The 72,089-nt window shown below is 38.5% G+C and overlaps 1 protein-coding gene and 1 pseudogene across 2 annotated transcripts; both read left to right on the top strand.

The window, feature by feature from the left end:
• The first annotated feature begins 30,622 nt into the window (after positions 1-30,622).
• Positions 30,623-62,990, top strand: PAPOLG (poly(A) polymerase gamma). 2 transcript variants are annotated; one of them, XM_028089708.2, is made up of 22 exons: positions 30,623-30,863; positions 33,932-34,093; positions 35,770-35,836; positions 39,463-39,544; positions 39,783-39,892; positions 41,148-41,201; positions 42,955-43,066; positions 45,237-45,326; positions 47,724-47,862; positions 48,699-48,771; positions 49,539-49,659; positions 49,982-50,066; positions 50,459-50,512; positions 52,452-52,571; positions 52,951-53,060; positions 54,948-55,069; positions 55,318-55,493; positions 55,860-55,948; positions 56,026-56,240; positions 56,770-56,835; positions 57,242-57,298; positions 58,963-62,990. In XM_028089708.2, exons 1-22 carry the CDS (start codon positions 30,847-30,849, stop codon positions 59,059-59,061), a joined length of 2,220 nt encoding a protein of 739 aa, XP_027945509.1. In that variant the 5' UTR covers positions 30,623-30,846; the 3' UTR covers positions 59,062-62,990. The 2 variants fall into 2 exon arrangements, with proteins under 2 accessions (XP_027945509.1, XP_027945510.1); XM_028089709.2 differs by lacking the exon at positions 50,459-50,512.
• Positions 62,991-67,540: 4,550 nt separating this feature from the next.
• LOC114198322 (large ribosomal subunit protein uL1 pseudogene) lies at positions 67,541-68,268 on the top strand (annotated as a pseudogene).
• Positions 68,269-72,089: the final 3,821 nt, after the last annotated feature.

Raw genomic sequence — 72,089 nt, 5'->3', positions numbered from 1 at the left:
GAAGAGCTCTCTGCACCCCCATGTTCACTGCAGCACTATTCACAATAGCCAAGATATGGAAACAGCCCATATATCCATTGATAGATGAATGGATAAAGAGAATATAGTGTACATATGATGGAACATAATTCAACCTTAAAAAAAAAAGGAAATCCTGCCGTATGGAACAAAATGGATGAACCTGCAGGACATTTTGCTCAGTGAAATAAGCCAGTCACAGAATGTCTGATACTGTACTATTCTACTTACACGAGGTCTCTAAAATAGTTAAACTTAGGGGCGCCTGGGTGGCTTAGTCGGTTAAGCGTCCTACTCTTGATCTCAGCTCAGGTCTTGATCTCAGGGTTGTGAGTTCAAGCCCCGTATTGGGCTCCACACTGGGCATGGAGCCTACTTAAAAAAATAAAAAATAAAATAAAATAAAATAAAATAGTCAAACTTATAGAAGCAAATAGTCAAAAGGTGGTTACCAGGGGCTGGGAGGAGGGGAAATGGGGAGTTGATATTCAAGAGTATAAAGTTTCAGTTATACAAGATGAGTAAGTTCTATAGATCTGCTATATAATATAAAGCCTACACTTAACAATACAGTATTGTATACTTTAAAAAATTGTGAAATGGGTAGATCTCATACTGTCCTTACCACAACAAAAGAGGCAGAGCACAAGGAAACTTTTGGAGGTGATGGATATGTTTATTACCTTGATTATGATGATGGTTTCATGGGTATATGCATGTGTCAAAACTCATCAAACTGCATTCATTAAATTTGTGTTTTTTGTATATCAATTATACTTCAGTAAAACTGTTAATTAAAAAAATAAAAGAATGAAATGGGCTATCACTATAGACCCTACGGGCATCAAAAGGGTAATAAGAGAATACAAAAAAAACCCAAAAACCCACAACCTTACACACCTAAATGTGACAACTTAGATGAAATGAACAAATTCCCTAAAAAACACAAATTATCACAACTCACCCAATATAAACTAGATTGTTTAAATAACCCTATAACTATTAAGGAAATTGAATTCATACTTTTAAAACTCCCAAAAAAGAAATCTCTAGGCTCAGATGGTTTCACTGGAGAATTCTACAAAACAATTAAAGAGTTAATATCGACTCCACACAAACTCTTCCAAAAAATAGAACATTTCCTAATTCATTTTATGGAGTTAGCTTACCCCCCCCCCGGTACCAAAACCAGATAAAAATAATGTAAAAAAAATAACTGTAGACCAATACCTTTCATGAATGTACATGCAAAAATCCTCAACAAAATATTAAAAAATCCAACCTAGCAATGTATAAAAAAGTTATACCCATAACCAGTGGGATTTATTGCAGGTATGCAAAGCTGGTTCAGTGGTTTTAAAATAATCAGTGTAATCCACCATATCCACAAGCTAAACAATAAAAATTATACGATCAGATTGATGTAGAAAAATTCATTTGACAAAATTTGATATCCATTAATGATAAAAATAAGAATAGAGGGAAATTTCCTCAACTTTACATATAAAGAGCATCTATAAAAAATGTATAGGTAACATTATTCTTTACCGTAAAAGAATAAATGCACACCCCCTAAGATCAGGAACAAGAAAAGATGTCCTTTCTCACCACTTTTATTAAGCATAGTGCTACAAGTTTATAAATAATGGTTTGTCTTATGTTGACGTATCTTGGAAGTGATTAAATACTCAGTGTTGATGTCAAACATTCATAGGTTGTGTGATACAGAGGAGCTGCAGGTGGTGGGTTAAGGTAGCCAAGGATGAAGAACCTCCCACAAAGCCTACCTTCTCCCACAATTTAGCTATTCCAAAGGAATGTGTCTGAAGTTCAGCATGCACATGTAGCACTGGAAAACCCACAGGCCCCAAGAGGCCCAAGGAGGTGTCCAAACAAGTTAAGAGAGGGTGGCTATGACTTCCTGCCCCAGGAGCTTAATGCAGCCATGATTGTTGCCAAATATCCAGTACTTCCAAAGCAAATATTATTTTCCAGATTTACTATTTTCTTAATGATATAATTTATAATATATTTCAAAGTTGAAATATTCTAGATAGCTCAAATCATTTTTTTAAAAGATTATTTATTTGAGACAGCGCACGTGAGAGAGAGCACGAGCAGGAGTTGAGGGGCAGAGGGAGAGAGAAAAGCAGACTCCCCGCTGAGCAGGAGGCCTGATGCGGAGCTTGATCTCAGGACTCTGGGATCATGACCTGAGCTGGAGGCAGATGCTTAACGGACTGAGCCACCCAGTCACCCCTAGATACCTCAAATGTTTTAAGCCAAATTAAATTCAAATCACATTCAGAAATTAATAATCCTCTTGGCTCTTGCAAGCTAAATAGTTCTGCCCAGAATGTACTGCTGAAGAGATGTAGCAGGTCACCTGGTCCCTCCTTAACCTCTCTGTGCCTCAGTTTCCTCACCTGTAGAGGAGTGATCATAATAACTCCTATCTTATAGGGACCTGGAAGGGATGAAAGGAGTTCATTCAGGTGAAGCATTTAGAACAGTGCTTGCACATAGTAGGACTCCAGAAGCACTTCCACCCTCCTGCCCACACTTATTAGAGGGATTGATCTTTCTGAAGGGTTTAGGAGAGATTGCTTTATATCCATCATGTTCTGCATCCAGAAATGATTAGCCAACACTAGTTGCTCATCACTGTTAACTAAAGGCTGATGAAAGGAGAGATCATTAGGAGAGCAAACCAGAGATCACCCACTGCCTGCCTGCAGCTGCATCCATCTGTGTTTTATTTGGTCTGATTTCCATCACCTGTCTGGTCTCCTGAAGGCATTTGAATTTGTGATGTCTGATATTTTGCTAATTTTCTACATTACAGAATTCCCCACAATTTCACCCAAACAGCTGGAGTTGAATGGCTGAGAGAGAGAGCAGTCCTCTCAGAGGAAAAGGAATAAAAGAAAGATTTTAGCATTTGCCATCACTTTATGCCAAGTCACTTATTTAAAGGTTTCATATGTGAAACCTCAAGACTAAGTGGAGGAGGGGTTGGGGGCAGTTCTAGGGATTTTCAAGGGTGCTCTGGGTTATCTGCTGTGCCAGGTGTCTTGTTTGCCCTCCTGGTCCTCTCTCCACCCTCCTCACCATGCTCTGTGCCCAAGACTGCATCAACAGGCTGCTTTGCCCTCTGGCTTCCAGTTGGGTTCAACTAAAGGTGGGGGGCCCGGGGAGAAGATAGAAGGGCAGGAGAGCAAAGTCAGAGTGTTTATTTCCCAGCATGGTCACTTCAGAGGTCTCTGCTCCTGTGAGGGGACCTTGTCCATACAGCTTTCTCTGCCTCTGGGTATATGTAACTACTCCCTCCCATGGAGTTGAAACAGAACCTGCCTGTACAAGGCCTAGATACTGGACAGTGCCTCGAGGCTTACCTGCACACAGTCAACACTCTGGGAAGTAGTCCCTGTGAAATAGGCAGAAACATATATGTTGGTCTCTGCCCCTTGTACATGACTCCTAAAACCCTTGCAAATAGGAGTGCTAGGAAAATCTTTTGTTGTAATATTTAGTTTTGACCCTGGTTCCTGACCCAGAGGTCCTAAGACCTTTGTAATTACCTGAGGGATAGGAGCATCTAACACAGAGCTCCTACAGCTCTTGGAATTTCCTGGGTGATAGGAATGTCTTTTGTTCGAATGAGGCAACTTTTGGTGGGTTTTTGGATGGGAGCTGATCACCAGAAAGACCCAGCCATGATTAGAAGCTTGGACCTTTCAGCCCTTCTCTCCTCCATTCTAAGGAGTGGGGAGAAGGGCTGGACGTGGAGTTGATAACCAATCATGGCTATGTGATGAAGCCTCCATAAAAATCCCCAAAGTATGGAAGTCAGAGAGCTTCTGGTTTGGTGAACAGATCCATGGCCCAAGAGGGTGGCACAGGACAACTCCCTGGGAACAGAAGCTCCTGCACTGTGTACTTCTTAATCTGGCTGTTGATTTGTATCCTGTAAAATGCTCTTTGTAATTAATCAGCAATCATAAGTAAACTGTTTTCCTGGGTTCTGTGAGCTGCTCTAACAAGTTATTGAACCCGAGGAAGGGGTTGTGGGAACCTCCAATTCATAGTCAAGTTGAATGGAAGTTGTGAATAACCTGGGGACCTATTACCTGTGAATGGCATCTGAAGTGGGGGCACTCTTATGGGACTGATCCCTTAAACTGTGGGGTCTGTGTTAATTCTGGTTAGTGTCAGAACTGAATTTAATTGAGGACACCCAGCTGGTGTCAGAGAATTGGTCAGTGTAGGGAAAATCCATACACCTGGTGATAGAAATGTATGCAAGAGTAAATACAGTGAGTGAGACATTCCCTTCTTAAATTCTCCTCAAATACCTTCCTTTGACAGTGCCATCTATTTCTTAGCATTATACCTAGTGATATATTTTTACCTATATATATATATATATACCATATATATATATACACACATACTTTATTCATCTTTGAACCTAACCCCTGGGTAAAGTGTGATTCTTTGTGCCAAGGGTCAGGGTCAGTAAGGATGGTAGGTTGAAACCTCAGCCTGAAAACTTCTCAAGTGTACAGAAAATACAACTTTTTCTACTTTTCTGTAACTCAACTTAATTTCTATTTCAGCCCCAATCCTCCAAGTTTGCAAAAAACATAAGCTAAATCAGTTCAGGGTCCCCCCCCAACAATAAAATACAATTAATGAGTGTAAGAATAGAACTACACACTAGGAATTTGGGAGGGATGCCTAACATAGCCTCAAAGGAGGAATGAAGGAGTGCCAAGGAACTTTCTGGAGAGTGCAATGTCTGTAATGAGACAAAATGATGAACGGAGTTAGCCAAGCAAAGAAAGAAAATGGCATGCTAGGTACAGGGCAAAGGCACAGAGGCAGGGAACTACAAGTAATTCAGTGTTGTTGGAGAATAAGGTCAAAGCAGGGAGAGGTGATGGATCAAAGAGTGACCAGATCTCAAGAGCTTTGTTACACCAGGTTCAGGAGCTTGAATTTTATTATAGGTCAGTGGTCCCCCAAGGCGAGGTGCGCACACACCAGGGTGTGCACGAGATCATTCACTGGAATACAGGAAGAAAATATTAGAACTTCAGTATTTGCAAATCAACTAACATGATATACCACATTAATAAAAAGAAAGGAAAAGAACCATATGATCCTCTCCATAGATGCAGAAATAACATTTGACAAAGTTTAACATCCATTCTAAAAAAAAACCTCAATAAAGTAGAGTTAGAGGGGAAATACCTCAACATCATAAGGCCATATATGAAAGACCCACAGCTACTATCATCCTCAATGGGGAAAAACTGAGAACTTTTCTTCTACAGTAAGGAACAAGACAGGGATGTCCACTCTGACCATTACTATGTAACATAGTACTGGAAGCCTCAGCCTCAGCAGTCAGGCAACAAAAAGAAATAAAAAGCATCCAAATTGGCAAGAAAGAAGTCAAATTTTCACTCTTTGCAGATGACATGATATTCCATGTAGAAAACCCAAAAGAGGGGTGCCTGGGTGGCTCAGTCATTAAGGGTCTGCCTTCAGCTTGGGTCATGATCCCAGGGTCCTGGGATTGAGCCCAACATCGGGGTCCCTTCTCATCGGGGAGCCTGCTTCTCTCTCCCTCCCCCACTCCCCCTGCTTCTGTTCCCTCTCTAGCTGTCTCTCTCTCTGTCAAATAAATAAATAAAATCTTAAAAAAAAAGAAAGAAAAGAAAGGAAAACCCAAAAGATTCCACCAAAAAATTGCTAGAACTGATACATGAATTCTAGAAGTCTCAGTATACAAAATCAACATACAGAAATCTGTTGCATTTCTATACACCAATAATGAAGCAGCAGAAAGAGAAATCAAGGAATTGAGCCCATTGACAATTGCACCAAAAACAAGATACCTAGACCTAACCAAAGAGGTAAAAGATCTGTGTTCTGAAAACTATAAAACACTGATGAAAGAAGTTGAAGATGACACAAAGAAATGGAGAAACATTCCATGCTCATGGATTGGAAGAACAACCATTGTTCAAATGTTGATACTACCCAAAGCAATCTACACATTTAATGCAATCCCTATCCAAATACGGCCAGCATTTTTCACAGAGCTAGAACAAGCAGTCCTAAAATTTGTATGGAACCACAAAAGATCCCAAATAGCCAAAGCAACCTTCAAAAGGACAAGCAAAGCCAGAGGCATCACAATTCCAGACTCCAAGTTATATTACAAAGCTGTAGTGACCAAGACAGTATGGTACTGGCACAAAAACAGACACAGGGATCAGTGGAACAAAATAGAAAACCCAGAAATGGATCCACAAGTCTATGGTCAACTAATCTTCAACAAAGTGGGAGAGAATATCCAGTGGAAAGAAGACATGCTCTTCAACAAATGGTGTTGGGAATACTGGACAGCAACATGCAGAAGAATAAAACTGGACCACTTTCTTACACCACACACAAAAATAAATTCAAAATGGATGAAACACCTAAATGTGAGGCAGGAAACCATCAAAAAAAAAATAGCAGGAAGGGAAGAATGAAGGGGGGAAATCGGAGGGGGAGATGATCCATGAGAGACGATGGACTCTGAGAAACAAACTGAGGGTTCTAGAGGGGAGGGGGGTGGGAGGATGGCTTAGCCTGGTGATGGGTATTAAAGAGGGCACGTTCTGCATGGAGCACTGAGTGTTATACGCAAACAATGAATCATGGAATGCTACATCAAGAACTAATGACGTAATGTATGGTGATTAACATAACATAATAATAACAAAAATAAATTAAAAAAAATCCTAGAGGAGAACACAGGCAGCAACCTCTTTGACATCAGCGGTAGTAACTTCTTACTAGATATGTCTCCTGAGGCAAGGGAAACAAAAGCAAAACTGCACAATTGGGACTTCATCAAGATGAAAAGCTTCTGCACAGCAAAGGAAACAATTAGCAAAATTAAAAGGCAGCCTACAGACTGGGAGAAGATATTTGCAAATGACATCTGATAAAGGGGTGGTGTCCAAAATCTGTAAAGAACTTATCAAACTCAACACACACAAAACAAATAATCCAGTTTTAAAATGGGCAGAAGACATGAATAGACATTTTTCCAAACAAGACATACAGATGGCTAACAGAGGCATGAAAAGATGCTCAACATCCCTCATCTTCAGGGAAATACAAATCAAAACCACGATGAGATACCACCTCACACCTGTCAGAATGGCTAAAATTAACAACACAAGAAACAACAAGTGTTGACGAGGATGCGGAGACAGGTGAACCCTCTTGCACTGTTGGTGGGAATGCAAACTGGTGCAGCCACTCTGGAAAACAATAAGGAGGTTCCTCAAAAAATTAAAAAATAGAGCTACCCTACAATCCAGCAATTGTACTGCTAGGTATTTCCCCAAAGGATACAAAAATACAGATTTGAAGGGGTACATGCACCCCGATGTTTATAGCAGCACTATCAACAATAACCAAACTATGGAAAGAGCCCAAGTGTCCATCAACTGATGAATGGATGAAGAAGATGGAAATATTATTCAGCCATCAAAAAGATTGAAATCTTGCCATTTGCAGCAACATGGATGGAGTGAGAGTGTATTATGCTAAGTGAAATAAGTCAGTCAGAAAAAGACAAATACCATATGATTTCACTTATATGTGGAATTTAAGAAACAAAAGAGATGAACATATAGGAAGGAGGAAAAAAGAGAGAGAGGGAAACAAACCATAGGAGACTCTTAACGATAGAACAAACTGAGGGTTGATGGTGGGAGGTGGGCAGGGAATGGTCTAAACAGGTGATGGGTATTAACGAGGGCACTTGTGATGAGCACTGGGTGTTGTATGTAAGTGAGGAATCTCTAAATTCTACTTCTGAAAACATTATGTTATATGTTAACTAATTAGAACTTAAATAAAAAATTTGAAAACAAGAATAAATAAATTAATTAATTAAAAAGGAAACTTTTAGAGAAAAACGAAGTAGCCACAAATATTGTGATCTCACCAATCAGACTTCCACCATTTTCCCTAGGTGAAGTAAAAAAATCCTCTGAGATTCCCAACCTATAAATCCTAGGTATAAAGTTTCTTCAAAAACACAAGGTACTGGAAAATCTTTTCCAGAATTTAATTTGCTGAGCACAAAAAGGGTAGTGCTTTTATTGAAAGTGTTCTTTTGGTGTTGTTTATGTGGACATTTGGGCATGTGGAGAAAACATGGCATCTATAAGTTTGACGGCTCTGTGGAATAATAATGATTAAATCAACTCCTACTTTCCTTGGTGGCTGAGATGATTTTGCATCTCCCTAAAAGTAATAGCACAATGGATCTGATTGATGAAACACTAATAGAATGGAAACTCGTTTAGGTGTCATGCAATTGTCACTGCATGGAACAAACAAGGTAAAGAATGATTAAGGAATCACAAACATTAAATGTTTTATCCACATCCTTTAGCTATATGTTCAATAAGGTAATTATAGTAAAGCATAGTATAACAGGATTACTAGCCAAAGGTAAAACAATGGTGGGCCCCCTCATCATTTTTCAGCTAAAAGCAAGCTATTGTAAGAGATTTAGATGCTCTTTTACTTATTATAAAAGATGCTCAGATAAAATGGAATAGTAGCTGCTACATGTTTTTAAAGCATTTGAACAAAAGAAAGCCTTAATGCACTCCACAGAAAACAACAGCAACAAAGCAGGGCTTAGCAGCAGGTTGATAGCTGCTTACAGAAAAAGTGCTTCATTTGCTGGAACCTGATGAAGAAATAACCAAACTGATGGGCCTTATGAGTTCAACTACAGCCTTTCCTCCATAATACCTGCTGCAGAGATCTTCCTATTACTATTCCAGGTAAGATACTGAAATTGGCATACATGCAATGACAACTGAAACACAGGTGGATATTCAACTACTATTTGGTTACCGAAAAAGCCAGTTCCATTCCTCCCTTGCTCTAGGGTTCAAGAAATTCTTTTTCCATGTGGCTGTGTGAAACAGTGAGTGAATGCTAAAACATTAGAAGCAAAAAATATAAGGAAGGACAGGAATCTTGAGTCTTTTTCTGAAAATATTCGGAAACATCCTCTTTAAGAGCTGCACAAAGCTTCTGATTGTGGGATTGCTTCAGTATAATGGCATAATCACAAGTGCTCAAGTCTTCAATCCAGGGGTAGAAAGAGACAATTCATGTTTACAGTAGTCAGCCACTACTGGAGGTGGAAAAAAAAAAAAGATTCATAACATCAATACCAGTAGATTTTGATAAGTTATGAATGTATATTGGAATACCTAAAACAATCATTAAGAAAACTACAAAGCGAATACCTAAAAACACTATAAATAAACCAAGAAGAAATCCTGAAAAGTATTCAAAAAAAGAGAAACAGAGGAGGGGCACCTCAGTGGCGCTGTCGGTTAAGCATCTGCCTTCTGCTCAGGTCCTGGGATTCCAGGGTCCTGGGATCAAGTCCCACATAGGGCTCCCTGCTCAGGGGGAGTCTACTTTGCCCTCTGCCCCTCCTCCACCCCTGTCCATGCTCTCTCTTTCAAATAAATGAATAAAATCTTTAAAAAGAGAGAGAGACAGAGGAATGAGAAATAGAGAAAACAAGCAGAAAATTTATAAAAAGTCAAAACATATCAATAGTTACCTTAAATATAAATGGTTTAAGCATACCAGTTAAAGAGATCAGAGTGTATTAAAAAATAATCATCTAATAATGTGCTGTCCAAAAAAACCTCATTTCAAATGCAATGACATAGATAAGTTGAAAGTAAAAGGACGGAAAAAGTTATATCATGCAAACATTAATCAAAAAAATCTGGGGCACCAGTTGGTTAAGTGTCCAACTCTTGATCTCAGCTCAGGTCTTGGTCTCAGGGTTGTGAGTTCAAGCTCTACACTGGGCTCCATGCTGGGTGCAGATCCTACTTTAAAAAAAAAGTCTGAGTGGCTCTATTAATATCAGATAAAGTAGACATTAGAGCAAAGAGAGTTACTAGAGACAAAAGGGGACATGACATAATGATAAAAGGTAAAATGATAAGTGTTAATCCACCAAGAAGACATTACAATCTTAAATGTGAATCCACCAAGCAAATGAAGCTCATAATATACATAAGCCACAAAACATATGAAACAGACACTGATAGAGCTGAAAGGAGAAATAGACAAACACACAATTATAGTTGGGGAATGCAACGCTCCATTCTCAACAATTGATAGAACTACTTATGCAGAAAATCAGCAAGGATATAGAAGAACTGAACAACACAATCAACCAACAGAATCTAATATACAACACCCAACAACAGCAGAATACACATTTTTGTCAAATACCTACAGAACATTCACCAAGAGAAACCAGATCCCTGGCCATAAAACAAATCTCAACAAACTTAAGAGTTAAAAACATACAGAGCATGTTCTCTTACCATATGAAGTCAAACTAGAAATCAATACCAAGAAAATCTCCAAACATTTTAGAAATTAAACAACACACTTCTAAATAATGTGTGGGTAAAATAGAAGATCTCAAGCCAAAAACACATAATTGAATGAAAATGAAAGTATATCAAAATTTGTGGAATTCAGCTAAAGCAATGCTGAAATCAGGAAATTTCATAACATTAAATGCTGCATAGGAAAAAAGAAAAGGTTTCTAATCAAATCAATAATCTAAGTTCCTACACCAAGAAATTAGAAAGGGGCGCCTGGGTAACTCAGTTGTTAAGCATCTGCCTTCAGCTCAGGTCAAGATCTCAGGGTCCTGGGATTAAGCCCCTCATCGGGCTCCCTGCTCAGCGGGAAGCCTGCTTCTCCCTCTCCCACTCCCCCTGCTTGTGTTCCCTCTCTCACTGTGTCTCTCTCTGTCAAATACATAAATAAAATCTTTAAAAAAAAAATAGAGAAGAGGAAAAAAAAACCCAAAGCATGCAGAAGAAAGAAAATAATAAAGATAAGAGCACAAATTGGCAAATTTGAAACAGAAAAAGAATGGAGAAAATTAATGAACAAAAAAAGCTGGAACTTTGAAAAAAAATCAATAAAGTTGATAAATCTTTAGCAAGACTAACAAGGAAAAGGGAAGAAAAAATGAATTACCAATATTAAGAATGGAACAGGGAATATCACTACAGATTCTGCAACTACTAAAAGGGTGATAAATACTATAGTTTTACTTTTATAAGATTGACAACTCAGAAAAAAAGGGGATAAATTGCTTAAACACCACAAACTACCAAAATTCAATCAAGAAAAAACAGACAACTTGAGTAGTCTTGTAGCCATTAAAGAAATTCAATTTGTAATTTAAAAGCTCACCGCCCACCCTCACCCTCCCACCCCCTCCCCCACCCCCACCACACACACACAAATCTTTGATTCTAGATGGTCCCATTAAAGAATTCAACAGAACATTTAAAGAATTAACACCAATTTGGGGCACCTGGGTGGCTCAGTCAGCTAATCGTCTGCCTTCAGCTCAGATCATGATGATCTCAGGGTCCTGGGATTCAGCCCCACGTTGGGCTTCCTGCTCAGCAGAGAGTCTGCATTTCCCTCTGCCTCTGCCCCTCCCCATCCCTGCTTGTTCTCTCTCTCAAATAAATAAAATCTAAAAAAAAAAGAAACAACCCACCAATTTTACGTAATCTCTTCCAGAAAATAGAAGAGGAGGGAACATATCTCAACTTATTTATGAGGCAAGTTTACCCTGATACCAAAACCAAAGACAGTACAAAAATAGGAAACTACAGACCAATATCCCACAATATCTCATTTAGATACAAAAATCCCCCACAAAATATTAACAAACCTAATCCAGCAACATGTAAAAAAATTGTACACCATAGCCAAGTGGGATTTATTCCAGGTATAGAAGGCTGGTTCAACATGCTTAAAAACAGTCAGTGCAGGGGTGCCTGGGTGGCTCAGTGGTTGAGCGACCAGCTCTTGGATTCAGCTTGGGTCATGGTCTCAGGGTCATGGGGTCGTGGGGTCAAGCCCCACATCAGGCTCCATGCTTAGCGGGGAGTCTGCTCGGGATTCTCTTCTTCTCCCTCTGCCCCTTCCCCTACTCTCTCTCTCACTCTTTCTCTGAAATGAATAAATCTTAAAAAAAAAAAACAGTGCAATCCACCATATCAACAAACTAAAGTCATATGATCATATCAACTGATAGAACAAAAGCACTTAACACAATCCAACACTCATTAAAAACAAAAACAAAAAAACCTCTCAGCAAACTGGAATAGAATGATGTTCCCCAAATTGAAAAAGCATTTACAAAAAAACCTACAACTAACATCATACTTAATGGTAAAATACTGAATGCTTTCCCTCCAAGACAGGGAGGTTCTCTCATTACTTTCATTCAACATAGTACTGAAAGTTGTAGTCAGTGCAATGAGTCAAAAAAAAAAAAAAAAAAAAAGGAAGGAAGGAAGAAGGAAAGAAAGACAAAAGGCAGACTAGAAAGTAAAAAAATAAAACTGTCCCAATTTGCAGATGACATTACTATCTAAGTAGAAAATCCCAAAGAAGCTACAAAACACAAACAAAAACAACACACACACAAACAAAACCTCCCAGAAACAGTAAGTTCAGAAAGGTCACAGGATACAAAATCAATACATGAAGATTGATTGAATGTCTATAGGCTAGCAACAAACATGTGGAAAATGAAACTTAATACTATTTATAATCACTCCAAAGAAAATGAAATACTGAGATATAAATTTACAAAACATGTACAGGATCTGTATGCTGAAAATTACAAAATGCTGATGAAAGAAAAAAAAAACTAAATGGAGAAACATATCATGTCATGCACTAGAAACTCAATATAGCAAACATGTGAACACTCCCTAAATTTACCCATGCAATTTCTATAAGAATCCTAGCAAAGCTTTTTGAAGACATAGATAAATTTATTCTAAAATTTATCTGGAAAGAGGCCCCAGAACAGTTCAAGCAATCTTAAAAAGTAAGAATCAACTGAGAGGAATCACTGTATCCAATATTAAGGTCTACTATTTAGCCAGTGATCTACAGAGTGAGGTAATGGTGGAGGAATAGTCATGTAGATCAACTGAAAAGAATAGAGAACCCAAAAGTAGACCCACACAAGTATGACCAACTGATTTTTGATGAAGGTATAAAAGCTATTCAGTGGAGGACGGATAGCCTTTTCAACAAATAATGCTGGAGGAATTGGGCATCCATACGGGGGGAAAAAATTAATCTACCTAAACCTCACACCTTCTACCAAATTTAACACAAAATGGACCCTGGACTTAAATGCAAAATATAAAACTTTTAGAAAAAAAAGAAAGTTTTGGGGATCTCAGGCTAGGGAAAGAGTTCTTAGACTTGAGAGAGACTAGACACCCAAAAGTATGATCTATAAAAAGAAAAATTGATAAATTGGACCTCATCAAAATAATTTTGCTCTAAAAAGACTCTGTTAAGAGGATGAAGAAACAAACTATAGACTGGATGAAAATATCTCCAAGCCTTTAATCTGACAAAGGACTAGTATCTGGAATATGTAAAGCATACTCAAGGCTCAACAGTAAAAATATAAACAATCCAATTAGAATGTGAGACAGGGGGCACCTGGTGGCTCAGCTGGTTAAGCATCTGTCTTTAGCTCAAATCATGATCCTGGGGTCCTAGGATAGAGTCCTGCATTGGGCTCCTCGCTCAGTGGGGAGCCTGCTTCTCCCTCTCCCTTTGCCCCCTCCCCCTGCTGTCCTCTCTCTCTCTCTCAAATAAATAAAATCTTAAAAAAAAAAAAAAAACATGAGACAGGAGTGACATGAGAGAGGCAGGAGTCAAGAATGATACCCAAGTTTCTAGCTTAGGTGAATAGGGGTTACCAGCTGAGACTGAGAATATAAGGTTTCACATCTTAAAGTATATGTTAAATGTGATTTCATAAATGTAATGTGAAAGAGGACTGCATAGATCAGAACGTGGGCACAAGACATGAACAGACATTTCATCAAAGAGAATATTCAGAAGACAAATAAGTACATGAATAGAGGTTCAACATCACTGGCCATTAAAGAAATGCAAACTGAAACCACAATGAGATGTCACTACACACCTATTAGAATAACCAAAATGCAATATAGTGACAGCACCAAATGCTGGCAAGTGTGTGGAGAAACTGGATCACTCGTACATTGATTGTGGGATTATAAAATGATAACAGCCACTCTGGAAAACAGTTTGGCAGTTTCTTATAAAATTAAACATGCAACTACCGTTCAATCCAGCAACTGCCCTCCTAGACTTTTATCCCAGAGAAAGGAAAACTAATGTTCACACAAAAACCTATACACAAATGTTATAGCAGCTTTATTTACAATAGCCAAAACCTAGAAAAATCCAGGTGTCTTTCAACAGGCAAACCAATTATGGCACATGGAATTCTACTCAGGAATGAGAAGGAATCAGCTATGGGTGCACACAACAACTTGAACGCATCTCCAGGGGTGTTGTGGGGCGTTAGAGCACCATGTCAGCAATTTACACTCAAATTGTTCAAGAAAAAACCATCTTTGCCCTATTCTTGCAAACCTGAAATTATTTCAAAAGAAAAAAAAAGTAACTGACGGAACTTCAAGCTTAACTGGACATAAGAAAGGCAGGAGTCAAGAAAGACTCCCAGGTTTCTAGCTTAAGCGACGGGGGTTAGTAGCTGAGACCAATTTTGTAAGGTTTCATAGCTTAGTGACAGTATATATTAAATAGCATTTCATAAACTGAACATAAAAGAGGATTGCATAGATTGGAGATTCTCTTTTACTATCGCATATTCATTTATTAAGGTTATCCTGACAAATTCCCATATCCTCAGCTAATTTCTAGGAGTTGTCTGTGGTCAGATGGTTCAGTGCAAGAACAGAACCAGAAAACCTAAGCCTCATTCCTGGCTCTAATTCTACACAGAGCATTAAATTTCTTCAATGCTTGCTTTTTCATTTATGAAGTGGAACTAATAATTCTAGTCTGCAAAGTACTTTCCTCAGGAGGGTCATAATTTGAGTGCAATTAACTGCTTCTAATTTTCAAAAAATAAAATTCTACCTAATAGTGGAGACACAATATCCCAAACTAATTGTTTCTACAAGGGATTATTTTTTTAAAGCCATCAATTCATTTTGTGGTAATTTTATGAAATGGAGATTAAATTTGAACTAACTCATATAAAAATAATATCCTTTAATATTAGCCATAACAACAGCTTGATATTATCTTAATGGGAAAGTTGTGCAACACAAGGAGGGCAGAGGAAGAGATAAAAACAACAAAAAGTCTATTCCTACATAAAACTCCAATTTTAATAATCATTGGTATCCACACCTTCTGTAAGTTTTCTCAGAAAGCAGCAGACAGAATTTCAGGTAGTCCCAGCATGAAACTAATGAACTCAACATGAACAATACCACTAGACGTGATAAGGGATTCTGGCTTGCGGTATTATTGTCAGACTTTAATCCTGAAGACCAAACTCAGGGCCATACCTTAATCTAAAGGGATGGGTCCAAAGAAGATGCTTTTGTTTGCTCAATGTTAAGTCCCTACCCCCACCTCTTCAGAGTGCTTTCAGGTTGTTCTTTAGAAGAAAAGACCAGGAAAGCTGAGAGAGAAAAAACAGTTCATGCATTCATCATTTCTCCTCACAGAGAAGCAATGATTTTTATAGTACTGTACAGTAGTTTTAATAGGAAGGTTCCCCCTTCCTATTTTAATGTGAGTCTTTTGTTTAAATAGACAGATTCATAACATGATAATAGTCATAAAATCATGAAATATGCCTATAATAGCAGAAATAGAAGAAACTAGTGCTTAGAATATGTCTGAATAAGATTCTAGTCACTATGCAGGATTTGAGGGACCATAGGTCATAGAACCATTAAATTTTTAAAAGTTTTTATTTAAGTATAACAAACATACAGAGAAGTGCATAAATTCTAAATGTGCAGATTGATGAATAATAAAAAGTGACCACATCTATGTAATCAACAATCAGGTCAAGAAATAGCAATATGTGAAAAACTAGTTCTTGGTACAAATAGGTCAGAATAGTGGTTAATGGTGGAAGTTGTCATCTGGGTGAAGGATATGCCTGCTGAGGTATTGGAAATGTTCTATATTTTGATCTGGGTGATAGTTATCCTAGTGCTTACTAATGTAAAAATTATCCTGTACATTTAAGATTCGTGCATTTTCTCTAAAGTTATAATTCAGTAAAAAGTAAAAAAAATGTTAAAGGATTAGTTTTGCCTGTTTTTGAGAAGTATGTAAATAAAATCATACCACACATGTTCTTTTGTATCTTGTGAAACATTATGTTTGTATGGAAATTCATCCATGTGGTTGAATATAGTTGCAGTTCATTCATTTTTGTCAATAGTGTTCAATTGTATGAATATGCCACAGTTGATTTCTCAATTCTACTTTTGGGTTGTGTCCAGTTTGGGGCTAAGATGAATACTATTTCTGTACATGTCTTTTGGTGTGTTTTTGTACACATTCCTGCAGGGCATATATTTAGGAGTAACATTGTTGGATCTTATGGTGTGTGTATATTCAATTGGATATATTACCAAAGAGTTTTCCAGCGTGGTCATCCAATTTACATCCCCACCATCAACCTATGAGAGTTCCCACTAGACCCACATCCTTGCCAGTAGTTAATATTGTCAGTTTTTGTAATTTTAGTCATTCTGATAGAAGTGTGCAGTGCTTTTTATTGTTTTCATTTTAATTTCATTGATTGCTAATGAGTTTCAGTATTTTCATGTATCAGTAGTCATTTTGTGTAATCTGTTCAAACATTTATCCCTTTTAAAGTAGCTTGTCTGGGGGCACCTGGGTGGCTCAGTTGGTTAAGCAACTGCCTTCGGCTCAGGTCATGATCCTGGAGTCCTGGGATCGAGTCCCACATCGGGCTCCCTGCTCAGCGGGGAATCTGCTTCTCCTTCTCACCCTCCTCCCTCTCATGCTCTCTGTCTCTCATTCTCTCTCTCAAATAAATAAATAAAAATCTTTAAAGTAGCTTGTCTATATTTTGTCTTACTGATGTGAAAAAAAAAATTTTTTTTAACTTTTTTAAGTAAACTCTACCCTCAACTCGGGGCTCAAACTCACGACCCTGAGATCAAGAGTCACATGCTCTATTGACTGAGCCAGCCAGGTGCCTCTGAAAGAGTTCTCTATATATTCTGGATATAAATCCTTTGGCTTGCCTTTTCACCTTCTTAATGGCATCTTTAGTGAACGGATGTTATTAGTATAGTTCGGTCCATCTTATCAATCTTTTCTTTCATGATTAGTGCACTTTTTGTGTCCTATTTAAGAAATCTTTTTCGGGAGAGAGTCCAAGATGGTGGAGGAGTAGGAGACCTTAGTTTTGTCTGGTCCCAGGAATTCAGGTCAATGGCTATCGAATCATTCTGAACACCTGTGTACTCAACCAGAGATCTAAGAGAAGAATTGCTGCAATTCTACAAATAGAAAAGCGACCACTTTCTGCAAGGTAGGTGTGGAGAAGTGAATCCGGGGTGATATATGGGAAGATAAGCCACGGGGGAAGGGAAACTCTGTAAGCCGGCTACTGGAAAGTGATACAGCAGGGGAGTGTAAGATCGGAACTTTCAGAAATCTGCTCCGGTGAAGGATGTCCCTGCCTGAAAGGTGCTCAGTGGGTGAAGCAGGGTGGAATCCTAGGTGGAACAGTGTGGTCTTGGGATCCTCGGAGTCACAGAAAGACCGGGGTGCCTGAGTGCAGCAGAGCTCCCAGGCATCAGAGCAGGGAAACCGGCTCCAGGGCTAGGGATTGGGAGGCCGCCGTTTTCATTCTCGTCCTCTAAAGCTGTGCAAGAAAGCCTTCAGGGAACAAAAGCTACCGGGAGCAAACCCGAGCAGATTGCTCAGCCTTGACCTGGCAAGGGCGGGGCAATTCCGCCTCCGGCAAAGACACTTGATCTGCCTCACACAAAGACACTTGAGAATCAACACAACAGGCCCCTCCCCCAGAAGATCAGCGAGAACATCCGGCCAAGACCAAGTCTACCAATCATTGAGAACTACAAAACTCTAGCGCTAGGGGAAAATAGTGTATAGAATTCATGGGGTTTTTTTCTCATGATTCTTTAGTCTTTTAATTTTAATTTTTTTCTCTTTCCTTTTCAACCAATTTATTTTATCTACTCTTTTTTAAAGTCTTCTTTAATGTTCATTTTTACAGTTACATTCTATCCTTTCAATGTATTTAATTTTATTTTTGTATATATATAAGTTTTTCTTTCTTTACAATTCTGAGGTGTAGTTTCCTCTAACAAACAAACCAAAATACACTCAGGATCCAGTGTATTGCTCTGTTCTGTCCACCTGTCTGATTATATTATTTTTACTTTATTTTATTTTATTTATTTATTTATTTAATTTGGTTTGGGGTCTCTTCTGATTTGTTTAGTGTATATTTCTCTGGGGTCATTGTTGCCATTTTAGTATTTCATTCTCTCATTCATCTATTCCTCTCTGGATAGAATGACAAGATGGAAAAACTCACCTCAAAAAAGAGAACATGGGGGCGCGCCTGGGTGGCTCAGTCGTTAAGTGTCTGCCTTTGGCTCAGGTCATGGTCCTGGGATCGAGCCCTGTGTCGGGCTCCCTGCTCCATGGGAAGCCTGCTTCTCCCTCTCCCACTCCCCCTGCTTATGTTCCCTCTCTCGCTGTGTCTCTCTCTGTCAAATAAATAAATAAAGTCTTTAAAAAAAAAAGGAGAGAACACGGGTCAGTATTGACTGCCAGGGACCTAATGAGTATGGATATAAGATGTCAGAACTAGAGTTCAGAATAACGATTATAAAGATACTAGCTGGGCTTGAAAAAAGCATAGAAGACACTAGAGAATCCCTTTCTGGAGAAATAAAAGAACTAAAATCTAATCAGGTTGAAATGAAAAAACGGTATTACGGAAGATGCAATCAAAACTGGAGGCTCTAACTGCTAGGATAATGAGGCAGGAGAGAATCAGTGATATAGAATATATATCTCCATATAAAATTATGGAGAATAAAGAAACTGAGGAAAAGAGAGATAAACAACTACTGGAGCACAAGGGGAGGATTCGAGAGATTACAAATACCATAAAGTGAAACAATATTAGAATAATTGGGGCCCCAGATGAAGACAAAAGTCGGGGGAGAGGGTATATTTGAGCAAATTATAACCGAGAACTTCCTTAATCTGGGGAAGGAAACAAACATTCAAGTCCAGGAGGCACAGAGAATCCTCCTCAAAAATCAATAAAAATGTCAGAGGGGGAGACGAACCAGGAGAGATGATGGACTCTGAAAAACAAACAGGTTTCTGGAGGGGAGGAGGGTGGGGGGATGGGTTAGCCTGGTGATGGGTATTGAGGAGGGCACATTCTGCGTGGAGCACTGGGTGTTATGAACAAACAATGAATCATGGAACAGTACACCAAAACAAATTATGTAATATATGGTGATTAACATAACAATAAAAAAATTAAAAAAAATCAATAAAAATAAGTCAACACCTAGACATATAATAGCAAAGCTTGCAAATTTCAGAGGCAAAGAGAAAATCCTGAAAGCAGCTTGGAACAAGAGGTCCTCAACAGAGAACCTCATATTTCTACAGAGGTAGAAATATAAGGCTGGCAACAGACCTATTCACAGAGACCTGGCAGACCAGAAAGGACTGGCATGATATCCTCAGGGTACCAAATGAGAAAAATATACAGCCAAGAATACTTTATCCAGCAAGGCTGTCATTAAGAATAGGAGAGATAGGGGCTCCTGGGTGGCTCAGTTGGTTAAGAGACTGCCTTCGGCTCAGGTCATGATCCTGGAGTCCCAGGATTGAGTCCCGCATTGGGCTCCCTGCTCAGCAGGGAGTCTGCTTCTCCCTCAGACCCTCCCCGCTCTTGTGCTCTCTCTCTCTCACTCTCTTTCTCAAATAAATAAAATCTTTAAAAAAAAAATTATAGGAGAGATAAAGAGCTTCCAGGACAAACAGAAACTAAAAGAATTTTTGATCACTAAATCAGCCCTGCAAGAAACATTTAAGGGGATCCTTTGAGTGAAGAGAGAGCCCAAAAGTAACAGAGACCAGAAAGGAACAGAGACAATATACAAAAACAGTGACTTTACAGGTAATATAATGGCACTAAATTAATATCTTTCAATAATTACTCTGAATGTAAATGGGCTAAATCCTCCAATCAAAAGACACAGGGTATCAGATTGGATTAAAAAAGCAAGACCCATCAATATGCTGTCTACAAGAGATTCATTTTAGACCCAAAGAAGCCTCCAGATTGAAAGTGAGGGAGTGGGGAACCATTTATCATGCTAATGGACACCAAAAGAAAGCTGGGGTAGCCATCCTTACATCAGACAAATTAAATTTTAAACCATAGACTCTAATAAGAGATGAAGAGGGACAATGTATCATACTTAAAGGGTCTATCCAAAAAGAAGATCTAACAATTGTAAATATTTATGCCTCTAACATGAGAGCAGCTAATTATATAAACCAATTCATAACAAAATTAAAGAAACACATTGATAATAATACAGTAATAGTAGGGGACTTTAATACCCCAGCCACAGCAATGAACAGATCATCTAAGCAGAAGATCAACAAGGAAACAAGGGCTTTGAATGACACACTGGACCAGATGGACTTCACAGATATATTCAGAGCATTCCATCTTAAAACAACAGAATACACATTCTTCTCGAGTGCATATGGACCATTCTCCAGAATAGATCACATACTGGGTCACAAATCAGGTCTCAACTGGTACCAAAAGACTGGAATTATTCCCTGCATATTTTCATACCACAGTGCTTTAAAACTTGAACTGAGTCACAAGAGGAAATTTGGAAGGAAAACAAATGCATGGAGGTTAAAAAAAAATTCCTACTAAAGAATAAATGGATCAACCAGGAAATTAAAGAAGATTGTAAAAAAATTCATGGAAACAAATGCAAACGAAAACACAACTGTTCAAAACCTTTGGGATGCAGCAAAGACAGTCCTAAGAGGGAAGTATATAGCAATACAAGCCTTTCTCAAGAAACAAGAAAGGTCTCAAATACACAACCTAACCTTACACCTAAAGGAGCTGGAGGAAGAACACAAATAAAGCCTAAGCCAGGCAGGAGAAAGAATTAATAAAGATTAGAGCAGAAATCAATGATATAGAAATAAAAAAACAAAAAACAGGGGAACAAATCAAGGCAACTAGGAACCAGTTCTTTGAAAGAATAAGATCGATAAAACCCTGACTAGACTTACCAAAAAGAAAAGAGAAAGGACCCAAATTAATAAAATCATGAATGAAAGAGAGATCACAACACTGAAGAAATACAAACAATTATAAGAACATATTATGAGCAACTATATGCCAACAAATAAGGCAATCTGGAAGAAATGGATGCATTCCGAGAAACGTATAAACTACCAAAACTGAAACAGGAAGAAATAGAAAACCTGAATGGACCCATATCCAGCAAGGAAATTGAAGCAGTAATCAAAAATCTCCCACAAACAAGAGGCCAGGGCTGGGTGGCTTCCCAGGGGAATTCTACCAAACATTTAAAGAAGAATTAATACCTATATATTTCTGAAGCTGTTTCAAAAAATAGAAATGGAAGGAAAACTTCCAAACTCATTTCATGAAGCCAGCATTACCTTGATCCCAAACCCGACAAAGACCCCACCAAAAAGGAGAATTACAGACCTATATCCCTGATGAACATGGATGCAAAAATTCTCACCAAGATACTAGCCAACAGGATCCAACAGTACATTAAAGGGATTATCCACCACGACCGAGTGGGATTTATTCCTGGGTGCAGGGGTGGTTCAACATCTGCATATCAATCAAGGTGATACACTACGTTAATAAAAGAAAGGACAAGAACCATATGATCCTCTCAATCGATGCAGAAAAAGCATATGACAAAATACAGCATCTTTTCTTGATTAAAATTCTCCACAGTGTAGGGATAGAGGGAACATACCCCTATATCATAAAAGCCGTATATGAAAAGCCCACAGCAAATATCATTCTCAATAGAGACAAACTGAGAGCTTTTTTTCCCTAAGCTCAGGAACACGACAGGGATGTCCACTCTCACCACTGTGTTCAACATAGTACTAGTCCTAGCCTCAGCAATCAGACAACAAAAAGAAATAACAGGCTCCCAAATAGGCAAAGAAGTCAAAATCTCACTTTTTGCAGATGACATGATACTCTATGTGGAAAAACCAAAAGACTCCACCCCAAAATTGCTAGAACTCATACAGGAATTCAGCAAAGTGGCAGGATATAAATCAATGCACAGAAATCAGTTGCATTTCTATACACTAACAATGAGACAAAAGAAAGAAATTAAGGACTCAATCCCATTTATAATTGCACCAAAACCCAGAAGATACTGAAGAATAAACCTAACCAAAGAGGTAAAGGATCTGTACTTAGAAAACTATAGAACACTCATGAAAGAAATTGAGGAAGACAAAAAGAAATGGCAAAACATTCCATGGTCATGGATTGGAAGAATAAATATCGTTAAAATGTCAGTGTTGCCTAGAGCAATCTATATATTCAATGCAATTGCTATCAAAATGCCATCAACTTTTTTCACAGAGCTGGAACAAATAATCCTAAAATTTGTATGGAACCAGAAAAGACCCTGAATAGCCAAAGGAACGTTGAAAAAAAAAGCCAAAGCTGGGGCATCACAATTCCAGACTTTAAGTTATATTACAAAGCTGAAATCATCAGGACAATATGGTACTGGCACAAAAACAGACACATAGATCAGTGGAACAGAATAGAGAGCCCAGAAATGGACCCTCAACTCTACGGTCAACTAATCTTCGACAAAGCAGGAAAGAATATCCAATGGAAAAAAGACAGTCTCTTCAACAAATGGTGTTGGGAAAATTGGACAGCCACATGCAGAAGAATGAAAACGGGCCATTTTCTTACAGCATACACAAAAATAGACTCAAAATGGATGAAAGACCTAAATGTGAGGCAGGAATCCATCAAAATCCTAGAGGAGAACACAGGTAGTAACCTCTTTGACCTCAGCCGCAGTAACTTCTGGCTAGACATATTTCCAAAGGCAAGGGAAACAAAGGCAAAAATGAACTCTTGGGACTCCATCAAGATAAAAAGCTTTGCACAGCAAAGGAAATAGTCGACAAAACCAAAAGACATCTGACAGAATGGAAGAAGATATTTGCAAATGTCTTACCAGATAAAGGGCTAGTATCCAAGATTTATAAAGAACTTATTGAACTCAACTCCCAGAACAAATAATCCAATCAAGAAATCAGCAGAAGACATGAACAGACATTTCTCCAAAGAAGACATCCAAATGGCCAATAGACACATGAAAAGATGTTCAACATCACTCAGCATCAGGGAAATAAAATCAGAACCACAATGAGATACCACCTCACACTAGTCAGAATGTCCAAAATTAACAAGTCAGGAAATGACAGATGTTGGCAAGGATGTGGAGAAAGGTGAACCCTCTTACAGTGACGGTGGGAATGCAAGCTGATGCAGCCACTCTGGAAAACAGTCTGGAGGTTCCTCAAAAAGTTGAAAATAGAGCCACCCTATGACCCAGCAATTACACTACTAGGTATTTACCCCAAAGATACAAATGTAGTGATCTGAAGGGGTACCTGCACCCCAATGTTTATAGCAGCAATGTCCACAATAGCCAAACTATGAAAAGAGCCCAGATGTCCATTGACAGATGAATGGATAAAAAAGATGTGGTATATATATATATACAATGGAATATTATGCAGCCATTGAAACACTGAAATCTTGGGGCGCCTGGGTGGCTCAGTTGGTTAAGCGACTACCTTCGGCTCAGGTCATGATCCTGGAGTCCCGGGATCGAGTCCCACATCGGGCTCCCTGCTCAGCAGGGTGTCTGCTTCTCCCTCTGACCCTCCTCCCTCTCGTGCTCTCTATATCTCATTCTCTCTCAAATAAATAAATAAAATCTTTAAAAAAAACATTTAAAAAAAAGAAACACTGAAATCTTGCCATTTGCAATGACATGGATGGAACTAGAGGGTATTATGCTAAGTGAAATAAGTCAACCAGAGAAAAACAATCATCATATGGTCTCACTCATATATGGAATTTATGAAACAAAACAGAGTATCAAAGGGGAAGAGAGGGAAAAATAAAAAAAGACGAAATCAGAGAGGGAGACAAACCGGTAATCATAGGAAACAAACTGAGGGTTGCTGGAGGGGAGGAGAGTGGGGGGATGGGGTAACTGGGTGATGGACATTAAGGAGGGCATGGGATATGATGAGCAGTGGGTGTTATATAAGACTGAGGGATCACTGAACTCTACCTCTGAAACTAATACTACACTATACATTAATTAATTGAATTTAAATAAAAAATAAAATAAAATCTTACCAAAAAAAGCAAGCAAGAAAGATCATTGCTATGTTAAAGCAAAGCTATCCATGGGGCGCCTGGGTGGCTCAGTCGTTAAGCGTCTGCCTTCGGCGCAGGTCATGATCCCAGGGTCCTGGGATGGAGCTGCTCTGGCAGGAAGCCTGCTTCTCCCTCTCCCACTCCCCCTGCTTGTGTTCCCTCTCTTGCTGTCTCTCTGTGTCAAATAAATAAATAAAATCTTTTAAAAAAAAGCAAAGCTATCCTTGTCCCTTACTGCCAGGAATGACGCATACCCAATGGCACTGTGTATACAAAACTGCATTACAATGTATTAGACCTGAGGGGGATTTCTTTGATATGAAGCCTCTTTGAGACAGAATCATCAAGGCCCAGCTTGTTTGTGTACATGCCAGAAGCACACTCTGAAGAAAACCTGCAGTGGAATGGATGGAGTCTGTGTTCCTCAGTTCGGAAGACAGAATTAGGAGCTGGGAGTAGCAACAGCCTCATCTAAAGAATTTACTCCAAGATCTGAATTAATTTTCACCATCCCAACAGATAAAGGCTAATTTGGGATTCTGTAGCTATGAAGAATGAGCCTAGCAGCATCCTTTGAAAAAATACTTTGGAAATGTCCCTGATTTATTTAAAATGCCAGGGATGCATTCAGCAACAAAATGCTATGACAAATCATGACAAAGACCCTAAAGAATTTTCACAACAGCCTTTCGTGGCATCCAGAGCAGCACCAGCAGTTCCTGGTAGGACTCTCGTTTGCCACACCATACCCAACATTGGACGAGGAAACGATACACCTGATTAATTCAGGAAATCAAAGTAATAAAACTGCCAGCAACAATGCGGCCAAGTGATTAAAAGAAGGCTGGTTGAAAATTTAAACACCCTTTTTACTCATTAATCTCCAACTGCTAAAGACAAACAAAAAGCAAAATTAACATGATTGTAAACTAAGCACTTGTGTCCTGTGGCTACCGTGTTAGCCTGCTGAGAGGGAATGGGCTGATCAAAGCCGGGGAGTCCACAGAGAACCGTGGGTAAGAGCGGCTTCGGGGAGCGCACAGCCAGGATCCATTACCAGTCCTGGTTCAGAAACAGGTGAGCACCGTAATTAATCTTGCCTTCAATTTGGAGAGAAGCAGGAAACCTACCTGCTCTGTCCACTGAGTTTATATGTTAATCCCCCGAGCTCTGGGAAGAAGATTTAAATTGGTGTAAAGACTTTTCCTGCCCTTCTGAATGTGTAGGGGAGAAACAATTGGGAGGGGTTGCTGAGGTCCCTAACTTCAGGCAGTTAAGCCAGCTCCCAGGAAAGCTGTTGATTGCTACCTTGCTTGGTTTGACGCATCTAAGTCCACAGAGCAAAGTCTCTTCCAATGAAGCTAGCAGGTTTTTTAATGCAAGAAAATACTCGGAGACACAAGGGGCCTCACCCCACAAACATAAACCATGAAAATCCAGATACTTGGAATTGGAATTCCTCTTCAGGGCAAACTCATCTATCAATGGACTCTTGAATTGCTTAAAGCATATCTAGGACTTTACATATTATTCTAGATACAGAAAAATGAATAGGCACCTGTTTTGTCCCTTCTCTGCCCTGAATTCATACTATTTTTTTTAAAGATTTTATTTATTTATTTGACAGAGAGAGACACAGCAAGAGAGTGAACACAAGCGGGGGGAGTGGGAGAGGGAGAAGCAGGCCTCCCGCCAAGCAGGGAGCCCGATGTGGGGCTTGATCCCAGGACCCTGAGACTACGACCTGAGCCGAAGACAGACGCTTAACAACTGAGCCACCCAGGAGCCTCTGCACTGAATTCATATTAAAAAAACAAAAACAAAAAACAATAAATTGTACAAACAAGTGGCATGCCCGGGTGGCTCAGTCAGTTAAGCGTCTGCCTCTGGCTCAGGTCAAGATCTCAGGGTCCTGGGATGGAGCCCCGAGTCGGGCTCCCTGATCTGTTTAGGGAGCCTGCTTCTCCCTCTCCCTCTACCTGCCACTCCCCCTGCTTGTGCTCTCTCTCTCTCTCTTTCTGTTGAATGAATAAAATCTTTTTTAAAAATTGTACAAACAGGGGACGCCTGGGTGGCTCAGTCAGTTGAGTGTCTGCCTCTCTCTCTTTCTGGCAAATGAATGAATAAAATCTTTTTTAAAAAAGTTGTACAAACAGGGACGCCTGGGTGGCTCAGTCGTTAAGCCTCAGCCTTTGGCTCAGGTCATGATCCCAGGGTCCTGGGATCGAGTCCCACATCGGGCTCCCTGCTCAGCAAGAAGCCTGCTTCTCTCTCTCCCACTCCCCCTGCTTGTGTTCCTGCTCTCACTATCTGTCAAATAAATAAATAAAATCTTAAAAAAAAAAAAAAGACAGAAGCAAATACTCTCCTGTCTCCTCTTTTAAGGGCGATGGCTCTACTGTCATGATCTTATTGCCTACTGAGGGCTCCATCTCCAGAACTGGAGGGCAGGGTGGGGAATGGAGTCAAACACATACTCTGTAACAGGACCCATATCAATTTCTGACAACTTCCAACTCCTATCTGTTCAAAATCAACTGAGCAGCACTGGACATGAATCCATTGAGAGCAAATTCAACCACATATTTTATTTTTGTTGTTCAGCGTGGGTAGGGAGTCTCTGCGTGGTCACTACCTATCACGCAACAGGGCTTAGGGTGAATTCCACATGGTCATTCAGCTTGAGTTAAGGAACAGGCCTTAATGGGGGAAATTAGAAGCCAAGAGTCAGAAAGAGAAGATGGCCTAGTCTAGATCTTCCAGACATCCCAGAGAGAAGGATGCTATGGCTAGGTGCTATGTGTGTTCCAATGGAAGATCATGTCCCCAAGATGGTATCTTCTTAGAGTAAACTTGTGAGAAAGCAGCCTCGTCAGAATGTGGGCAAAGAGATTATTCAGAGCCAGGGTGACTGACCTTAGGTGCCAGCTGCCCAACAGCTGGGGATCTCAGGGACCCCTAAGAAGTTGTAGCCCCGGGGCACCTGGGTGGCTCAGTCGTTAAGAGGCTGCCTTCGGCTCAGGTCATGATCCTGGAGTCCTGGGATCGAGCCCCGCATCGGGCTCCCTGCTCGGTGGGAAGCCTGCTTCTCCCTCTCCCACTCCTTCTGCTTATGCTCTCTCACTCTCTCTCTCTCTCTTTGTCAAATAAATAAATAAAATCTTAAAAAAAAGAAGAAGAAGAAGTTGTAGCCCCTTTTGCAATGGGTAGAAAGCCCTCCTGGGAAGCTAAGTGTGAGCACAACTGCTCCTGCTGGTAGAAGGGTAGACCCTAGTTCTTTCTGGCACAATATGTGGGCATCCCCAGCCTCAGTTTCCAAGGTCATTTTTGGATGATCCTACCTGAAATACCATACTCTTCTAGTCATATTTTAAAAGGTGTTAGTCATAACCTGCTAATGACCAGTGTGAGCAATACTCTGCTACAACAATCTGCCAGGTAAAGGAAATGCTTTGAGTTAATAAAGGTGGTTCAGAGATGGAAAGGTTCCAACAGAATACTTACATAACATTCAGACACATCAGAATATTAAGTTAGAGGCAGAAGGCAAAGTGGAAATTGTCTACCAATTAGTGTAAAAAGATGAAGAGATGATGAGATGAGGAAAGACATAAGGGAAAATAATATTGGAAATCAATTCCTTCAACAAATCTTTATTAAACACGTTAAGTTCTGAGGATGAGCTGGTGAGCAAGACAGATATACCCTACTTGTGCTATAGGCAGCCCAGTAGATATTTAAAAAGCTAAAATAACAATTTTTAAAAATTTTTTCCCTGAATTACTTGCATGAACATTTAACATTCTCCGAAGTTGCAATTCTGTTTACCTGAACAAACAAACAAAAAAAGAGCTAATTGATGGGTGGAACAGAAGCAATTTTTAAGTAAAAAAAAGGGGGAACTTAATCTGATCTTTTAAAAAGTAGTCAGAAAACATTGTTAATGTTCATTATGTTCCAGACACATTTTAGGAAAAAGACGGCCATACAAAGGCCTATTTGGACAGAATTTTTAGACTTCAAAGATAAGAATTTTACAAGTGTTTAAGACTCACCAGGTAACAATAAAGCACCATCTACCAAGCTTTGAAGGACATGTTTTCAAATATGCCAGAACTAGGAAAATGTACCTCCTTTCTGAATAAGCTATTTCAAGACTCATTCCAGAGCAAGAGATGATCAGAAGGAAAAACTCAAGCAGAGGGAGGTTGCAGCTGAAACAGACCAGCAGAAAGCCCTGAGAAAATCTCATTTGTAGGGGTGAGTCTGGATCACTGGTATAAAGACAGTTATACTACAAGGAAAATGGACAAAACATTTGAATCCACTGAGTAAGAAATATAAATTGCTAGTGAAATACCACTGATTAGGGATATGTAAAACCACAAAGAAACACCACTTTCCCACCTATCATATTGACTTAAAAAAATTTTTTTTAAATACTAGCCAAGGAACCAGCTTGACAGAGGAACCCACTGACCAAAGTTGGGACAATTTTAGCATCAAAAGAACCATGACTGTAATTGATTGAAACATGCTAACTATATTAAAAAATGAGTCCATATGAAACTCAAAATAAATAAATAAATAAATAAAAGGAATAAAATAATCAAGCAAATAAACAAGAACTTCTTTGAAGGTGGCCATTATACCAAGTTCTTAACTCTAGAAGGGAAAGGAATATTTTTCCTTTGCAGTAGGAATCATATTGATATTGCAGAATAACCTAATAGTCCTAGTCAATGAAGAAAAGCTCTTCTTTCCAGAAAAATTCCAGCTATAAATGTAGACAGAATTGGAAAATCACAATTTTCCTCTAAGGAAATAATTAAACCAATACCATCAACAGATGCTGAAACCATTAGGTGAAAGGTTGATGGACAGCTGGATATTCACCTAGTGCCAAAGTTATCACCCCACAGATTACTATTTAGTTCCAAGATGACTGTCAGTACCTAAACCCAGTAGTCAATCTTACTATGACCAATGATGGGACTACCAGAGGTTCATAATGTGACTCCTGGTGTGATGCAGTGTTTAGCCTGAATCTAATCAAGCGTTTAGATCCAACTTCCAATAGGTGGCCCTCTTTAAGCCTCCCTAAATCCCTTGGCCCCTCTGTATTTCAATGATCTCTGTATATATGTTTGTCCTCCTCCACTAGACTGTGAACTCTGAAGGACAGGAATTATCTCTACTGCCTGACACATAGTAGGTGCTTTTAGTTCTACAATAGAAGAATATCACTTATATTTGATTGTTTCCTCACTAAACTCTGATCTTCATAAGGTTAAAGAATACATCTGGTTTTATGCACCGTTAAGCTGCTAGTGCCTAACAATGCTTGGTTTTCAATAAATATTTTTGAATGAATGAATGAATAATTTTATAAGTAATCACCTCTATTTCCTATGACTCTGAGTCACATTCCGAGAAAAAGCAGCTTCTTGACATCCTTTTCCTTGTAATGATTTAGTTTATTAAATTATTTCTTGTATTTATCCTCCTATTGCAAACTGCTAGCGATTCTCCTTTCAACCCCCCCTCAACTGCCACAATGTCATAAATCAGGGGGACGTAGAGATGAAGTGAACAGATTAGCCTCCAATTTACAAGTTTGCTTTTCCCTGGGATAATTGTAGTCACACGTTCCTCGGTGTGACCCTATCACGACAAAATCTCGAGTGGATTGATTACGTATGATTATGACTAATTAAAGATGTAGGATAACGGAAGAGTTAAACCAGTATTTGCTAGGCAAGGTTGTGATCTTTTTTTAAAAATATAGTCTTTCATTAGTGAAACAAGGAAAATATGTTCCTAATTACATTCCAAGCGGTTTGCTTGGATTGACAGTCCCACGGACAAAGGAGGGTACAAAACGCTCCTTCCGACCGGCGTTTACAGCCAGAGCCTGTGCCCCCGCCCGTGGGCGGGGCCACCGGAACCTCCCGGGACCAAAAGGAGGAGGGGGCGGGGTCGAGGGCGGGTCCAGGCCTCCAGGGGCGGGGCCGCAGCGGGCGAGGGGCAGGCTGGGAAGCGGCGCCATATTGGCGTCGGCCGCGCTGTATTGTCATAAATAGAGCCGGTTTTGTGGTGTTTTCACTACTCGGTTGGATGCCTCGGCCGTAGTAAGTGAGAAAGTGAGCGAGCAAGCGAGCTACAAGCGACCGGAGGAAAGTCGACAGGAGGAGAAAGGAAGAGCAAGAACTTGACTCCAGAGAGAACGATACTCGCCGGTGAGGGAGACGCAGGAAGCGATGAAAGAGATGTCTGCGTAAGTGGTGGGGGGCGGCGGTTGGGGGCGAAGCGGAGAAGAGTGGGTTTAGGGTGGTCGGCCCGGGACCGATGTCCGTTCCCTGCCCCTCGCGCCCTGCCTGGAGCTCGCCCGAGTAGTCTCCTTCCCCGTTCCTGGCCGGTCGGCAAGGGCACCTCCCTGCACCCGGAGGCTCACCTGGCCACCCCTGCACAGACTCGGGGACTCCTGGAGCCCCCATCTGCCCTCGCCTGTCCCGCCTCGGAGGACGCCCCCAGACAAGGGAGTGGCGGGAGAGGCGCGGGTGTCCGTGGGGAGAAATTGTCGGTCACTCTCTGCCCCCAGCACTGTCTGAGCTCGTCTCTGCTCCTGTCTGCATTGGCGCAAATACCATCCCCCTACCTCCCCCTCCTCCCTCCCGACCGGCTGTCTCCTGGTCTTCAGGAGTGAATGACCTATCCCAGCCCATGCGTTTCTTTTTAATAAAAGCTATGATCTTTTCGCCCTCCCCCGGCCTCCCCCACCGGCCCACAGTATATCTACCGGTCTATACCTCCTGCTCACACATTGATAAGTCAGAAACGGTTTTCGTGTTTGGCAAGATTTTGTTGTAGCCCCTAACATTTTGGTTTATTAGGAAATAATTTAGACAAAAATGCAGAGAATAACATAAGCATCAATTGTGTAGTCAACATCCATCTCTCCCAAAGCATAACATCCTATATGTGTGTGGGGGTGTGTGTACACATACATATCTCTATTTAAAAGAAATCAAGCATTACAGATATGTCTTAAAGATTCTCTTACCTCCTATTATTCCATTCACCACCCTCCCCAGAGTTCCTCACAGTCCTGAACTTGATGTTTATTGCTGCGTTCCTAAAAATACTATTACAACATATGTAAGTGTCCATAATAACGGGCATTGTTTTACTTCTTTTTAAGCTTTTTATAACTAGTATCGGACGTCATTTGGCAACTTCTTTAGGCAACATAGTATCTTTGAACTTTGTCCATGTTAATATTTTCAACTCTTATTAATTCATAATAATTACTGTATTGTATTCCATTGTAGGGATACACCCTATTTTAGTCCTTTTCCTGTTAGTGATTATTTGAGGTTGTTTCTAAGTTTTTAATGTTACAGTGTGGCAGTGAACATTCTTGTACATGTTTCCTTGTACACTTGTACTAGAATTTATCTAGGGTGTTTACTTATAAGTGAAATTGATGAGTTGAAGGGAATGTGGGATTCTTTTGCTTGGCTTCCCCCCCACCCATGAGGGAGGTTCAGAACCATAGATTTGGAATTTTAGTTCTAGTAGGGTAGGAAGCTTTGATAGCCAACTTTTTCAGCATACAGATAAGAAAGGGGGACCCAAGATCATAGTGTCAGAACAAAGGTATTTGTTCAAGGGAGAATGGAGTGGTGGAAAGATCTTGGGATTTGGAGTTCAGATTCTGGCTCTTCCTATCCCTTGGATCTTGGGTATTTACCTATAAAATGGCATTTATTCGGCACCTACCTCTTAGGGTTGTTGTCAAAATTAATTGAATAATCACATATAATCAGTCTGTCCCATCCATTTACCATACATATTTAAACACACACAGACAATACCAAAATAGCTCTCTTAGAGGTAAAAAGCTAAATCTTTAAAAAGAAGTTACTTGAAGTAGCTAATTGAAATTTTGTTCCACAGGAAAATTAATAACAGAAAGAAATTAAAGTTGCTAGTATTGGTGTTTCCCTTTTGTTTCTTTGAATCATTTATGAAGATATATAGGCTATTTTATCTTCGGTTTGATTCTCCCTCCTTACCTAATGAAATCTTTAGCTAAAGAGCATGCCTTCCTCTGAGAACTTAGTGGCAATAAGTCAGTGTTTTGACCAGTTAAAATTCAAAAACAATCACTACTGTATTTTCGTGTTGTTGTTTACAGAGCTAATTTATTCATTTAGAAGACTGTTATCTTTTTTTTAAAGATTTTATTTATTAGAGAGAGAGAGAATGAGAGATGGAAAGCACGAGAGGGAAGAGGGTCAGAGGGAGAAGCAGACTCCCCACTGAGCAGGAAGCCCGATGCGGGACTTGATCCCGGGACTCCAGGATCATGACCTGAGCCGAAGGCAGTCGCTCAACCAACTGAGCCACCCAGGCGCCCCGACTGTTCTTTTATATTTTGAGATTACATTCTTACTTTTGTTGTTAAGGGTCCTGAACATCGAATGGTGAAGATAGATGGTAGGGTTAGTTGGTTATTGTGTACATTTATTTTTACTTTCTTAGGAAAATAAAAAGTTTTACCGACCCATGTTGGTCCCAAAATTTATTTTGAAATTACTGAAATCCAAACTCAGAAATTCGATTGTACTTTATTCAAGACTATAATTTTCTGATAGCTAGAATCTTTTGGAGGTTGGCTTGTATTGTGCCGATAAAAGTGTAAAGAATTTGATAGTTATTTAGTGTGAAAATGGTCTGGGTGCCAATCTAAATGTAGAGAACAATTAACTAGAGTCACAAAACGTTAGGACTATAAATTCTGATTTCAGCAAAGGATGTTAATGGAAGTTTCTCAAGGACAAATCTAGTTGTGATTTCTTTTTAAACGCCAGGATATTTCACAAGGACCTTCTAATGGGATGTTTTTGTTTCTTTCCTGAGGGGGGAAAACATTGTTCTTACTCAGAGCTTTCTTTCAAGTGGCTGACTGCTTTTCAAAGATTGAATATAGATGGTACTTGACTTAAGTCCGCAGGGTGTAGTGGAGGTGGCTCTGGCCCAGCTCCCATTCAGGCTTTTTGCATTTGAGCTAAGTGGTGCTGGCACAGTTGTCCTGATGCCAACACATGCTGCTTTTGGCTTGAAAAGACATCCTAACCATGAAAGCTGGAGGCAGTATGAATAGCCCTTCATCAAAATAAACACAAAATACCCTTCCCCCCCTCCAAAAAGTGCCTGCCCCAACCAAAGTACTAAGTAAACTTTTAAGGTAGCTAAATTAATGAGTGGATTGAGAGATTAAATATATCAGTATGATATGATACTTTAAATTTTTTCTGCTGTTTCATTTTTCTTGAACAGAAACACCATGCTGGACAGCCAGCGTCAACAAAAGCATTATGGAATCACTTCTCCAATTAGTTTGGCATGTCCTAAAGAAATTGATCATATTTACACACAGAAATTAATTGATGCCATGAAACCCTTTGGAGTATTTGAAGATGAGGAAGAATTGAACCACAGGTATGTCATTTAAAAATGCAAAATATTTTACAGTATGTTATTTAATCATTAATTATGCAAATATAAAGTACCTCCCATGCCCCTGCCTAGGGATACAAAAAATGACAAAATGAAGAGAAATTTTGGCCCTCATGGAGCTTATATTTTAGGTGGAGATTAGGGGAAGAGACTAACAATTAGCCAGATAAATAAAATAAATACAATGTTACAGATGGCAAATGCTGCTGAGAAAAATGAAGCTGGAAGTGGAGGTTATCTGGAAGGCGTTATTGACATTTGAGTGGAATTTTCTTTTTTTTTTTTTAAGATTTTATTTATTTATTTGACAGAGAACAGTAAGAGAGGGAACACAAGCAGGGAGAGTGGGAGAGGGAGAAGCAGGCTTCCCGCCGAGCAGGGAGCCCGATGCAGGGCTTGATCCCAGTACCCTGGGATCGTGACTTGAGCCAAAGGCAGATGCTCAACGACTGAGCGAAATTTTCAAAGTGAGAGAGGGAACTATGTAGATATTTGAGGGAAGAGCATTCTAGGCAGAAGGTTTGAGGTGGGAGTGTACCTGGTATATTTAAGGAATTACACAGTAAGTAACCTGAGTGTCCAGAGCAGAGTGATTAAGCAGGTGAATATGAGCTTAAAGAACATGAGGTGGGAAGTTGCTTGGAGAGCTAGGTCACTTAGGACCTTTAAGTCACTATAAAAGTTCTGGCTTTTACTCTGAGTCAAATTGGAAGCCATTAGGTTTTTGAGCAGAAGATTGACATGATTTACTCATGTTTTAACATAATCACTCTGGCTGCTATATTGAGAATAGCCTGAAGAGGGATCAAGGGCACAAGTCAGGAGACTGGTTAGGAGGCTATTATAAAGATCCAGGGAGGAAAGGATGGGGGTGTTGAACTAAGGGGGATGTTAGTGGAGGTGATAAGAAGTAGAGTTGTGGATATATTTTAAAGGTAGTGTTGTTTAATGACTGGAATATGTGTGAGAGAGAGAGAGGTTAAGGATGATGCCAAGGTTTTGGGTCTTAGCACCTCAAAGGATGGAATTCCATTACCCAGAGAAGGCTGAGGGAGAAGCAAGTTTGGATATCTCAGGAATTTCATTTTTTATATGTTATCCTTGAGATGTCTAAACTCTACTTTTCTTCTCTCTCTTTTTTTTAATGTGGATTTACATATGCTATTGGTTGAAAGTTTGGTTTAATATCAAACTGCTGTTATTAAGTGATACTATTTCATAAAAATTAGCCAATATTTAATTTACCCATTTTAATTATCCAAAGATCTATGACTGTAGGTGAGAGAATGCTAACCTCTACCACCACATTGAATTGATTTTATTCCATAGTAAGGCCAAGAAAGTTGACAATTCAGTTGGCCTCTGCAGACTTACTGAAGGTAATTTTGATTTTTTTATTAGGCTTTTTGAACTTTGAGAATAGCTCAAAGACCAAAATACTATCATCACATTTATCATTTCTTTGGAACTCTTAGGGACCTAAGAATGTCAAAGAGATGTGCCATGTATCAATAGATGTGACAGCATTAGCCCATGTATAATGTGCTTTTACTCTTAACACCAACATAAAGGTTCTGCCTATATGTTTAACTACTTTTTTAAATACTGTTTTTGGGTTTTCTTAGTTTTAATCTAAAGGATTTTTTTTTTTATTATAGACTCGTTGTTCTTGGTAAATTGAACAATTTAGTAAAAGAATGGATTTCTGATGTCAGTGAGAGTAAGGTAAGGCTCTAAACTACATTGAATTCAGTTTCATTATGTCCTCTTCATTAGTCCTGGTAATAGGATGCAGGAGTTGAGAATAATCTGTAATAGGCTTTTGGTATACTTGGTAATGAATTGGTCTAGACAGTTGAGTCTCTAAATAATGATAATGAGATAAATGAGAATTTACCCCAGTATCTAGCTACAATTCTACATAGATTTCCTGCTTGAATTATATGTAGTTTACCAAAATTTAAATATCAAGGGATTTTACTTTAAAAGCCAGATTTCAGACATCTTGTGAAATACCAGATCTGGCAACATTGGGCCTACCTTTGCGCAAGGCAGGAAGAGGCTTGAATGGATTTGGGCTCCTGCTCTCCATTGCCTTGTGGCCCCACCAATGCCTGCTCTCTCTCTGACACAGCACCTGTCATTTATCAGTTTCTGTGTTTCTTATGTATACCTTACATTTGCATACTTTCCTGACCCCTGAGACATAGGAGTTTGCAAATCCTAATTTATAATTATGCAACTTTTTTCCCCTCCAGTACCTTAACTATTTTTCTTCTAAAAAAAGTTACATTTTTCTTGCTTAGAGTATTTTGAATGTAATTGAATTTTCATATGTCTGAGAATCATCACTGAATATTATTTTACTGGCTGTACTAAATTGAAGTAGGGTGTGTGCAAGTGGGTGACACTATTTGCCCCTTCCCTGAGTGGCCCAAACTGTTGTATTTTAAGTTTTTGTTTGGTTTTTATAATTTTTATAGTTTTCCTGTCTTTCCCTTAACAATTAGCTGGAAGTTAATATATTACAGCAGTCAGTGTGTCTCTCTGTAAACTCTTTCTGATCTTAATCTGCCTGGATTTAGAAATTAGATAAGCATCTGTTAGAATTCTTTCTATTGTAAATTTTAGTATTTCTTTCTGTACCTATGGTACATGTTTAAAATTGTTTTGTGTTTTTTTTTTTCCAACAATGGACTCAGAATAAGGTCATGGGACTCTGCTAAGTCTGCAGTCATTGGGTTTAAATAAATGGTCTTTATGTTGTTTACTTTTGCTGCCAAACAGCTATCTGACTCATTTCTGAACTCTCAGGGTTATCAGTAGTTGAGATTTTCAGATAAGTTGAATTCTGAGCAGGTGAAATGCTAGTCATGAGTAACAAAAAAAAATTCATGTTTGTTTTTCTGCTACTAGGTGATCAGCTCCATAAGAAAAAGACCTATCTTGGTCACCTACATAATCTCAGGACAGAGCTCAGGCATTAAATAAATGTTAAAGGAATCTGTTGTCCCTCTCTGATCAGCCCATAATTATAATGGGTGTGCAAACCAAATACTCAGCTTGCTAGAATTATTTTAAAATCATAGTTACAAGCTTTGACTTACTGTGTGGTGTTTATGTCAAATATTGTGGTTGTGCCAAGTTCTTTGCTTCCATCCCTATTATAGAATGCATTTGAGATAAATCAAGTATTATTATTCACAAAAGAGGCTATATTTGTTGAGAGATGTACCTAATTTTCTTCAAAGTTTCTTCACAGTTAACAGAAAAATCCAATAGTATTCTGTTTCAAGGTCAAAGTTTTTTTTGTTTTTTGCTTTTATTAAATTGCTTTTTCTCCTATTTTACTCACATTAATACTTTAATCTGCAAAAAGCAATCACTGGTTTACATTTAATTTCTAGGCATAAAAATTAAAGACTTTGCCATAATTTGGATTTCTTTTTTTAAGCAAAGTGAATAAAATAGCTCATTATAAAAATTTTTTAATTGGTTTTGACATCTTCCACTGCGTGGATAAAGCGATTTTTTTTTTCATTTTCTGTATCAACTATTCCTTTTATTTATGCATATTTTAGTTCGGAAAATATCAGAAGAATTTGAGTTAGATCAAAGATCATTTGACTATTCCACATACAATTGCGATATTTAAGCTATAAACCATCTAGAACTCAAACAGATCATTTTAGTTAAATAGTGTGGTTTGTGATGAAAATATTTTACTCTGGTGTATCACTTTCTCATAAATCATGCAAGAATCTAGCTTTTCAAAGTAGGAAAGTAAACTAAAATAGAAAGTAGGAAGGTAAACCAAAAGATCCTATCTTCTCTATCCTTTTGATTCATATTAAATTTACAGACTTCTTTCTAGCTCTAAAATCATGTGTGGTAATCTTAAACATTAATATCCATTAAACAGAGGAAGTAACAAACATAATATCCTGTTGTATAGATAATTTCATTCAAGTTAATCAAGGGATATTATTCTTTGAAACTTGCACTGGGCATTATTAAAAAAATAGAAATAGTAGACACAGTTCTCATTTTCAAGGAATTTAAATATAGTTGAAGAGATAAGACATGTATTCAGGGAAAAAAGTCAGTAATAAATGTAGTATAAAAGAGGTTAAAGATAATAGTGGAGGAGCACAGAGGGGAAAGAGCTTGTTATGCAATGGGGGATCATCAGAGAAGGCTTCATGAAAAAGGTGGAACTTGAACTTTGAAAAAACCGGTGGTATTCAGATACCCAGAGAGGATGGGCAAGCATTTGAGATAGGGAGAATGGCAAGTGCGGTGGAAAGGAGACTGGATTATGTAACATGTTGGCAGTTGGAGCTTCAGAAGCGAAGATGAGGAGACGAGACAAGGCAAGAAAGATCCATGAGAGCATATTGTGGAGATTCTCAGGATCCATGGATCCTTACCTTAGTAGTCAGAGAAGAATAATGCATTAGCAAGTTTTGAGCAGAAGAGTTATATAATAGAGTAAGAACATCAAGTGAATTTTGTACAAAATGGAATAGGAGAAAATAAGGTCAAGAAGGTAGCTTAAGATTCTATTAAAGCGTAGACTTAAGGGCATAGTAGTTGAATAGAAAGGAGGTAACATGTGAGGGATATAAGCTAAGATTTGGTAAGCCAAGAAGAATACAACTACAGGTATAGGTATTAAGGAAAATGAGGAACAGAAAGAAATCAGAAGGGATACCTGGTTTATCATAGGAAGAATATTTTGTTTTAAGCATGAATGTTGGAGTGGATCAAAATGTCTGAGTGAAAATACCTGATGGCAAGTTGGAATTGGCTCCAGAGAGAGGTAAAGGGTAGCCTTATAATTCTGGTACAGTCTAAAAAATTTCATTAAAGATGTTAGATTACCTCTCATAAGGAGGTCATGTCAGGATGACCACTTTCTTAGAGAAAGGTTGCAGAAATTCAATCAAGAAATTAAGCATATTTGTCACAAAAAATAATGGGGAAGTGGAATGAGTTAAGTGTATGATACTATAGAGAACTGAAAGTGCATTAGTTTGGTAGTTAAGAGTTCCTTGGTGACTTCAGAATGATATAGCCAAAGACACGGATGAGTAGGGTCAAGTGATAAAAAATGTTTTTCTTAAGAGAGATGTGTCCATGTACAGTAGGCTTGAATTTGTTTTCTCTTTACTCTGGGAATATTCTCATTACTTCAAGGTGCAGCCCAAAGAGCTCTGAAGTATTTCACAAATCTCAATTTCCCAAAGTTGACAAATACAGTATATATCAGTAGTATTTAGGCAATTTTTATGCTAAATAATTTCAACAATTGAATGTCATTTGTTTAATTTAATTTAATTTAATTTTAGAATCTCCCACCTTCTGTTGTGGCTACTGTTGGTGGTAAAATTTTCACGTTTGGCTCCTATAGGCTTGGAGTACACACGAAAGGTAACTGCTTTTCTGTGTTCTGATAAGAACTTTCAATAACAAGCTCTTAATTGTTATTCATAATTAGAAGTACAGAAGAAAAAAATACCCATTATCTCACTACTCAGAGCTAATCATTGTTAACATTTTCCTTTATTCATCGTACACATTTTCTTCTGTACATAATGTTTTTATATGTTTTAACAAAAATGTAATACATACTTAATATAGTCTTACTTAGAAATACTTTGATTTGCAGGAGCTGACATTGATGCACTTTGTGTAGCTCCAAGACATGTGGAGAGGTCTGATTTTTTTCAGTCTTTTTTTGAAAAATTGAAACATCAAGATGGCATTAGAAACTTAAGAGTAAGTATCCTCTGGTATGTAATATTTTGAACCCGTTAACAAAAGCTTGGGCTTATGATTGTTGAAATATTTCTTAAGAAGTTGCTGTATCTTATTAAAATAACAGATGGTTAAGAACATGGGCTTTATAGTTAATACAGATCTGGGTTTGAATCTAGAATCTACCACATATTAGCTCTTAGATTTTAAGTTACCTATTTTCTTTGAGCCTAGTTTCCTCAAAGCTGTAAGATGGAGATGTAGTGATAACTTTTTATAAGGTTTTTCTGAGGATCAATGAGATAATTGACATAAACATTGACTATAATATTTGATAAGTGGTTGATGCATATCAAATGATAGCTGTTAATATGTCTAAGATTCAATTAGTCATTCTCTTTGGGCATATCTAGCCATTCATTCAGCAAATGAAATTTCAGCACCAGTGATCTGTCAGATACTGTTCTTAGTTCCACAAATACAATAGTGAACAAGACATAGTTTATGGGAGGGAGGGATTAGGAGAACTAAACAAACATAGCTTTAATGCAATCTGAAGTGCTAGGGTAAGATGAAGTTGAAAGGATCTGCATTATTTGGGCATCTGGGAATGGAGAAGGAGGTTAAGAATTTGTTAGGTTGGGGGAGTAAGGAAAGCTCAGAAAGATGACATTTCTACTAAGTCCAAATTACATTGATTGTATTTTTTTAATGGATTAATCACGAGCTCTGATTATATTTTAATTTCCAATACTAGAGCTCTTTGTAAATAATCAGTTTTCAATTTAATCTCAACAAATAGTAAGTACCCAGGTAATAGCAGTTCTGCCTGCCAGTTTCTGATATTTTTAGGAGGATAATAAATTAGATAACCACTGTCATGACATTTTCTGTATCTTAACACAATCACAGAGTAGAAGCACTTATTTGGAATGTGAGACCAAGAACATTTTCACTTTTTAGCAAAGGTATTCACATTATTTGCAGTTAGGAAGGATAGAGAAAGGATTATACCTTTAAGGTATTATTTAGGGACGCCTGGGTGGCTCAGTCAGTTAACCGTCTGCATTCAGCTCGGTCATGATCCCAGGGTCCTGGGATGGAGTACCGCATCGGGCTCCTTGCTCAGCAGGAGGTCTGCTTCTCCCTGTGCCTGCTCTGCTTGCCGCTCCCCCTGCTTGTGCTCTCTCTCTGACAAATAAATAAATAAAATCTTTTTAAAAAATAAATAAATAAAGGATTATTTATATGTTCTAATTCTTGTCCTCTTTTGTAGGCTGTAGAAGATGCCTTTGTACCTGTTATAAAATTTGAATTTGATGGAATTGAAGTAAGTGTTTAATATTTTTTCTGACTTTGCAACTGAATTAATACATAGGGCTTTTTTCAGTTTTGTTTTTTTTTTAAATCAGACTGACAAAGACACATATTTTAAAGAATCAAATAGTTTTTAAATAGTTCCTCACCTTTCTTTCTCCTATATCTATTGACTTCTCCCTGTGGAAAATGAACCAACTTCCATCCCTACCCCATGATTTTTATATACACCCTTCTTATTCCTATAATCTAAAATAATTATGTTATCATTTTGATTGGAGCAATATTCAGTGTTTACATTATTATGATCTGATAAAGTTCAAAACTGAGCACAAAGTATACTAAATTATCATTCTTTGTGGCATTTTGTTTCTTGGGAGTTAATAATTGTTTTGCATTTTGTTTGCTTGGTTTTTATACTTAACACTAATTCAAAGTCAGTCTTTGCTAGCTGTCTGAATCTCCTCTAAATAGATTTAGATTTCTCGGGTGTTCTGTCATTATCATCTTAAAAAAATACGTGAGTCTTCTCACATGTTGGATTCCACACCGATTGCTCTCCATGAAGGATAACCAGCTGGCATCCTGGATCTTTCTTTACTATCATCCTGGGATTTCTCTTCTTTTTTGACTTACTGTCACTCATGCACTAGCTTCCTGAGAAAGAGCACATATTTTTGAGATCCTGCATGTTTAAAAATGTCTTTATTTGGTTCTCACACCAAAATAATAGTTTGGCTGAGTATAGAGTTCTAGGTGGGAAATGTAGCTCAGAATTTTGGGCTTTGCTTCATTGTCTTCTACCTTTCATGCTGTGTTGAAAATGTGATGCCATTTTGATTTCTCGTCCTTTGTGATCTGTTTTGTCTCTTTAGACACTTAATATGATCTTTTATTCCTAGGCTTCATAGTTGTAAAATTCATGGTAATGTACTTTGGTATGTGTCTTTTCAACCAAATATGCTAGGCACTCAGTAGTCCTCTTCCACTTTGGAAATTCCTGTCCTTGCATTCTTGGAAATTGTATTGAATTCTCTTGGATTTCCTGCCTTTGTTTTCTCTCTTTTTTCTGTATATTGGACCACCACATATTTATATTTTTCTTCTGCTTGTGGGGGTTTTCTCATCTTCCAAGCTTCCTATTGTTTTCCATTTCTGCTGTCATATTTTTAATTTCTAAGAATAACTTTGTTATTTTTCTAAGTGTTCCTTTCTATTTATGTATGTATTTATTTACAGCCTCCTGTCCTTCTTTCCTGTATACAATATTTTTTATCTCTGCTTTCTTAAATCTGCTAAGTCTGTTACCACTTATCCATCTGCTTCCATAGTTTTTGCTGTTGTCTCCTTTTAGTCCCTTCGTCCTAGTGGAATATGCCTTTAAAAACAAAACTAAAACTAAAAAAACAGAATGAATTGTTACTGATATTTTAGTGGGGTTTCAAGAGGGAGTGAATGTAAATGTGTGTTGGATCTGCCATCTTTATCTAGAAATTCATTCATAAGATTTTGATGTTCTTTTTAATGCTTGGCATATATGCTAAAAAATTAAAATGTTTTCCCTTAATTTGCAAATTTAATTACCCTCACAAAACTTGGCAATGATTTTCCCATGTGAGATTGTCTACATAAGCTTTTTTAAGTTTTGGTAGAACTTCCCAAACTAATAATTAGAACTATACTTTTGAGGTTGGGGTGGGGGGGGCGGAGAATGGACTAGAAGGAGAAAAAGTAATATTTTTCTCTTTTTTTGCATCTTTCCAAAGATTGATCTAGTCTTTGCAAGACTGGCAATTCAAACCATATCAGATAATTTAGATCTAAGAGACGACTCTCGACTGAGAAGCCTTGATATAAGGTGTATTCGCAGCCTAAATGGTAAGCTTCTAAAAAAAAATCTCAGATATCTGCTTGAAAACAATTAGACAAAGAGATCTTTTTTGCAGAACTATTAATGGACTTTTTAAGGGATTGGATTAACTCAGTTAAAAACGATGTGATTTTCTTTATATAGATAATCTGACCACATTTAGCATTTTAAAAGACATGCATTTATTTGAAACGTTTATGTTTGTAGTAATGGTGCGCGGACTTAATGGTCTCAGGACCCCTTTGCGCTCTAAAAATTTATTGAAGACCCCAAAGATCTTCCATTTATGTGGAATCTATCAATAGATTTTAGATTTTATGTGGAATATCTGTCAATATATACCATATTAGAAATAAAAACAAAATTTTAAAGTATTTATTTCAAAATAAGAAACCCATTCTAAGTGAATATAAATAGTTTTTGTGTGAGAATGGCATTTTTTTTTTGCATTTTTGCAAATCTCTTTGACTTAATGGGAGATAGCTAGATTCTCCTATCTGTTTTTTCAGTCAATTTCTTAGAATGTTTTGATTGAAGCACAGGAAGAATCTGACCTCTTAAAGATACATAATTGGAAAAGGGAGGAGAATTTTAATAGCTTTTTCAGAAAATTGTGGATATTCTTTGATAATACAGCAAAGCTTGACCAGTGACAATATCCTTTTTCTTTTCAACAGCTTTATTGAGGTATAATTACATGTCATAAAATTTGTTTTTAGGTGTACAATTCTGTAGTCTTTACCATATTCAGAGTTGTGCACCACAATCCAATTTTAGAACATGTTCATCATCTTCAAAAGATCCCTCTTACACATTTACAGTCATTCTCCTTTCCAACCCCCAGTCCTAGGCAGCCACTATTCTACCTTGTGTCTATAGATTTGCCTTTTCTGGACATTTCATATAAGTGAGATCATGCAATATGTGGTATTTTGTGTCTGGCTTTTTTCACTTAGCATAGTGTTTGTGAGGTTTGTCCATGTTTGTAGCATATATCAGAAGTTTGTTCCTTTTTATTGGTGAGTAAAAGTTTTTTTTTAAAGGTTAATTTGAATATCAGATCTAAAACCACATCAATTAACTTTTTATATTCTTACATTAAAATCTATGGGTCTGTCTTATTCTTTGAATGAATCTTTTACCTATACATGATTTTGTACTATCAAGGCTTAGTCATTTGGAAATTACTAGTTCACAAAGTTATTTGGATCTTCAAAATGTTAACACACATTTCATTATAAAATATCCAGGAAAATCACATTCATTAGTATCACCACCAATCTCATCAGAAAAGCCTTTACATATTGGAAAGCTCTCAGGCTTACAGTAGCAGATACTAGTTGTCCAAAATTCTAATTTTTACTGAAAGCTCAAATTTTATTATTGGTAACAAGTTTTGTCATTTGTTTTCCTTGAAATGAGGGACTCACTTTGTTCATTTTTTAGGATTCTTCTAAGTAAAAATGGTGTTCCTTAAAAAAAAACAGGTAGCTCAGGTTTCTTTAAACTTGCTCAAACATTGGATGGGCTCCTTTCCTGTTTTCTAACTTCAGATGTGTGGTGGTGAAGGTAATTGTTTAATAGTACAATTTGTTGTTAAAGCTTTGGTACTAGCAGTTTTTACCCAGCACTGCTTTTGCACCGTTAGTGCAAATGTTAACACAGTAAAGAGGCAAAGTTTTATTGTTATTATAAAAATAGGTTTGACAAACTTAAAAAAAAAAATAGGTTAACCTAGCATTCCCAAGGGTCCAAGACTGCACTTTGAGAACAAAACACTGGCTTATGGCATCTTTTGTTTTATCATTTCATTTTTATTGTACTTTCAGAGTACAACAGTAAATCCCAGTATTTGTGAAATAAGGTGTATGTTAAAGCAATAACAGTTTTATAAGTTGGGGACATTTGATTAACAGTAAAGATAAATGGTGAAGAAAGCTAAAGATACTCAGATCCATCTCTTATTTTAATATTGAATCACATTACCCATGCACTTTTTAATTCTTTAAAAGCAAAGTAATTTCTCATCTATGTGCTAAATTTCAAATACATAGAGAAAATGGCCCACATTTTATTATCTTTGATAGTTTTAGCATTTGAGAGCCTGGAAATTAGAAGGGTGTCTGAATTAACTAGATTTTGTTGCATAATGAAAAATGAATGCTTTATCTTTTTCAGGTTGTAGAGTTACTGATGAAATTTTGCATTTAGTGCCAAATAAAGAAACTTTTAGACTCACGCTAAGAGCAGTCAAATTATGGGCAAAACGTAAGTATCCCACATCTTTTAAGCTTGCATTATAAAATTACAATTTTCAGTTGCTAATGATAGGAGCACATATGGAAACTCCTGAGCCTATTAATTCTGTTGGGGATTGAGGTCCAGTAGATTTTGGAGAATCCTGTTTCTTTTTCAGGTACAGTGGTTATGGTGCTCTTACGTGTGACTCTACCTCCTTGTTCCTTGGTTGAAAACTAAAACCTCCTGACTTCCCATCTCAGGTTTTAGCCAAGCAGTCAGAATGAGTTAGAACTGGAAGAATGAAACCCTCCTTGTTCTTCACGTTCTCTGTGGGCAGCACCATCTTATTCATCTTTGTCTCCCCATTACCAGCAGCATGTAGTTTGTAGTAGGTATTCGGTAAATTTATTAAATGAAGAACCTACAGTGATAGTTTCAACTTTTTTATTTTTATGTTATGACACTTTTCTAATAAAGCCTGGAACTAATATATATACATAGCATATGGTTCATAAAAGGCCCAATCCTGAGCTGGCACAGATCATTTTCTATTATTTGTAACTACATTTAAGTAGTGCTATACTCCTGGCACCAGGTTTTACATAGTCTAAAACCATACTCTCCAATAAAACTTTTTGTGATGATGGAAATACTTCATATCTGTGCTATCCAAAAAGTAACCATGTGACTATTGAGCACTTGAAATGTGCAACCAGGGAACTGAATTTTAAAATTAAATTACAATTTAAAATTAAACAGTATCTCAGAGAAGTAAAAGCATATGTCCACACAAAAATTTGTACACAGGGTGCCTGGGTATCTCAGAAAGTTAAGCATCTGACTCTTGATTTGGCTCAGGTCATGATGTCTGGGTCCTGGAATCAAGCCCTGCTTTGGGCTCCACACTCAGGGGAAGTCTGCTTCTCTCCCTCTGCCCCACCCCCACTCTCAGACACTATCTCTCTCAAATAAATACATCTTCAGAAAAAAATTGTGCACAGATACTCATAGCATTCTCATAATCGTCAAAAAGTAGAGACAACCTTATGTTCATAAACTGATGATACATCCATAATATGGAATATTACTTGGCAATAAAAAGGACTGAAGTAAATTCTGTTTATATGAAATGTCCAACATAGGCAAATCTATAAAAGATAGAAGACTAGTGCTTGCCTAGGTCTGGGAGGATTGGGAACAAGTAGGAGGGGAGTGACGTTAAAGCTTTCTCTTTGGGGTGATGAAAGTGTTCCAGAATTGATTATGGTGGTGGTTACACAACTCGATGAATATACTAAAAGCCATGAATTTTTAACCTTTTACATGGATGAATCCTATGCTATATGAATGGTATCTCCATAAAGCTGTTACCAAAGAAAAAGCTACGTGACTTGTGGCTACCATATTGGAAGTACACATCTAAAAAGATATTAGGCAAGTAGGATTTGTCCTTGGGTTCAGTTACCTTGTATAGTCAGGATAAAGTAATTTGCAAGAAAGGGATATCAAGGGCGCCTGGGTGGCTCAGATGGTTAAGCGTCTGCCTTCGGCTCAGGTCATGATCCCAGGGTCCTGGGATCGAGTCCCGCATCAGGCTCCCTGCTCCTTGGGAGCCTGCTTCTCCCTCTGCTTCTCTCTCTCTCTCTCTCTCCCTCTGTCTCTCATGAATGAATAAATAAAATCTTTAAAAAAAAAAAAAAAAAAAAAGGATATCAATTTTTCTTTCCTTACAGATTGAATTAAATACCATGTCTTGTCAATTCTTAGATGCATATTTTACACATTGAACATATCTGAAATTGATATTTTGTATCTTTTTTTCTTGCTTGCTTAGTGGGACACAAAGTAATGCTATATTATGTAATTGAGGATCTAATAGGTTTGATGAAATATGGTAATACTTTTTTATAGATTGCTGTAAGAAATAATTTAAGGAAATGAGTATCAATGGTGTATTTTACCTTATGAAGAGGTATCCAAATTCTGCAAAATACTGAAGTTAGTCCAGCTTTACACTTGATTTTAAAATGCCCATGAGTATGATTACTAATGAAATGTTTAGTCTTCCTACTTGTAGACCCTCCAGATACCTTTTCTCTTTCCTTTCATTTCCTTTTCAACCATAGCTATTGAAAAGGGGGAAATTCCAGTTTATATCAGTAGAGCCCAGTTGGGCAGTCAGAACTGAGGCAGGGAACTGAGGTGTCTGTTTTGGCGAAGTTGGGGGATAAGATGCAGTTTATGGTTTACTAATAAAACTGTGGACCTAGCATGAAGGGATGCTTATTGATTGTATAGTGTTATTTCCAGAGGGGAAAAGTTAACTAAGCAACCGTCTTAGGAACTAAGTTATCCTGTTCCTTATAGTTGAATGTCATGGATAGTAGATCCTAACAATAATTAACAAATACATTAATTTTCTAGGACGTGGTATTTATTCCAACATGCTGGGATTCCTTGGTGGTGTCTCCTGGGCAATGCTAGTTGCAAGAACTTGCCAATTATATCCAAATGCAGCAGCTTCTACTTTAGTTCATAAGTTCTTTTTAGTTTTTTCCAAATGGTAAGTATTCATATGCATACTTTATTTACTAACTTCTGCCTTTATGTAAGTTTGTTTGGCAATTTAAGAGATACACACAGACTTTTTCTGTTGTCTTAACATTCCTTTTAAAAGTTTAAAGACATCAAATTTGAGACAATGATGAGACACCAGATGGCGCTTTCTTCTGGGTTTGGGAGGGGTCTGTAAATGTAGGCTTTTAGCTTGAGAGTGGTCGCAGTAGATTTGGCTCTGATTACTAGCTACATATAGATTAATGTCTCATATGTAAAATGGAGGTGATAATCATAGCTACTATATGGATTTATTAGTATTTTCAGTAAAGTTAGCTCTTGCTGCTATTAAATTATCAGAGATAAATCCATGAAAGCAAATAGAAGGGGAAAACTCAATTTTTTTTTTAAGATTTATCTATCTATTTTAGAGAGTGGGGGCTGGGCAGAGGGAGAGAGAGAGAAAATCTTAAGCAGGCTCCATGCCCAGCGCAGAGCCCAATGCTGGGCTCAGTCCCATGATCCTGAGATCATGACCTGAGCTGAAAACAAGAGTCAGACATTTAACTGGCTGAGGCACTGAGGTGCCCCTGGAAAATTCAGATTTAAATTAGCTACAGCTTAACAGGCTAAACAGTATTTTCCCTTTCAGAAGACACGTTTAAAATAAGCAGCTTTTTCTTTTGTATACTTCCTTCCCTTGCGCATTTGTTTTTTTCAATACCAAATACCCATCCACAATGTTTGCTCTATGAAAATTGAAAAGAGAGTCTGATGATTTTACATTCCATATAGTTTCCGCAGTGAGGTCCTATGTAAATTAATTTGCCTTATTCATGTTAGGGAGTGGCCAAATCCTGTGCTGCTGAAGCAACCAGAAGAAAGCAATTTGAATTTGCCTGTTTGGGATCCTCGGGTATGTGACTTATTATTGAAATTAAACCTTTTAGGAAAAGGACAATTCTCTAAACTGTAATCTAAAAATAATTCTTATTCCTGCTCATCTTCCTTCGTATAGCTATAGTTCTTTCCTTCTACCTGCTGTGTTTTTTGGTGCAGATGATTTGTATCTCAAATTCTGATCCAAATGTTATGTCATTAAAAATCACCCATATAAGAATAGATGAATGGGTATATCAACCAAAATGTCAGAATCCATTGTTAAAAACTGTCTTATAAGTAATTAGTTATTACTAATAAAGTGCTGAAGTATATAAAAGATTTACTTTGCAGAGCAATTTAGAGCAGACTCGTGGTTCTAAGCTAGCATAACTCTCACCTTGCATTTTAATTTGCTTTTAGAGTGAGTGCTTATTCCTCTGAGTTACCTGTGGGAAGTTACCCATTGAGCAGATGCAGAAAGGATTAAGAACCATTGGATTAATAATGCTTTTTGCAGCTATGATACTGTATTTTCCTCGTTCTAAAAGACCATTGTTTATAAGATGCACCATCAGTTTAACAGCTTTTCAGAGGAAAAAGAAACTTCTACAGAGTTGCCTTTGAATATCAGACATATCTGACTTCAGAAATAAGTGTAGCTGGGGAGAGAAAATGTACTTCTTAGAATTGAGGAAATGTAGTATTAAATTTATATTTCATATTCTTCAGACTTTTGGGGAAATGAAGTGAGGACAACTGAAATAGGAGAATAGATCAATTATTCTGCTTCTAATTTCACAGGTAAATCCATCAGATAGGTATCATCTCATGCCCATAATCACCCCTGCCTACCCACAGCAGAATTCTACGTATAATGTGTCCACCTCAACTCGAACAGTAATGGTAGAAGAATTTAAACAAGGTAAACATGTTGGCCCTTTCCCACGAATTTTTGATTTACAACAGTATTCTAAAGTGCAGTTATGCCTATTATTTCTAAAAATTCTTTCAAATATGTATGTATTCTTTCAGTAATTGGTTTTCCAAAATATAGTATTAAGTCTAAAATGGAGTCAGCCCAGTCTGTTTGAAATTGATTTTTGTGTTCTTAGAAATAAATTTCCTTTTTTTTTTTTTTTTACTCAAGAGTTTGGTAAGGTTAGAGGTTTGGGGGTAGAGTGATACAGGAGCTTTAACAAAATAGCCAGTCTTCAAAATCAGTCTCTCTCTTGTTTTTAATTTAGGTCTTGCAGTCACAGATGAAATCCTTCAAGGGAAATCAGACTGGTCCAAACTACTTGAGCCACCAAATTTTTTTCAAAAGTATAGGTATTTTAAATTTTGCATTTTTTGTGTGTGTGTATTTAAAGAAGAATGTTAAACTTACAAAGTTAATATATGATGGGTGACTGTTGTCACTTATATTTCAAGTGAGGTAGAGAATAGGTTAGCAGAAATCCTAAATGATGAGTTTGTGTATTCTAGTAGTATCTAACCCAGTATTAGTGGTTTTTGTTTTTAGTGAATTGTTTTTAATTGTAGGGTCTAGAATTAATTTTGTGAAAAATCAGAGCATGTTCTAATTTTCATAAGCTGTGTGTCTGCATTGGTTCTTTTGTTCAGTAAGAGAAAGAAAGAAAAAGTAATGTTGGAAAAGCAGACCCTAACAGTGTTTCTGGCTTTTTCCCCCCCTCGCCATTGTTGCTAAAAATTCTTCATAGACATTATATAGTATTGACTGCCAGTGCATCAACAGAAGAAAACCATCTAGAGTGGTAAGACTAATATTCAAGTTGCGTACTTACTTTGTGGTGATAAGATTTTTATGATGCTTTGCCATTTATAAAACATTTTATCCTTAAAATTATTAAATAATATTGGTGACTGTTGTACATGACAGTGCAGCATCAGTGTTTAAGAAATGCTGTCAAATTAATGGTTCAGATTTAGAAGTAACATAAAATAAGGGTATATGTATATTTGCCTTTTGCCACTTCTCAGATTTACACAAAATTGTGAGGCATTTTGAATGATTCTGATACCTAGCCTCTTACAGAATTTTCCATCCTTGCCATCATGTTTCCCCATCAAAACTAGAAGGAAAAGACATTTTTTATATTCTTTTAATTTAGGAGAGTAGTGGCATAAAAGCTTCTGTCAGCAGATAAGAGAGGTCTTTTTGGTCAAGGAGCAATGCATTCTTTATAGTAAATCCAAATTCATTGCCTCTGCCTCCAGTGTACTGATGTCCCTATCAGGCAGAAGCTGTTAGGCCACCAGAAATGGTTGTGCTTTCCTCAGGTCTGACCTCCAGAAAGGGAAAACACAATACTGTCTTATTTTCACTTCCAAAGTTTAGTGCTTATTATTTTATTGATAATTAAAGAGACACTGAAAAAAATCCTGTCACTAAAACAGAATATTTCATTTGTAGGGGCACCTGGGTGGCTTAGTTGGTTAAGCATCTGACTCTTGGTTTTGGCTCAGGTCATGATCTCAGAGTCCTGGGATCAAGCCCCTCATTGGGCGGGCTCCATGCTCAGTGTGGAGTCTGCTTATTCCCTCTCCCTCTCTTTCTCCCCCACTGACACATGGGTGCTCTCACTCTCTTTCGCTCTCAATAAATAAAATCTTAAAAAAAGAATATTTCATTTGTCTAGATTGGAAATCGGGAAACTATGGTCTGGGCCAAATCTAAGTTTGCCACATGTTTTTAAAAATAAAGTTTTATTGAGGGGACACCTGGCTGGCTCAGTCCAACAAGCATGTGACTCTTGATCTTGGGGTTGTGAGTTTGAGCCCCACGTTAGGTATAGAGATTACTAAAAAAAAAAACTAAAAAATTTTTAAATAAAAGTTTTCTTGAAATACAGTCATGCTCACTCATATATATTGTCTGGCCTCTTTCCTGCTATATGGCAGAGTTGAATAGTTGCAACAGAAACTGGCCCACAAAGCCTAAAATATTTACTGTCTGGCCCTTGATAGAAAAAGTTTGCCAACTTCTCATTTAGATAACACTGAGCAGTAACTCGGTGTTCCATATATGTGCTGTTGAAGCACACACAATTATAATATGTAAGCGTTTTCAAGTGTTTGAATAATGTAAAAATGTCCTTGTAGTTATTCTAATTAATGAAATCATTGTAAGTTAATAAAATAGCTGACAGTAGTCACATTTCTTAGAAAACAGAGTTGCAGAAACCTGATGAAACTTTCATGTTTTAGTCGTATCTGATCTGAATTTACTGAAACTTTTTTAAATGCAATATCTAGTACCAATTTTATGAAAATATGAGCATGTTTATTATGAATTAGGTGCTAGATATTAGTGCTTTTTTTTTCCCCACGTTATTTAAACATATCTTAGCCTTAGCGTATAGACATAAGATTTGAAAATGAAAGAACCCAATTAACCAACAGTTTTTGTTCATGCTCAAATCATGACTATTTTATGGTCTTAATAGGCAGGATAGTTTAGATCAGGAATTCACTAAATAGAGCAGTTCTTTTAAATGAGGGGAAGGAGGAAACACAGAAATTGACTTACGTAACTTGTCATTTACTTAAATGGTATTTTAAACAGTCACTAATATATTGGACTAAATATTTTAAATGAACATGTAAGGCATCATACCTAATATGCCTTTTGGGTTACTTAGATGTAGTTTCCAAATTTAATATGGAAAAATTTTGTTCACTGTTCTATTTCAGGGTTGGATTAGTAGAATCTAAAATTCGTGTGCTTGTTGGAAACTTGGAACGAAATGAATTTATTACTCTTGCCCATGTAAATCCCCAGTCATTCCCAGGAAATAAGGAACATCATAAAGAGTAAGTTAATTATTGATGAATATTATATTTCTTAAATAATGTTATTTGACAGTATGCATTGTTTAAGATTATTTGAGCATGAGCGGTCATGTATTAAAACTAGTACATACTGTGTTGGTAGCCCACAGAGCCCAGCAGAAACTCCATCACAAAATTTGGAGCATCTTTAAGTAGATTTTTAGTAGGTTGTTTACAAAGCCATTTAATCCTCTTTGTAACAACACATGATAACTGATCAGTGCTCTTGTCAGTTTTAAGAATTTAGCCAAACCATTGCAGTTTGTATTTATGCTTTCATAGAAGCCAAGTTTGAACTACCAAATGATATCTGTAAAATTGTAAAAAAAGTTAATGGAAACTTAAAATTTTTATTTTATAGCAACAATTACGTATCAATGTGGTTCCTTGGAATAATTTTTCGGAGAGTAGAAAATGCAGAAAGTGTTAACATAGACTTGACCTATGACATACAGTCGTTTACTGACACAGGTAAGACTTCGTCATCATGGAGCCAGTGGTTCTCAACCTCGGCTGTAACATGGTATCATCTGCTATGGATCTGGCTGGCTCTATTTTTCAGTTGGTTAAATGAATATGGTACATTCATATTATGAAAACCTATGCTGCTATTTAAAAAAGTAAAGGCATGGTGAAACCATCTCTAAGACATTAAGTGGGGGGAAAGTTGCAGAACAGTATGTATAGTGCACTACCATTTCTATAAATAAGTAAAAAAAATACATATATATGTGTGCATGTTTGCTTATAAATACATTCTTTGGAAGGCTATATAGTTTTAAAAAAAAGCTGGCAGAACTGGTTGCTCTTAGGTCAAGGAACCAGGTGTGTCTAGGGGATGGGGCGAGGAGACTTCACTCAGTGCCCTTCAACTGTTTTGAGTTTTGTACCAAATGATGATATTATTTTAAAATAGACGAATAAAGAAACCTATACAGGTGATTTTTATTTTCATCGTGCACAGATAGCACAATCATAAAGATGACTTGGCTCTTACATTTTTTTACATGTACTAACAGTACAGCTTGCTGGTTACGTTTCAGAATCAGTGAAAGAGTGTCTTTCACATCTAGCTCCCTAATGACACCTTTCTGGAATATCTTAATGTATCTGTTATAAATTTGGAGTTGTCTTAATCTGGAATAGTGTATATTCATACTATTAATATTTTTGGCTTGGCTCTTCTGAGTTTTCTAAATTCTTCTAAACTAGCTTTCACATTTATCATGAAAATGCAGATTCCTGTACATCACGTCAGCACCAGTGAATCCCCCACTCTGGGAGAGGAGCCAGAGAATCTGCAAGTTGAACAAGTACTCCTGGTGATGCTTCTATAAGCAATCTGGAATGAAAACATAAATTTTTCCATTCTAATTTGGGCTCATTTTTCCAAAAGCAGGAGGTTGGGAAGCTCTATTATAGATTTATAGAATATTCTTCTCTAGATAAAGATACTGAGACCTCCAAGAGATTAGATAATTTACCACATGTCACAGTAGTTACTGGGCAAAAGAAGCTTCTTATCTGTGTCTTCATAAGCTTTTAATCTAATTTGGTATTCACAGTTGAACATTAAATAATTTGTGTGTTAATAAAACTTTCTTACAAGATGTGAAAAGCACTAGTAGGGACTCTAGGGCTGTGTGTATTTCAATCTCAGCAAGTTATTCGGGGCTGTTGTGCATCATTTCCCCACCTGTACAGTAAGGAAGTATTTCTAGATAGTTCCTAATGGTCTGACATTCTATGATTAGTGTAGTAAAAGAAGCTTCGTGGAGAAGAGCTCAAATTGCATCTTGGATATTTAGTATAAGGATTAGTTTAGACTTGGGTAAGTAATTATGAGAAAGATTGCTTTTTGGGAAAATAACAGAAAACAGGATTTGGAAAAAACTTTTTTCATGCATTTATTTTGTTAATGAGATTGAATTATTAGAAAATCTTAGAAGTTGGATATGAGAAAACTAGTTGGTACTTATTTTTTTAAGATTTTATTTCTCTAGAGAGTGAGCGAGCTCGCATGCATATGCACACTAGCAGGGAGGGGGTAAGGAGAGAGAATCTTAAGCAGGCTCCACACCTGACACGGGCTTGATCTCATGACCCTGAGATCATGACCCGAGCTGAAACCAAGAGTCGGATGCTTAACCAACTGAGCCATCCAGGCACCCCTAAATGTTACTTAAATAGGATTGTGACATGGTGAAAATGTTTGAGAAATAGTTGTTCTATAAGCAGGATTGGTGTATGTGTTTGTGAGATTATGGGGAGATACCAAATGTATGCATTTTAGAGAAAGAAAACAGACCTCCCAGTTCAGGAAGAAGTTGCCCATTTAACATATTAACATTGTTACAGTGTACAGACAGGCAAATAATATAAACATGCTAAAGGAAGGAATGAAAATTGAAGCAACTCATGTTAAAAAAAAGCAACTTCATCACTACCTTCCAGCAGAGATTCTTCAGAAGAAGAAAAAGGTGAGTTTATAATCTTAACTCTCCAGTGTATGGTTCCATTCAGACGCAGGATCCTGGGACCAGATTTGCACTTTTAACAGCTCCCAAACCTATTGAGTAAAAAGGAAAGAAAGATACAATTCAATCTAGAACTAAAATCTCCCCTTCATTAATCACAAAAGATAATTTATTTTATGTACTTCAGAATTGAAACCAGTAATTATTTTCATTTGCTTTTTGAAATCCTAACTGCTTTCCCCCTCTTTCAGCAAAGTCTTTCTGATGTTAGTCGAAGTTCAAGTGGACCACAGTCCAAAAGATCATCTCTAGATAGCAATTGTTTGGATAGCTCCAGGGACACTGATAATGGAACACCTTTTAATTCCCCAGTGTCTACAAACAAACCTTCCAAGCCGGACATTCCTCCTTCAGGAGAAATAGAAAGGTCTGTATTTCAGAATTTTCTTTTCATTCTTCAGTTTGGGGATGATGTAAACTTTTCTGTACCTTAGCTTAATTATTAATATATTTTATTTTACCAGTTGCTAGTCATTTGAAATACTTGACAATTTGTTATAATCCTGTGGGACATGGGATAGGCTTATGAAGATGTAGGATTAGATCAGTACACAGAAATGGACAGGCTTTCTCTTTTCTCACTTTTTACTCGGTCCTCTGCCGTTCTTCCCCTTTTGTCTTCCTTCAATGAAACGTTAAAAGTAGGAGCACTTGAAAGAAATAATCCTGAATGTTAAGAGTGTTTTTAAATAAGTAACGCAAATTACTAATGATAATTCAAAACTTCTAATAGGAATAATGCTGAGCCTGCTGCTGTCATTGTAGAAAAGCCACTGAGTGTCCCACCAGCACAAGGACTATCTATCCCAGTCATTGGTGCAAGTAGGTATCTGCACTTTTGCTAGTAATGATTTTACTACGTATACATTTAATTACTAGAATTTTTCTTTCCTTTTCAGAAGTTGATTCTGCAGTAAAAGCTGTATCACCCCCAGCTGTGTGCACCATTCCTACTGTAGTAGGACGAAATGTCATTCCTAGAATCCCAACACCACACAACCCTGCCCAGGGACAACCACACCTTAATGGAATGTCAGCTAAGAATGTTACACACAAGAGATCCCATTCCCCATCCATAGATGGGTCTTCTAAGAGGTTGAAAGACATAGAAAAGGTAAAGCTACAACCTTAGTGGTAATTCTGTAGTTCTTTTTTTTTTTTAAGTTAAACTAGCACTAAAGAAATTAACAATTCTGCATAGCTGTCTTAGTGCTCCTTTAGGATTTGACTGTTTAAAAAGAAAATTTGCCCAAACCCTGAAGGAATAATACTGATTGTTCATCCTAAATTCAAATCAGTAACAGATCTGAAAATTTGAATGATTGGTCTAAGTTTCTCCTTGACTTACAGAAGTCATTATTGGTAACTAATCATATTTATTATGTGTTATAATGTTGATGTCTTCTGCCTCCAGTAGGTGGTGGTAAGACTACTTTGTTATCATCTGAATTGATTTAACCAAAAAGATCACTCCAATTGTAGAAGTTAATGGTGGCAGCTGAATTTAGTCTAAATTCTTTTCCCTCACCAACCCATGTTTGCAATAGTTTTGATGAAAGCCTTATCACTAGTTTCTAAGCTTATATAGATTGTATGGTTTTTATAGGTAATAATAGCAATTCATTTTAATGTTTATATTCTAGTTTATTCGACTTGAATCAACATTTAAGGAATCACGTGCTCCTGAAGACAGAAAAAGAAAAGCAATGGTAAATACATTAATAGTGTGCCTCAAAATATTGCTTTAAAAGAGCCATGTATCAGGAAAAGTACTGTATTTGAAAGTGGATCAGATTAGATAGGTCTGTGAAGTTTGGGTTGTGTGGGTTTTTTTGTTTTGTTTTGTTTTGTTTTTTAAAGATTTTATTTATTTGAGAGAGAGAGAATGAGAGATAGAGAGCCTGAGAGGGAAGAGGGTCAGAGGGAGAAGCAGACTCCCTGCTGAGCAGGGAGCCTGATGCGGGACTCGATCCCGGGCCTCCAGGATCATGACCTGAGTCGAAGGCAGTCGCCCAACCAACTGAGCCACCCAGGCGCCCTGGGTTGTTTTGTTTTGTGTCGAAATAAGCGTACAAAGGAAAGAAAGTTTTCATTTGTATATAATTCTGTTTTTAGGATGCTATTGGAGGAGAATGTATGCCTATTCCAACTATTGATACATCACGCAAGAAGGTAACAAAGTCTTATTCATAGGTGATTTACAGGTACAAAAAGTGTAAGATCCTTGCACTGAGTGAAAGAACAGGATGATAAGATTTTGTCCCTGTCCTCAAAGACCAGCAATATAGTTGGGAGTTGGGGTAGAAATAGCAGTGTCTGGTCATTAAATATATGTACCTCAGAAGGGAGGAAAAGAGGAAGTAGTTTAAGACTTCACTACTTATTCAGATTATGTTCAGCCTTTGTTTATTTTTAAAGAAATTTAGTGCTCAGCACAGTAATTTCTTACCAACACTTGATAGTCTCTTTTTGTTGTACACCACTGCTTACTATCAAAACTTAGGCTTGGTACTTATTAATATTTTGGAAGAGCCAAATGTTTCGGTATTCATAGTAAGACCTTTAAAACATGAGCTAAAGAGCCCCTAAATCTCAATTTAAAAATTTATTTTTCAAAGAATTACCACTGAAACTAATAATATGGTATTATTAAGCACGGGAAGTTAATAAGCAGGTGCTCAAAAATCAGTCTTGTGTATATATATCAAAGACAGCCCTTCTCTGAGAGTTTACATGGCTTGTTTTAACCCCCTGTTAAAGAATAAAGTACTTGTCACAATCAGCTGTCACACTGCCAGGTTCCTCACAATGTACTGGCCATTTTAAAAACAAATAGAAAGTATCATACTTTCTATTAGTTGTAGAAGTCATAAAATTTCTTTTAACATAAAGAGTGGTTTACAAAAAATATGGGTGTATAAACTATAAATGATAATGGAAGAAAAAAGTTTGATATGGATATTAAGTACAAAAGCATGAAATGACATGCCTGGGTCTGGCTTTAAAATATTTCAAGTATAAAGGACAAGAATATAAACCTAACAAATGTAGCAAAATTTTAATAATGTCTTGGTTGTGGCACTGAAGTCTTCATTGTCCTATTCTCTACTTTTATGTGTCTGAAATTTTTCATGTGTTTTGAATGGCCGTGGGTAGGATACAGGTTTAGCTAAGGTAACACGGGAGGGTAATTAACTCCGCACACTGCTGCCATCACACACCTGTCTGTAGTTTAGAGCTCAGCATTTGCCTTCACTATAGAGTCCTCTTTAGTATCCTCAGAAACCCTCATCTAGACACCCCTGAATTTCACCATCACTGAAAAAAACTGGTCTGGGTACAAAGTCAGTTTTCCTGAAAAAAGTATCTCACAAGTGGGGTTTACAGTGTTCTTCTCCATGAATGTATTACAGAAACTAAATGGATATCCAGTTTTCCTCTGTACCACATCCATTTTTCACTTAGCACTCCAAGAGTTTCCTGCTTAGTGACCCTGCTCTTCCTACTTCTTTTTACCATTGCCTTTGAGGAGGACTATGTTCTTTTGCATTTCTCAATCCAGAAGTGGCAAGTAATTTAACAAAGTCCTTTTTCCTATACATACACTTCTCCCACTTGGACCTTTTCCCTGTACCTCTGCTTCTCACCTCCAACTGTATAAAAAAGTCCCCAAAAGAAGGAAATGTCTGTGAACATTGGAAGAAAATATCTAACACATGTGAGTGTCTAAGAGCTTAAGGGATTTGGAGGAAAACTCAGTTTGTGACTGATTTACTAGTTGGGACTTGATAATATATATTTGCTTTTCCTTCTTTGTTTCTACTCCTTTTTAATAGAGACTACCCAGTAAAGAACTACCAGATTCATCATCTCCAGTTCCAGCAAATAACATCCGAGTCATCAAAAATTCCATTCGACTGACCCTTAATCGGTAAAAGCAGTGCCTCCTTACTTAAGTGAATATGCAATCATTTAGTGGCATAGATGCAGCCACTCTTTAAAATAGAAGTGGCTGTCGTACATAAGATGAGGTGAAAGTTTCAGTCATCGGACTAACGACCTTGAAGTGGTTTTTGAACTCTCACACTTTGACCTGCAGATGCCGTAGCATTCTCTCATTGATTGCTACGTACACGTCTGTGAGGATCACCTGCTATCAAATTGTCATCTGCAGTATTAACGGCTTTGCGTTGGAGGTTTTACTGCCTTAACTTTCGATGCTTGTTTCTCTGTTGTGGGAACCAGTTCTTGGCTCTTTGGACACGGATAAAACAAGTCCTGAACTTTTTTTTTTTTTAAGTCTTATGTTATAATCATTGTATAGAACTGAAAAAGTTGAAAACACACAAAAAAAATTGTCTTGTAATTTTTCAAATGTTAACACATTTACTTTAGCATTGAAGCCACTTTGTGAAACCTGAGATAAATGAATGTGAGGTATCTTTTCTGCTTTCCTCATTTGTGTAGATGTACTTATTGTCTATTCTGTTGTTTTAAATTATTTTTTTCCAGAATGGCACATGGAATATTTAAATTTTTATTTTTTTGTGCCTTTCTGTCCAAATGTTGCATAGTTACCAGGGAGGATTAGTCCAGTGATTACATAAGAGTTGGGCACCATAAATTCTCTATATTTTGCCTCCCATGGAGGCCTTTGAAATGCATCTTTATTAAGAATCAAAATATAACCAAGATACTGAAAGTCAGTATGTGAATGGTGAAATTGTTACATATCCTAGCTCATGCCATTCTTGTTAGTTGACTGGTATTTTTTACTGAGGAGCAATTCATTCCAGCACCAACAATAAGATACCTTGAAGTATGGCAAACTTGTATTTTTGAGGTGTAAAATTAACTTGGCATGGTAATTCTTGGCCATTACTTACCCCACAACTTCAAACAGTTCATGGACTAGGCATGCAGAAATAAGCAGTGGATTTTACTGAAACCTAAAGGCATTTTTGAATGACATTGTTACCAACCATTAATTGGCTCAGGACCTTTGTAACTTTTATTTAACTATATGAGTTGTCTTTTTTTACACTGCTTTTTTCAATGCATTTCTTAATATTTTTTAAGTTTCATGAATGCATGCTCAGTTTATTAAAATCCATAACCATGTAATTCTTGTAATATGTTGATTCAGTGTTTTGTAAATGAAGTCGTATGTATTTTCAGAGTATTTTTGTATGTACTGTAAGATACCATCTTTTCAAAGAGAAAACTTTAAAACCTTTACTGTCTCTCTTTAGTCTAATTTTTTAAATGTGGATTATGCTTGAATTATTCTTAAAATGAAAATGTATAGATTGGACAGCCAGGAGTGCTAGTATTTATTACCTTCTTCAGCTTTTCACTCAGCAATTTAGTAGGTTCTGGTAGGAAAAACACAAAATGGTACATTTGAATAGTGCAGGGAAAATACTTGGTTGTATATTTTATAGGACTCATTGGGACTCATTTAGCCCAAGGAATAACAGTCCATACTCTCTTGCGAGCCCCTTACCACCAAGTTGAAATGCTTGGAATTCTGTCAGAGAGCAGTATCCTTCACCCATGCCTGTTCCCTGATCCCTAGGTTTCCGAAATGGAAATTCTAGCATTTAACTCTTACAAAGGAAAACTTAGAAGAGCAAGGAAAAAGTAATGATTGTCCCATTATTCACTTTTTACATAGCAAAAAACAAGAATGAAATCCTATAAACCAAGTTGTAGCTCGGTTGGAAAGCTCTTTTGGCTCTTTTCCTTTATTCAGATATTCCAAGACTTGTTCTATAAATACTCTTCAAGCAAAAGTAAATGATTATGAAAGGACTAAATAACTGTCACCTGACTTCAGACTTTGAAAAATTCTTAAGATTTGAGTAAATTTTATATATGTGATATGTTTGCATTTCTGTGTTTAATAACCTACCTATTTTCCCCTTCGATTATCAGTCTTCAGGGTCTCTAAGAATTCTCATGTTTACCCTCCTTTTTAAACAGATTCTTTGGAGTGACTAGTGGAGTTTTTAATAAAAGAAAGCTACAGGCTTAACCCTGTCCACCAGTATAGTCATTTTCTCTTGTTTTAAAGGTCCATTCAGCATGGGGTTGAGACATAGCCAAATGGTTCAGTGTTAGACACCTCGAGGATCTCATTCTTCAACCTGTTTGGTAACTGGGGAGTTGATGAGATGCTTTTGAGATGGCAGGTTTGATCAGAAATGAAGTGTTTCCTATCCTAAACAGTAGGTAGAACTTTCAGTACATTTTGTGACTGTAGTAGGAGAGCTCCATTGTATTGGTTCCAAGTAAGTAAAAGGGGAAGTTATGGTCTGGGATCGTATGTTATGTTCAGAGGCACTAAATAAATGAAATGTTACTTCGAGTTTGAAACTATACCTAGAAATATATTTTATAAAGTCAAATAACCTCCAATATGTAGACATACGTTCATTTTCATAAGGGTATTAAATTTTAATCTCAGGGTTCAGGACTGGCTCTGAAGAATAGTGTATATCAAAGGAAAATAATTGCTAGCTTAAATCTGAGGGGCTTAACTCATTTGAGGGGGTACCTGGCTTAAAACCTTGTAAAATTGGGGCAGCAGAATGGATTTTAAGACCATTGGTGCTTACAGTGGGTGTCTTAAGGCAACAATCCTGACTACAACAGTCAGTACTTGACTACAGTAGCAATAAAGTGAAGATGGACAGTGTCCACATGGGCTAACCTTATTCTGTGTTCCTCAGCTTTGAAGTAGGAATTCGTAACTTGGGGATCATGGGCCTTTGGGAGGAATCCTTTGCAAGTGTATATAAGAAATTTTTATTTATATGCATTTTTCAGGGGAGGGGGGAATTCATAAATTTCATCAGCTTTTCAAAGTGGTTCATGACCCTTTTTAAAAAAAAGGGGGTGATGGGGCATTGTTAGGAACCACAGTTTTGCAAGACTGAATAATCCCAGACTCCAAGGTTTTTTCCGTAAGATTTTTCTGTGGTACATTTCTAAAAATGTACTATGGCTCTAACTAGTAAAGTGGGCTGTTGGAGGAATCTGGAACACCAAATTTCTCTTGAGTTTCTTTATATATTGCAGATGAACCTTAATCAGTATTTAAAAAAATATTTACTATCGAATTTATGAATGTCCTCATGTTTACTTAGATCCATTAACAGGGTCAGACTTTAACAAATTTCAACCTAAGATTGATCAGAGTAGAATAGCTTAGAATGATCATTGGAATCATTAAGGGTCCTAATCCTTTGATTTCAGTAGCATTAAAGTTCTCTCTTGTTCCTTCATGTTTGTGGTTCAGAGCAGAACAGACTGAACAGACCAATAAATAGAACTTTAGTTTTAAAAAATAATATGTGTGTGTGTGTTTAAATAACTACCTATTAAATCTCCCAGAGCTTAGAATTTAGGTCATGATGGTAGTGATGAGTAGTGCAGATGATGGAAGAAAACAGGTCTCAATAAATTCCTTTGGATTTTTTGAAAGAACTGTACAAGATCAGATCCTTCCCAAATTCCCCATTTTTTCTGGATTTTTCTGATAAAATTTTATATTTGAAGTTAGTTGAACAGAAGATTATCATTGGACTTGCTACAGTTTTTAAGCTACTGCTGCATTTTAGCAAAGACTTACATAATTACCTTATAAAGTACTTAGGAGATCTTTGAGGTACATGGTGCTACATCACTCCACAGTATTATGTAAAATGAATGCTGCAGCTGCTGTTCCTTTCTAGATAGCTATTTGTGTAGTTCATACTAATATTTCCTGCCTTTTATTTGGATTGTCTTCTTTCTTAGTTGTACACACAAGCCTCGCTTGTCTGGAATAAGTAATCAAATAAACTTGCTTTGCTAAATAGGTGTTGATGATTGATATTATTGGGGAGTAACTCAAGATACCTTAGTTATTTCTCAAACTGACAGCCCATTTGGTCATTTACCACCCAGACTCTTTCTAGCAGATAATGGTATCCAGTATCTGAATATGAAAGCAAAGCTCATAACTCAATTTGTATCACCAACATTAAACATTAACAAGCAGTAGCACATGGTGGCATCTGCCTTGAGTACTGGGGGCAAAATCTGTCACTCTGGTCAACAAAAGGCAACCAGAATTCTCTACTAATGACTGGACAGAGGTGCATTTAGCAATCAGGCCTTGGGTACTATCTACAGAAGTACAAGTTACAGAGTATTACATTCTTGTTAATTTAACAGTGATTTGTTTTTAGCCAATCCACATATCTTGAATACTAGTACTAAATTCACAAATAACCTGTGTCTACATCATTTTAGATTATTAGCTAGCCATTCATGGCACCAATGGAAACACATTTGACATTAACAAAGCCTCCTCTATTTATTGAGCTATGGATGACAGAAGGGCTTCTAGAACTTTAACAGAATTATCACACTGTGCTGAAATATAGGGTGGGGGGGGTTTGTTTTCATGCTGAAATGTTTTAAAGTAAATTAGCAGGTGCTTTATGGATGCCAATGCATGAAGGTATTAAGGCAAAATAGAATTTACTGCTTTTAAAGCATGTGTTCTAAAAACTATCTTTCCAACTATGTGATCCAGCCAAATTTTTACTTACTAGTCCTCAAAATAGCATACTTCTCAACCCTTACTTGCCAGTCTCCAGTTGCTGACTTTTGGGGCCTAATGGCTGCATAAAGCCTTCTGATAACCTGGCCAGAGTAAATCACCCTACCTTCCTAACATGTTACTTTTACCTTTTAATATTTCAGTTATTCTAACTTGCATACTGTTCAGTTGTTTCCCCCAAAGAGGTTGTAGGTTTGAGAGTAGTAACCTTTACCCAAGAATCTTTATGCAGTGGGTGCTCAGAAGATGCTCAAGAAGAGAACAAAGTCCTGTTTGGTTGGTTGGTTTTTTGTTTTTTTAATTTGATTATGTAGAAGAGACACCTGATGAAGGATCTAAATTGCAGAGGCAAAACTCACTGAAAATCATTAAGACACATTTTACAAACCCTTTCAACTAACGTTTAGTAAGAAATACATTTGATATTGCAAGCCGGCACATGTATACATACATACATGACTGTGTGTGTATATATAATTTATGTATGCACGTATATAATTAAATTTCACACACACAAAATGTTTTCCTTACTAAGTGTGATAAAGGTTATTTTTAAGTGCTAGTGATTTCACTAAAGATTCATAACCTCTCCTGAGTCAAGACCTACAGTCTGAAATACACTGCATTAGATGTTCTCTCTCCAAAAGTTCATTTCAAACTTGTATCATCTTTCTTTATTCAGTCTGTCTGTACTAGGATGCAAACTGTTCTAGCAAAACAGTACTGAAAGGACAGCATAAGGCATATGGAAGAAGTAGGTGAAGTACAGATACTCATTTCTCCCCAGGAAAAATCTTACAAAAAAAAAAAAAAAACCTTTGTATCAATTGATAATAAAAAATGTAGAAGCCAAAAATCAGTAAGAATTGGGACATTTGGTTCGTATTTATTTTAGTATTGGTCAGTTGACCTCACCCGGCCAAGGAATGTCCTCAATCCCTAGAGGGTGGACTGGGGTAAACTGAAGGACAAATATACCTTACTAACCAAGTGTCACTCAAGTGCATAAATACTCGTTTAGAAAATTCTATTCTATGGTACTGGGAAAAGTGGACAGCCACATGCAAAAAAAAAAAAAAATGAAACAACCACTTTCTTACACCATACACAAAAATAAACTCAAAATGGATTAAAGGCTTAAATGTGAGACCTGAAACCATAAATCTAGAAGAAAACATAGGCAGTAATCTCTTGGACATCAGCCTTAGCAACATTTTTCAAATATGTCTCTTCAGGCAAGAGAAACAAAAAGCAAAAATAAACTATTGGGACTACACCAAACTAAAAAGTCTTTACACAGCAAAGGAAACAATCGACAAAACAAAAAGGCAACCTATGAAATGGGAGAACTTATTTGCAAATGATATATCTGATAAGGGGTTATCATCCAAAATAAATAACTTACACAACTCAACACCAAAGAGGGAAAAAACAACAACCAGTAATTCAATTAAGAAACGGGCAGAGGACCCGAATTGATATTTTTCCAAAGAAGACATTGATGGCCAACAGATACGTGAAAAGATGCTCAACATCACTCATCATCAGGGAATTGCAAATCAAAACCACCATGAGATGTTACCTCACAGCTGTCAGAATGGCTAAACTAAAAAACACAAGAAACAAGTGTTGAGGAGAGTGTGGGGTGGAGAGGGAAGCCTTGTGCGCTGTTGGTGGGAATGCAAACTGGTGCAGCCACTGAAAAAAACAGTTTGGAGATTCCTCAAAAAATTAAAATAGAACTATCATATAATCCAGTAATTGCACTACTGGACATTTACCCAAAGAAAATGAAAACACTAGTTCAAAACAATATATGCACCATGTTTATTGTAGCGTTATTTACAATAAACTATGGAAGTAACCCAAGTGTCCACTGATAGATGGATAAAGGTGTGAAATATATATGTGTATGTGTGTGTGTGTGTGTGTATAGAGAGAGAGAGAGAGAGAGAGAGAGAGAGAGAGAGAGGAATATTACTCAGCCATAAAAAATAATGAAATCTGGCCATTCATGACAACATGGATGGAATCTAGAGGGTATTATGTTAAACAAAGTCAGTCAGGCAGAGAGAGACAAATACTGCATGATTTCAGTTATAAGTGGAATCTAAAAAAATAAAAAAAGCAGAAACAGACCCATAAATATGGAGAACTGGTAGTTGTCAGAGGGGAAGGGGTGGGGAGTGGGCAAAAATGGGTGAAGGGGAGTGAGAGGTCCAGGCTTCCGGTTATGGAATGAAGAAGTCACAGAGATCAAAAGTATAACATAGGGAATACAGGTAATGGTATGGTAATGATGTATGGTGACAGATGGTAGCTACACTTGTGGTGTGTACTGCAACATACAGACTTGTCCAATTACTATGTTGTACACCTGAAACTAATGTAACGTGTGTCAAACTATACTTCAGTAAAAATAAATACCTCTTTGGCAGAAAAAACATTCTATTGTACACAGCTATCATATAAATATCCCAACACGGACCAGGAACTTAAGGATACAAGAGAACTGGGGTTAAATAGTAAAAGTATTACTACCTCCTGAGAAATTCTAGACCATTGTTATGAAAGTGTTTAACATTTACTAAGCATTTAAGATATGCCTTTTTAAAATATTAATGGTGCTTAATCTTTACTGTGATCCTATGAGGTAGCACTGTTAATTATTTTACAAATGAAATTGAGGCTTAGAGAGATTATGTGACCAGCTCCAAATTGCACAACTATTAATTGGCAGACTCAGGAAGTATGACTCAAAGTCTAGCGTTCAACTCTATCTCCCACTTTTGAAAGAAGTTAGGTGGAGGTGTGGATCAGATCTCTGCCTCCTTGCACTCTTCCGTGGAGTCTGGGACTTTTTTTTTTTTTTTTTTTTAAGATTATTTGAGAAAGAGAGAGAGAATGGGGAGGGGGGCAGAGGAAGAGAAGCAGACTCCCTGCTGAGCACAGAGCCTGAGCTGGGGCTCCATCATCCCCAGACCCTGAGATCACGACCTGAGCTGAAACCAAGAGTTGGACGCTTACCCGACTGAGCCCCCCAGGTGCCCTGAGTCTGGAACTTTTGAGGTTTGCCTGGCCAGCAGTAACAATGGTCATCGGTGCCAGGCTGCAGGGGGCACTGTGGCCTCCTGCAGGGAGCCCCTAAGGCAGGAAAGCCCAGTTCTAGCCCCGCTCAGCCACTTCCATCTGTGTAAGTGGCACTCAACCCTGCTCTCTTTGTTTTCCCCCATCTGAGACGCTTGCCCTTCAAACCTCCAAAGGGAGCTGCAACATGAAAGTATTCCAACAGACTGGAAAGTTTCCACAAAAATGGGATGGACGGACAGGTTCTCCCAGAATAACATCTGTGTAGCACTCCTTAGCAGTCAGTCTAGGTTGGAGCAGAAAGAAAATGGACCCAGGAGAGCTATCAGCAAGAAAAGAAAACTGAAAATGAAGGTATATCTTAGGCTCAATCATAGTCAGAGGATATTAATGTTGCCTTCAGAGGTTGAGGACAATCAAACTTTTTAAAATGACACAATTTCAGGGAAATGAGAAAGCTAAATGAAAATGAAATGTAACCATAGTATATCACATGGCTCGGTTGTGAATATTCACATAGTCGTAATAATATCAGTAGAGAATATTGAACTAGCTCCCAATTGTATCTACACTGAGAAGTGGGGTGAGGGAGGGAAAAGAGCGTCGAAGAGAGTGAAATCCTCATTTTTGGTGGTAATAAGTAGAAAATATCCAAAACTGAAAAGTCTAGAGTACTGTAGGCATATGCTTTAGAAATAACAGGAGAGCTTTTTTCCGGTTACTGCGGCGCGAAGAACCATGAGCAGCAAAGTCTCCCGCGACACCCTGTACGAGGCGGTGCGGGAAGTCCTGCACGGGAACCAGCGCAAGTGCCGGAAGTTTTTGGAGACGGTGGAACTGCAGATCAGTCTGAAGAACTATGACCCTCAGAAGGACAAACGCTTCTCAGGCACCGTCAGGCTTAAGTCCACTCCCCGCCCCAAGTTCTCCGTATGTGTTTTGGGGGATCAGCAGCACTGTGATGAGGCCAAGGCAGTGGATATTCCCCACATGGATATTGAGGCGCTGAAGAAACTCAACAAGAATAAGAAATTAGTTAAGAAGTTGGCCAAGAAGTATGACGCCTTTTTGGCCTCAGAATCTCTGATCAAGCAGATTCCACGAATCCTGGGCCCAGGCCTGAATAAGGCTGGCAAGTTCCCTTCCTTGCTGACCCACAATGAAAACATGGTGGCCAAAGTGGATGAAGTGAAGTCCACCATCAAATTCCAGATGAAGAAGGTGCTGTGTCTGGCAGTGGCTGTTGGCCATGTGAAGATGACAGATGACGAGCTTGTGTACAACATCCACTTAGCAGTCAATTTCCTGGTGTCCTTGCTCAAGAAGAATTGGCAGAACGTCCGGGCTTTATACATCAAGAGCACCATGGGCAAGCCCCAGCGCCTGTACTAAGGCACAGTTCAATAAATCCTAGTGCTACCCTTAAAAAAAAAAAAAAAAAAGAAAAGAAAAGAAATAACAGGAGAAAAGTCTTAGAAAGTTGAAAATAACTCCCTCCGGGGAGCAGAAACCAGGAATGGGGAAGAAGGAGGAGGAGGGCTTTTTCCTTTTTTAAAAGGAAGACATACAGAACTTCCTGACTTTCTACCCAGCAGGTAGTAAGAGAACGTTGTAGGCTTTGGAACAGACAGACTTCAGCTGTGTCTCCAACTGTTTGTGGGACCTTGGGAAAGTTGCTTAAACTCTCTGGGTTCCAGGTTCCCAATGCGTGAGGTGGGACTACCTACCTACCTGAAGTACCTACTTCATAGGAAGGAAGTAGAGTGAAGTGGTTAAGAGACTCCGTGGTCAGACTGCCTCGGCTCAGATTCCTGCTCTCACTGACTTAACTGTAAGAAGTTGTGAAAATTATTTCATTTCTCTGGGCCTGTTTTCTCTTCTGAAAAAGTGGGGATTGTAATAGAACCTACCTCAAAGAGTTGCTAAATGGATTAAGAGAGACAATCCAGAAGCTCCTGGCACATAGTGGATTTCAGTAAAAAACAAAACAAAAACTGTGAGGCATTAGGAGGGTTACACAAAGTAACACATCCTGCCACTATGCGTGGCGCTTGACCCCCAGTGGCCCCCCCCCGTTCTCCTAAAACACATCAGAAGAACCCAGGAAGCAAGCCAGTGCTGGTCTCCCCAGGCAACGAAAGGACTAGATCTCTACCTCCCATGCAGTGATGTGCAGGTAAGTGGTTCTTACCGGGCCACCAAGCCCGTCTCAGAAAACACTTCTCACAACAGCCGTTTCATTTGGAGAAAGTGTGTAAGACGCCTTCAATTGTGATAGAGCTTTACTGGCGTGGTCTTCAGTCCGCTTACAGGTGAGCACCAGTCAGGCTGAGAGGAGAGCCTATCAAGGCTGTCCCTGCCAGCCCAGGGCCCAGAGCACCTAGCAGAGTGGGTGCACCAGCCATGTGCCCTGCTCGCTCTGTGGCCTGAACAGCCTTCCTCTGATGTCAGATCAGACTGCAGCCCTAAACGCAGCCATGGCGGTGCTCCAAAGCCTCACGCAGACCCAGCTGCCCCTAACCCTCATTACTACTCCCACCTCCCCTGGGAGCAAGACCAGCCCGTCTAACCCAGATCCCAAGTCACTTCCTGCCACCAGGGCTGCTCAGCAATTCAAAGAACTTCTAAGTGCAGGTTCTTTCCAAATAGATTGGTTTCTTGAAACTCAAAAGAAGTCAAACACCAGAAAAGAGGGGATTTCTGAAAGCCACCCACTAGGATGGCAACTGGTACTGGGTAGTTTCAAATATTAAGAAAAGAAGAAACAATCGACGTTGATTAGGCCGTATCTAATCTCCCTGAGCACAGGAAGTGAAGGCGAGTGAGTCTGATTTGCAGGAGGCCTTGAGGTTGCACAAAGCTGCCGCTCCTCCAGCAAGGCCCACTCACCGCCTGCCTCCAGCTGAGCACACCAGAGGGAAAGCACCACTAAATTCCCTGTGAGCTCTGAGCCAATTAGCTGCAACAAGGTCACCAGGTGAAGGGGACGGGGAAGGGGGAAGGAGGGAAGGAGGACATCGGTTTGACAAGGCTAATCTGATGGGGCCAGTGGGACACAGGAGCCAGGAGGCCGTTCATTTCTCAGTATTTACTGAGCCCCTAATACCCACCAGGCATCGACTATAGGCATCCCGGACACACACAAGAATTAAACTTGCCCCTACACGGAAGGACCCCACAGATGAGCAGGGAAGCTGGCCCACATCTGGGTTGCACTGCACGGTGGGAGCACAGATGGTGTCAGGGAGGAATGACCTTGGGGTTGGACGTTGTAGGGCAGTTAGGAGTCGTCCAGGCAGACAGCAAGCTGGGGGAGGTGAGAGGGCGGCAAGAGAAAACCTCAAGTGCAAAGGACGAAGGTTCTGGATATTTTATGTTGTTGTAGGGGCATGTTGAAAGGAGTATTGGGTGCATTTTAGGGAAAAGGTAGAGGCAGCAGCGGGGGAAATGCAGGCAGAATCCTGCCACCTGGGGGATGGGAGAGGCAGAGGCAGGGAGACGGGTCCTGGGAGGATAGACAGCCAGAAACACTGGCCCGGAGCCCAGGAGGGAGGCCTTGTCTGGATTTCACGGTGTGGCAGGGTTGTGTTTAGAAATATCTGTGAAGGGGCAGCTAGCCTCATGAGAGGGGTCCTCCTACTACAGACACAGGGAGGGGGCGGCTCATCTGATCAGTCAGCACAGGGAAGGAACTGAGCACAGCCTGGCCCCCCGGGGACTCAAGTCTGGCCACGTGCTGAGTGCCCCCCTGGGACTGCAGCGGCTTGGTCTGGAGAGTTAGCCACTTGGAGCAAACCCAGACCCATGGCCTCCAATCACCTTTATTTGTAGTAAAGTGAAAGTTTTGATTTCCATCTGTCTCCTACAGACTCATGAGGGAGTGAGTGCTATTTGTTGAAACCACTGCCAAACTCTCAGCAATATTAATGTAGGTTTTGTTTGCTGCACTTTTCCATCACCTGCATTCCAAACAGGCGGTCAGGCCTGTAGGACTCTCTTTCCTGACATGTTTTTGCAGGCTGGTTGTCTGTGGTTGTCTGTGCTTGGTGGCCTGGGCGGGGGGGGGGGGCTGTGCGAGCTTCATGAGAGAGCAGAGATTGGCCCCTGGGGTTGGGGTTGAGAAGAGGGGACATATCAGGTCCCCGAGGACTGGGGTCTGGACGCTGCTCTGTGTCAGTCTCGAGAGAGGGCAATTGATCAGTGTCATTAGGAAGGCTGGACGCCAGGCCCAGGAGCACTCACTTTGCCCAAGATCCCAAAGCAGCAAGGGCACTGGACCTGAAGGGACCATGTGGTGGGACCAGGGAACATCTCAGCAATGATCGGCCAGAACCAAAGAGCAATGGCTCTGCCTAGAAGGGCCTCATGGGAGGAGCTGATTGTGACTACCCTCCCCCCTGCGTGGGGCGGGGGGTGGGGCGGGCATTCCACAATTATTGAGATTGATTTCCTGCCAGCTCAGTAGAAGGGGGGCTCCGTGCAGACTGAAGCAGAGTTAAACAAGGCCAAGAAGTGTGTTTCCTTCCCCTCAGAGTTGGACGACCAAGATTCACCGCCCAAACCGCAGGCATTGGAACGCAGAGGGGCTGGGAGTGCTTGGTGTGGGAATTCAGGAGCGAAGCCAAGGTGTGTGGGTAAAGCCAGGCAATCTCAGACCGGGCGGTGAGTGCAAAAAGAGGGGGCCTGGGAACACACAGTCTGCAAGGCCCGAGCCGCCAAACAGGAGAGCTACCAGCATGAAATACTGTGGGGGTCAGCTAAGGAAAGGCTCAAAAGGTAGCCCTGTAACCTGGCATTTACGATGACCTTAGCGGAGAGAGCTGTGGAGGTGGAAGTGAATGCAGGGAAGAAAGGTCACATTCTCAAGAGCAGCAGGGGAAGGAGGAGAGGCCAGGGGTCACAGATCAAGGTGGAGGAAAGGCTGATATTTAACTCGGGAGATTTCTGAACCTGCCCTCTGGTTGAGGGGAAGGAGCTCCTGGAACAACGGTCGAGCTAGATGGAGAGCCCAGGAGCCCTGGTACACAATGACAACCAGCTCAGGCCGGGATCCCGGAGGAACATGTGGCAAGAAGTGGGAAAGTCGCGGTAGGCAGTTTCTAGACCGTTTCCCCGTGACCTCAGCCTCAGGGTACGCACGCGTGCCCTCGTGTCATCCCCTCCCCTTAAGTGGGGGCTGGACTTGTTGACTCACTTCTAACACACGGAATGCTGTAGAGGGGATGATTTGCCACTTGTGATATCAGGTTATAAAAAGACTGT

The sequence above is a fragment of the Eumetopias jubatus genome, unplaced genomic scaffold (assembly GCF_037043125.1).
Source record: "Eumetopias jubatus isolate StellerSeaLion01/CBP00866 unplaced genomic scaffold, mEumJub1_p1.0 scaffold_9, whole genome shotgun sequence".
Taxonomy (NCBI): domain Eukaryota; kingdom Metazoa; phylum Chordata; class Mammalia; order Carnivora; family Otariidae; genus Eumetopias; species Eumetopias jubatus.
The sequence above is the reverse complement of the archived record's forward strand: the minus strand, read 5'-3'. Positions and strand labels throughout refer to the sequence as shown.

Coding starts and splice junctions, on each gene's coding strand:
- PAPOLG (XM_028089708.2), top strand. Junction 39,545..39,782: donor GCTTGGAGTACACACGAAAG/GTAACTGCTTTT, acceptor TTTGATTTGCAG/GAGCTGACATTGATGCACTT. Junction 41,202..42,954: donor TTGAATTTGATGGAATTGAA/GTAAGTGTTTAA, acceptor ATCTTTCCAAAG/ATTGATCTAGTCTTTGCAAG.